The sequence below is a fragment of the Macaca nemestrina genome, chromosome 19 (assembly GCF_043159975.1).
Source record: "Macaca nemestrina isolate mMacNem1 chromosome 19, mMacNem.hap1, whole genome shotgun sequence".
Taxonomy (NCBI): Eukaryota; Metazoa; Chordata; class Mammalia; order Primates; family Cercopithecidae; genus Macaca; species Macaca nemestrina.
Genome location: NC_092143.1, coordinates 11,702,821 through 11,774,909, shown reverse-complemented (window position 1 = coordinate 11,774,909; position 72,089 = coordinate 11,702,821). Strand labels below are relative to the sequence as shown.

The window sequence follows — 72,089 nt, the reverse complement described above, 5'->3', positions numbered from 1 at the left end:
GGTGATCCACCCGCCTAGGCTTCCCAAAGTGCTAGGATTACAGGTGTGAGCCACTGCACCTGGCTGCTTCCTTATACCTTACATGAGAACACATCCCATCCTCCTGCAATATCTACTTCCTTCTCTCCTCCAGAAAAAAAACTAAGGTTAAGCCATAACATAACCTGGCCAGGGAAGTTGTGGGCCTGCTAAGGGATAAAAGGGATTAGACACCAAAGGAACTGCAGGACTTAGCCTATACATGTAACAGTAGGAGCCAGAAGAGGAGGTATGGAACTGGATCCTGAGAGTACTCAATGCTGGATAAGGGGAAATTGATTGACAAGGGAGAGATTTTCTATAATACAGAATTTAATGCTCTGGCAATAACTCAGAGATATAATGTTATCAGACTTTACATTTGCTCTTTGAAGATGGAAAAAACATTGGCTTGTACTAAGTGAATTAAAAATGGCAGACTGCTAAGGATAAGAACACCAAAGGAATTAAAAGACACAAAGTGAGTGTGGTAGAGTAGTATTTTACATAGATGAGAGGCCCCATCAGCTGACTATGGCCTCTGAGAGGGCTTAGGGGACACCTCAAATGTAGGACACCTACCTTTCTTTGTACCTTAGGGGAAAAGAAAGTGTAGACAAGAACAGAATCAGCTTTGTTAAGATGGATGCTTTCCCTAATGACTGTCAGTAGGAGATTCCATTACACAGCTCGGTTTTCTGATAGCAGTGAGCATGACAGGACTCTAAGATAAGAGATGTCAGGGGGTAGTGTTCACCTCTCAGAAACCGGGAAAGTACAGATGTCATAATGAGCCATCAGGACAGGCCTCAACAAGCTGATGATTTGTAATTTCCAAAGTAAGCAATATGGACAGCCAACAAGGTATTTATTAATCTATGCAATTGAAAGAAATAAAAATGGATAATGATGAGGCTGAAAATGGCCACAAAAATAGAAAGTCTCAGTCTTTTGCCCAGTTTCCGGACCTGAGTCAACCCTGATACCTGAATCTACTGAGTAAAGGACAAATTGGGTTCCCAGGGGGAATCACTCAGCAACACCTTAGCAGTTGAGGACCGTAGTGGACTCTCCAGATCTTCCCCCCAAAGATCCTACAGCAGCACCATTTCTTTAGGTGGCATTATGCTGAAGAAAGGGAGCATATCAAAATATTTCAAAGGCTGTTTCACACAGGGTTCTAGTTGATACTTGGAAACCCAAATCTTTATGGGGGTGTATTGGTTTCAATGGAGCAGATTGGGGGCAGGAAATAAATGGGATCCTAACCTAGGTATGACTCACGGTGGGGTTTTCTCATATGCCTCAATGTATACTTGGAATGGGCCTTCCAGAGAGTTGAGTTAATTGCAATTATAGTGGGGGAAACCCCAGGTAAAGGTTCTGAAACCTCCCCACCCCTTAAGATATTAAACCAAAGCAATATTACAACCTAGGGTGAGTGGCCAAGATTGATTACACACTTAAAGAGTCAAACATGCAGAGGTGGATCCACTGTATCCCATTAAAACAGCAGCCTGGCCCCTCCAAAAACCAGGCAGATCTCAGAGGCTGACAATAAACTATCAAAAATTCACCCACATTTCAGCCGTTCTTCTAGATGTAACGTATTTTCTAGCACAGATTAATACAGCCTCAAGTACGTAGTTTGAGATTGTTCATCCAGCAAATATATTTAGTTTTCTATCCTTATAAGGAAGGAGGACCAGAAACAGTTCTTTCACATTGGACAAATGTAGACAAGAGTATAAATGTATGATCTTAGCCCAAGTGCTATCACTCTCCTGTCTGCAGTCTTGATACAATTGTCATTTTGGGCTGCTATAAAAACATAATATAGACTGGGTGTGTGCCTTAAGAAACAAAATTTATAAGGCCGAGCGTGGTGACTCATGCCTGTAATCCCAGCACTGTGGGAGGCCAAGGTGGGCGGATCATAAGATCAGGAGTTCAAGACCAGTCTGGCCAACATGGTGAAACCCCGTCTCTACTAAAAATATAAAAAATTAGTTGGGCTTGGTGGAAGTCGCCTGTAATCCCAGCTACTTGGGAGGCTGAGGCAGGAGAACTGCTTGAACCCGGGAGGCGGAGGTTGTGGTGAGCTGAGATCGTGCCATTGCACTCCAGCCTAGGCAACAGGGCAATACTCCATGTAAAAAAATAATAATAATAATTGTCTCAGTACTAGAGGCTGGAAAGTTCAAGATCAAGATGTTGGCAGTTTCAGTATATGGTGAGGGTCGTCTTTCTGGTTTGCAAATGGTCATCTTCTCATTGTTTCCTCACATAGCAGAGGGGAGAGAGAGAGAGAGATCCTGTCTGTGTTTCCTCCTATGTTTATATGGGCATTAATCTTATCATGAGGCCCCACTAAATGATCTCATGTAACCCCTAATTACTTCTCAAAGACTTTACCTCCAAATGCCATTATATTAGGGGTTGGGATTTAAACCTGTGAATTTGGGGATTTTGAGAGAAGGACACATTTAGCTCATATCAATAATTTAAAGGGACCTAGATCACCTATATAGTCCACAAAATATCTCATTGCCAACTCTATCAGTGACCTCGTGTTTAGGGGACCTGTCGATCATGAAATGGCAAATGAATTAGAGGCTTTTGTTGGACACATGAAATATAGAAGGTTGGAAGATTAACTCATTAGTGATTTAGGGATTTGCAACGTAAGTGAAGTCCAGTGGTCTTGGTTATGCCATAAAATCTCCTTAAAGGATAAATTATTACATCTCACCCCTTTCACCACTAAGAATAAACACAGTGTCTTTATGCTTCTTTAGGATCTAGAACTTCTCCTACTACACATCTGATGGGAGATAAAGAAGTATTGGAGCAGGACAGCTTTCTGCTGTAGCTGCCTGCTTACACCGTATAACCCAGCTGATGACGTTAGACTCTATGTCTTCAGAGGTACCTTTGGAGGGAAATTTCACTATGTGAAGATTGGGCAATTCTCCCAAAATACGATCAGAATCTAGAAGTATAGGTTTTAAAGCAAGGCAATGCCATATGCAGTAGAGAGTGCCAAACATGTCTGACATGCCACTCAGACTGATTAGAAATGAGCGCCTGATTAGAAATGGGACATGTGGTCAAGGCATCTCATTATGGGTTCCATCAAACCCAGAATCTTGTAAAGTCTGCTGACTCAACAACAATCAACTCTAAGACATAAGTGTTATATTCAGCTTTGAGCATGAGCAAAGTCCTTTACCGACATAGAATACACACTATTTCAACTAAAGAAGAATACTGTGTGAAGGAACTGTCACCTACAAGGCTACAATGGGTTTTGTGGTTCTCTGGGTGGGGATGCAGTGGCGTATTTCCAATGAGGACAGTTCAACAGTGTGACTCAGGTGCTGGTGGTACATGGAAGCAGCTCCAGTCAGTTCTAAATATTTGGTGTGTGAGGTTGTTCCTGAAAGCTCCAGCCCCATTTCTCTAGACCTCTCACTACTTTGGTCAGCTGTTTAATAACCCTAAATAAATCCATCTATGCTTATATTAACTAGAGTGGATTAAGTTGACTGTAATAAATACACCATTAAAATTTTAGGCTCAACATTTTTCTTTCTTCTTTTGCTGAATAATATGTCATTTACTCATTCATCAGGCCAAACAATATATATTGAATAATTATTTTACTAGAATTTAGAGCTGTAGAGATGGCAGTTATAAGGTGCTCCGTAAACTTTACATGTGAGAGTTCAAGAAAATGTTAAAATATATACACAAGTAATTTACTGATTCTCACTCTGATAAGTACAATAAGGACATATACAGAGTATTATGACACTGCACACCAGTGGGACCTAATCTCGTCTGAGAACTCAGGGAGGTTGTCAAAAGGACTGGTATTTAAGCTGAGTTCCCAGATGAGTAAGAGTTGAGCCAACTCAAGAGTTGGGGAGAAAAGAGCATAACATGAAAATGATAAAGCCCATACAGAGATGAAATTGTCATTGACAAAGTTACTTATTGCGCTAAGCACTATGCAAAACAGTAGAAAAAATGCTGGAGAACACAAGACACGGTCCTCAAGATAAATTAATATATAGGGGGATTATTTTAATAGATATATAGTTAAAAGATTTTTATGTTACTAGGACTTCAATATGCATTACATTGACATTCATGCAGAATCATTTGATGACTTGTTCAGGGATTACCATCCTTGTTTTCACCTTAATTCAGGGATTACCATCCTCATTGAGTTTCATTGAGGGAGGCTGGATGAATTCCTGAACATCATGACTTGTAAGTTTTCATAAGTATTTGTAAGTTAGTCTGTTTGCAGGAAATGCACACATTTTGTTATAGCACATATAACACGGATATGTACATATCAGTATAAAAGGATGGAGACAGATAAAAATTTAATCAACCTTTTATAAAAGACTTCTCTAGGTTTTTTTTTTCCCTGCTTTATTTTTTGACTTCAGGGGGAAGAATACACATAAAATATCATATGAAAAATTTTTAATGATTTAATTATTTAAATAAAAAATTCTTGACACTGCTTTTTTAAGGCTATAATAAAGGGAGTTATAGTAAGTTAGCATTCATTTGCAGTTGAGTGATTGCCAAGAGCTCAAAGCTTAGGTAGGAAAGAAAAAAAAATCAGGCAGCTTAGAATAAGAATAAAGAAAATTATGAAGTATGGTTTCAAAATTGACTAAAATGTGATTTAGTCATACATGATTATCTTAAATTAGAACTAACAGCAAAGCAGTGAAAAGCAATAATCTCTACTTAAAGGCAATATTTCAGTGTTTTTCTGGAAATAACACAGAATAAATGCAAAAATGTCTTTGAATCTAGTGTTTCATAAGAAGATAAATATTTTTCTTAATCTTTAACATACTTAATATTTTTGAGAAATAATGTTAGCACTTTAGATGGCTTTTAGATTTTACTCTATACATCTTATTGTGACAAACTTTTACATCATCCAGTTTTGGGTGAGAATTATTTTGGATAAAGGAAATAGTAAAATCTTCAAATCTACTTCTCTATTAAACTGAAACAGGACAAATCAACATGTTTTCTGGAAATAAATGTAGCTATGTCATGGAAAGAGGAGATGATAATTCAAACACAAATACATTTGCTAAAGGAATGTGTTATGACATTCAGATAATGCAAACTATCACTGGCTTGGGCTTTACAGGCATTGTGACATAACCCTTGAGTGTTGATAATACAGTTCCGAACTTTTTCTCTAACACATTCTCTTCATTTAAAATCTTATGTACACACTATTTGGTCTGTCGTATTGGGTGGAACATGTTTTCATGTAAACATTTAGGAAGTCTAATGATAAGCTATTTTGTACTTTCATATTACTTTTTAAAATTAATTAATTTATTTATTTATTGTACTTTAAGTTCTAGGGTACATGTGCACAACGTGCAGGTTTGTTACATATGTATACAGTGTGATGTTGGTATGCTGCACCCATTAACTCATCATTTACATTAGGTATATCTCCTTATGCTATCCCTCCCCCTCCCCCTACCCCACAAGAGGCCCCAGTGTGTGATGTTTCCCTTCCTGCGTCCAAGTGTTCTCATTGTTCAATTCCCACCTATGAGTAAGAACATGTGGTGTTTGGTTTTTTGTCCTTGCGATAGTTTGCTGAGAATGATGGTTTCCAACATCATCCATGTCCCTACAAAGGACATGAACTCATCGTTTTTTATGGTTGCATAGTATTCCATGGTGTGTATGTGCCACATTTTCTTAATCCAGTCTATCATCGATGGACATTTGGGTTGGTTCCAAGTCTTTACTATTGTGAATAATGTTGCAATAAACATACGTGTGCATGTGTTTTTATAGTAGCATGATTTATAATCCTTTGGGTATATACCCAGTAATGGGATGGCTGGGTCAAATGGTATTTCTAGTTCTAGATCCTTGAGGAATTGCCACACTGTCTTCCACAGTGGTTGAACTAATTTACACTCCCAACAACAGTGTAAAAGTGTTCCTATTTCTCCACATTCTCTCCAGCACCCTTCTAACTGGTGTGAGATGGTATCTCATTGTGGTTTGATTTCTCTGATGGCCAGTGATGATGAGCATTTTTTCATGTGTCTGTTGGCTGCATAAATGTCCTCTTTTGAGAAGTGTCTGTTCATGTCCTTTGCCTACTTTTTGATGGGATTGTTTGATTTTTTTCTTGTAAATTTGTTTAAGTTCTTTGTAGATTCTGGATATTAGATGGGTAGTCTAATGGGTAGATTGTCAGATGGGTAGATTGCAAAAATTTTCTCCTATTCTGTAGAATTCCTGTTCACCTTGATGGTAGTTTCTTTTGCTATGCAGAAGCTCTTTAGTTTAATTAGATACCATTTGTCAATTTTGGCTTTTGTTGCCATTGCTTTTCATGTTTTAGTCATGAAGTCCTTGCCCATGTCTATGTCCTGAATGGTATTGCCTAGGGTTTCTTCTAGGGTTTTTATGGTTTTAGGTCTAACATTTAAGTCTTTAATCCACCTTGAATTAATTTTTGTACAAGATGTAAGGAAAGGATCCAGTTTCAGCTTTCTACATATGGCTAGCCAGTTTTCCCAGCACCATTTATTAAAGAGGGAATCCTTTCCCCATTTCTTGTTTTTGTCAGGTTTGTCAAAGATTAGATGGTTGTAGATGTGTGGTATTATTTCTGAGGGCTCTGTTCTGTTCCATTGATCTATATCTCTGTTTTGGTACCAGTATCATGTTGTTTTGGTTACTGTAGCCTTGTAGTATAGTTTGAAGTCAGGTAGCATGATGCCTCTAGCTTTGTTCTTTTTGCTTAGGATTGTTTTGGCAATGTAGGTCTTTTTTGGTTCCATGTTAACTTTAAAGTAGTTTTTTCCAATTCTGTGAAGAAAGTCATTGGTAGCTTGATGGGGATGGCATTGAATCTATAAATTACCTTGGGCAGTATGGCCATTTTCACGATATTGATTCTTCCTATCCATGAGCATGGAATGTTCTTCCATTTGTTTGTGTCCTCTTTTATTTCACTGAGCAGTGGTTTGTAGTTCTCCTTGAAGAGGTCCTTTACATCCCTTGTCAGTTGGATTCCTAGGTATTTTATTCTCTTTGAAGCAATTGTAAATGGGAGTTCACTCATGATTTGGCTCTTTGTTTGTCTGTTATTGGTGTATAAGAATGCTTGTAATTTTTGCCCAGTGATTTTGTATCCTGAGACTTTGCTGAATTTTCTTATCAGCTTAAGGAGATTTGGGGCCGAGACAATGGGGTTTTCTAAATATACAATCATGTCATCTGCAAACAGGGACAACTTGACTTCCTCTCTTCCTAATTGAATACCCTTTATTTCTGTCTGCTGCCTGATTGCCCTGGCCAGAACTTCCAACACTATATTGAATAGGAGTGGTGAGAGAGTGCATTCCTGTCTTGTGCCAGTTTTCAAAGGGAATGTTTCCAGTTTTTGCCCGTTCAGTATGATATTGGCTGTGGGTTTGTCATAAATAGCTCTTATTATTTTGAGATACATCCCATCAATACCTAGTTTATTGAGAGTTTTTAGCATGAAGGGCTGTTGAATTTTGTCAAAGGCCTTTTCTGCATCTATTGAGATAATCATGTGGTTTTTGTTTTTAGTTCTGTTTATATGATGGATTACGTTTATTGATTTGTGTATGTTGAACCAGCCTTGCTTCCCAGGGATGAAGCCCACTTGATCATGGTGGATAAGCTTTTTGATGTGCTGCTGGATTTGGTTTGCCAGTATTTTATTGAGGATTTTTGCATCGATGTTCATCAGGAATATGGTCTAAAATTCTCTTTTTGTTGTTGTTGTTGTGTCTCTCTGCCAGGCTTTGGTATCAGGATGATGCTGGCCTCATAAAATGAGTAAGGGAGGATTCTCTCTTTTATTATTGATTGAAACAGTTTCAGAAGGAATGGTACCAGCTCCTCTTTGTACCTCTGGTAGAATTTGGCTGTGAATCTGTCTGGTCCTGGACTTTTTTTTGGTTGATAGGCTATAAATTATTGCCTCAGTTTCAGAGCCTGTTACTGGTTTATTCAGGGACTCAACTTCTTCCTGGTTTAGTCTTTGGAGGGTATATGTGTCCAGGAATTTATCCATTTCTTCTAGATTTTCTAGTTTATTTGCATAGAGGTGTTTATAGTATTATCTGATGGTAGTTTGTATTTCTGTGGGATCGGCGGTGATATCCCCTTTATCATTTTTTATCGTGTCTATTTGATTCTTCTCTTTTCTTCTTTATTAGTCTTGCTAGTGGTCTATCTACTTTTTTTTTTTTTTTTTGATCTTTTCAAAAAATCAGATCCTGGATTCATTGATTTTTTGAAAGTTTGTGTGTGTGTGTGTGTGTGTGTGTGTGTGTGTGTGTGTGTGTGTCTATCTCCTTCAGTTCTGCTCTGATCTTAGTTATTTCTCGCCTTCTGCTAGCTTTTGAATGTGTTTGCTCTTGCTTCTCTAGTTCTTTTAATTGTGCTGTTAGGGTGTTGATTTTAGATCTTTCCTGCTTTCTTTTGTGGGCATTTAGTGCTATAAATTTCCCTCTACACGCTGCTTTAAATGTGTCCCGGAGATTCTGGTATGTTGTGTCTTTGTTCTCATTGGTTTCAAAGAACATCTTTATTTCTGACTTCATTTCATTATTTAGCCAGTAGTCATTCAGGAGCAGGTTGTTCAGTTTCCATGTAGTTGTGAGGTTTTGACGTAGCTCTCTCACTATGATAAAAGAAACAACATTCCGGTAATCCCAAGTGCATGTTTTTGTAAAGTCCCCAAACTCTAATCTCCTTTATATATATTTAATATTATAAATGATAATTGAATACAAAGTCTAAACACTACTACATATAATTAAATAAATGAAAACACAGGAATGTTAAGTGTGAAGACAAGAATAAAGCAAAAGTCTTTATGGATTTTCTTAATCAGTCTTAGAAAGTAAAAATACGTTTTCACATAAAAGAATAATTTTATAGAAGGAGCATTTGTTGAGAAAAAAGAAGTTGAAATGTGTGAGGCACTGGATTACCATGGAAGAACTTGGTGGCTCTGAGAACTCTAGTGTGGGCCTTGGATAAACTATCGCATTTCATGAGATCTTAGCTTCTTATCTGTAAAATGGGAATCATAGTACGTACCTGCTAGCACTGTAGTCTGACTGAAATAGATAATTTATGAAGTACCAGGTAGAACTCTTGACATTTGTGAAGATTCAAATATTTCCTAATCCCTATGAGGTATGAACATACACATTAAATTAAATCCTGTTCCTATTACTAGCATGATTGAAGGGAAAAAAATGACAGAGCTATTAAAATAACTTTCCTACACAAGAAATTTAATAAAACTATAAAGCTATTTCAGTACTTCACTTCACTTTATCAGTTAAGACATATGGTTGAAGTAGAACTTAATTAAAATCGAATTACTGCCCTCTTGTATACTCTATTTTGTAGCAATTTTAAACATTAGTTATTAAGTAATTTGTGAACCTATTTCCTGTCATTATTAGGCTAAATTTAGCTCAAACCTTTCGTTCAATATTCTTATTTTTAACAATTATCCAAATCAGCAACTTTCTGATTTTTCATTCAAGGTCCTGACACAGTCACACCTTTCTTTCATTAGTTCCTGCATTTACCCATCAGATAATATCATCTGCAGCTTAAAACACTGCAGCACAGCAAAGCATGGAAACAATTACTGCGTTATGAAAAAGTTCATGCATAATTACTGGACTCCATTATAATGCTTATGTTGATCTTAAGCCAAAAAAAAAAAAAAAAAAAAGCAGCAGCCTATGCTTTTAGTTTTAAATTGTATTCACCTTGCTTCATCTGCTGAAGGTTATGCATTGTATTAAATAATGTAGTCTTTTTTTTTCAGTTCCTTATAAAATAAATGCTAATCTAAAACAGTGACAAGTACAGTAACATCATGTTAAGGAAAAGAATAAAAAACTCAATTGTCTCTTAAAAAGAACCTTCTAGAATGTGACTTGTATAACAAATATAGTTCATTCAAAGTAATCTTAGGTCCTTGCTCCACTGCTTCTGCTCATTCTCTTGTAAAATTCTCACTATTTATATCAGGGGTCCTAAGTCCTAAATGTAGCCTGATGAATAGATACAATTCATACCATCAACTGAATTAACTGTCACACCTACATACTGATTTGTGGGGTAGCAGTTCTGTCCTGTTATCTGGCTTGTGTCTTCTTTCCTATTAGTTTCAGAGGTTGTAACTTTTAGACAAAAGTACTATAAATAATCTTCGTAACGGCACCGAATGCTGACAGAGAGAGCACCGCATTTCTGTAAGAGGGGATAGCTGTGGACTTGCCTTGTGAAGCAGACTTTCAGAAAACCAAGTCATCCAAAGGAAAGTTCTCTTGAGAAAAAATACAACACAAACCTGCAGAAAAATCTCCATTTATTTAATTAAATTCTGATTTGATAACATATTTAAAAATAAAAGTGTCCTGAACATTTAAATCTAAGTTATGAGGGTCATTTTCTTGCAAAAAGTCATAAAAATATTCCATGATAGCCATTTTATGTAACTTTTTGGCATTAAAAATGAACCTATGGAACTACCACCAAATTTTAATTTTTCAGGCCCTTGCGAGGGCCTATTTCACAAAACAACTACGTGGCTATTCCTCCTAACAGAAATGCTGTGTTGTCTCTAGTCACGATTCCCTGCCATTATTCATGGCTGAGTGAGTGGTGAGTGAATGTGAAGGCTTAGGACATTAGTATACATGATATACTGAGCCTAGAGGGCAAATTTTTGGAGGTTTCTCTCTCTCTCTCTCTCTCTCTCTCTCTGTGTGTGTAGAGGATTTTTGTATGTGGACAAACAACTTAAAAAAGACTTAGGTCATCGATGCAATGAATTATTTGGGTAGTCATTTTCAGGCAGGATTTATTAATATCTTTGCTTATAAATATATACAACTTTTAAATTCAGTAGATAAATATTGCAAAACTAAATGATCAGTGATTTGAAAAGAGGAAAATAAAATTATTTTATTAAAAGTACTTTCTTATCAATCAAAAGAGATTTTTAAATGAACTCTTGCCTCCAACTTATTCCCAGGAATATTGTTTTAAATGAACCTTATTTGCAGTGTCTTTCACACCCTGGAATTTCTTTTTTCATAAATCATTATTAGTACATATATTATACATTTTTCATCACTTTAACTCCAATTTTATTTTATTTTGATTTTATCGGAGATGATGTTTTAGAGATCAGAGAAGATACAGAGAACAAAAATATCGTGTTCTAATGTTTGAACTCTACCTCTGAAAGAGCATTTTAAGAATAATGTTAACATTATTTTTAAGGTGTATGTAGGAGGTTCTAAAATTACTTTTCTCTTTTGTTTAGAGTTGAAGAAAAAATAGTGAAATAACTCAAACTTAGCATAGAGTCCTAAAATACATCACTGTGTTCTATTTGATAACATCCTTCTTGTCTTAAGTTTATTTCCCCACAACTCTCCCGAAAAGTCTTCCAAAATCAGCCATCAGGGAAACAGAACAAAACAAAACTTGAAGATCAAGTGCCAATACCTCATCCCATTTTGAAAAGATTAGAAAACTCTTCTCATCACAAAGTGGATTTATAAGACATAAATAAAATTTTTGGGAGTCATCACAGCCAAAGAAATGACAATATTTGCAGACTGACAGATAAGATAGTCAAAAGGTTGGCCCTCCAGTGCCATTGAAACTACATAAACTGTTAAATCCAAGACCACAGTTAGGTATACAATGAGTCAGTTAGTGACTATACTCTAAAAGGCATCTGAAATCTCTCTGTGAAGTCCAACTCACCCACACCTGCACTATGGGGAGGTGTAGATGATGGTATAAACCTGGGCTGAGGGACCTGGGCGAGCTGTGGTCACTGCACCATGCTGGAGCCACACAACAACCAGAACAGACCATAAACTCATGGAGCTTAATACTAGGAGGGATTTTGGGGAATCCCCCGTCTCAGCCGTTCCTTTTACAGCGGAGACAAGAAATGTTGGGAAAAATTAAGTCACTTGCCTGAGATCAAACAGAGAGCCAAATGGGAGACACAAACCAAACTCTGGATTCCTGTCTTAGGCATTTCTTTACTCAGGTATCCACCAAACATGGAATTGTATCTTTTTTTTTTTCCATTTTCTAGCATAATTCAATACCGTTAAACATTCAGTTGGTATATTTTTCTTCTAAACATGTGCAATTCTGTAAGTGAACAATATACAGTCTTGTGTTACTTAATGACAGGCATACGTTCTGAGAAATGTGTTGTTAGGTGATTTTGTTCCTGTGCAAACATTATAGAATGCACTTTTGCAAACCTTGATGGTATAGCCTACTACATACCTAGGCTATATGATGTCACCTACTCTTCCTAGTCTACAAACCTATGCAGCATGTGATTGCACTGAATATAGTAGGCACTTGTAATACAATGGTAAGTATGTGTGTGCATAAACATGGAAAAGTTACAGGAAAATGTGCTAGAAAACATACGAAGTTATACACCTGTCTAGGGCACTTACTTACCATGGATGGAACTTGCAGGATGGGAAGTTGCTCTGGTTGAGTCAGTAAGTGATAAGTGAATGTAAAGGTCTAGGACATTACTGTGGCCTTCTGTAAGCTTTATAAACACTGTACACTTAGGGTACACTATGTGTATTTAAAACATTTTTCATGTTCATAATAAATGAACTTTAGTTTGTCATAACATTTTTTATCTTATACACTTTTATTTATTTTTTTTAGCTTTTTGACTCTGATAATAAAACAACTTAAAACACAAACACATTGTACAGCTGTATAATAATAGTTTCTTTCCTTATTTTATAAACTTTTGTCCTATTTTAAAAATTATTTACTTTTATTTTTTAACATTTTTATTAAAAAATAAACAGACACGTTTGCCTACATCTACACAGAGTCAAGATCATCAATATTACTGTTTTCCATTTCCACATCTTGTCCTCCTGGAAGGTCTTCGGGGACAGTAACACACATGGAGTAGTCATCTCCTATGATAACAATGCCTCCTTCTGAATACCTCCTCAAGGACCTACCTGAGGCTGTTTTGCAGTTAACTTTAAAACTATATACATATGAAGTATGCTCTAAAGTAACAATAAAAATTAGTATAATAAATACATAAACCAGCAACATAGCTATGTTAATGATTGTTATTACTCTATTCTCATATGGCTATAAGGAAATATCCAAGACTGCATAATTTATAAAGGAAAGAGCTTTAATTGACTCACAGTTCCATATGGCTGGGGATGCCTCAGGAAACTTACAATCATAGTGAAGGGAGAGGCAAACACATCCTCCTGACATGGTGGCAGGAAGGAGAGGTGCCATGCAAAGGGGGAAAAGTCCCTTATAAAATCATTAGATCATGTGAGAACTCACTATCATGAGAGCAGTATGGGGGTAACTTCCCCCATGATTCAATTACCTCCCACCAGGTCCTTCCCACGACATGTGGGGATTATGAGAATTACAATTCAAACTGAGATTTGAGTGAGGACACAGCCAAATCATATCAGTCATCATCAAGTATTATGTACTATGCGTAATTGTAAGTGCTGTATTTCTTTTTTTTAATTTTTATGATAGGGACTCGCTCTGTTGCCCAGGCTGGAGTGCCATGGCACCATCATAGCTCACTGCAGTCTTGAACTCTTGGGCTCAAACAATCCTCTCACTTAAGCTTCCTGAGTAGCTGGGATTACAGACATGCACCATCACACTTGGCTAATTTACACTTTTATTGTGTGTAGACAGGGTTCTGTGTTGCCCAGGCTGGTCTTGAACTCCTAGCCTCAAGTGATCCTCCTGCCTTGGCCTCCCAAAGTGCTGGATTACAAGCATGAGCCACCGCACACAGACTTCTATGACTGGAAGTACAGGAGGTTTGCTTACACCACCATCACCAAAAGCATGCATTAAGCTGCATTTTTTTTTTTTTAAGTCACAAAGTATATGGCAGTAAGTTCTAAACCAGAATAGTTTGTAAGAAAGGAGTACCAGTGTGGGTACAAAGGAGTCATAATCTCTGTAGTCATATTCCCTTAACATTTGGACCATGGAAGTTGTGGTGGATCCATTCTAGGGTAGCCCTATGTACCAGGAGGTATGGCGTTCAAGCTCTTGTATAAATCCCTTCCTTTGACTGTGGGAGAGATCTGTGACTCAATTCTAATAAATGGAATATGACAAAGGGGACAGGATGTCATTTCTGTGATTACGTTAATAGAATGTAACATTGCTTTTGCCAGTAGACTCTCTCCCCTACAAGATTCAAGGAAGGGAGTTGCCACAGTGGGAACTGCCCTATTGAAACACCCATATATCAAGTGATTGAGGGAGGTTGGCCAGCAGTCTGGAAGGAAATAGACATAGTCAACCTGGTGAATGTGGAAGTAGAGACCTAGAACTGGACAGTAGCTTGATTGCAGGTTTCTGAGAGACCCTGTAGCAGAGGATGTAGCTAAGCCATGCTTGTGCTCCTGACCCACAGAACCTGTAAAAAAATAAATGTTTGTTGTTTTCAGTCACTAAATTTGTGGCAATGTGTAATGAAGCACTGGATAACAAATACAGAGGGTAAGTACTAAATACGTATTTGATAACCAGTGATGAAATGAAGACCTACTCAAAAGAACAAAGCTCACACATCCAACAGGTGTGATCTAAAATTTAGCTTTCAACTCTATAATTTGTACTTAGGAGAGAATAAAAAAATACATGCTACTAGCAATATTTGGAAAACTCTTTTTAGAAATTGATGAAGAGAAGTATGTACCTTGTGATCTTTTATCAAATGTACTCCTGTCCATACAAGCTAGAATACACTAATGGTGAAACAGCTTTGATGAGAGGCCAGGAAGTCATGATGAACATACTTAGAAATAACCTTCTGTCTTCTTTTGAGAAGTGCCTGTTCATATCCTTTGCCCACTTTTTGATGGGTTTTTTTTTTTTCTTGTAAATTTGTTTGAGTTCTTTGTAGGTTCTGGATATTAGCCCTTTGTCAGATGTGTAGATTGCAAAAGTTTTCTCCCATTCTGTAGGTTGCCTGTTCACTCTGATGGTAGTTTCTTTCGCTGTGCAGAAGCTCTTTAGTTTAATTAGATTCCATTTGTCAATTTTGACTTTTGCTGCCATTGCTTTTGGTATTTTAGACAAGAAGTCCTTGCCCATGCCTATGTCCTGAATGGTATTACCTGGGGTTTCTTCTAGGGTTTTTATGATTTTAGGTCTAACATTTAAGTCTCTAATCCATCTTGAATTAATTTTTGTATAAGGTGTAAAGAAGGGATTCAGTTTCAGCTTTCTACTTACAGCTAGCCAGTTTTCCCAGCACCATTTACTAAATAGGGAATCCTTTCTCCATTTCTTGTTTTTGTCAGGTTTGTCAAAGATCAGATGGTTGTAGATGTGTGGTATTATTTCTGAGGGCTCTGTTCTGCAGCCAACAGACACATGAAAAAATGCTCATCATCACTAGCCATCAGAGAAATGCAAATCAAAACCACAATGAGATACCATCTCACACCAGTTAGAATGGCGATCATTAAAAAGTCAGGAAACAACAGGTGCTGGAGAGGATGTGGAGAAATAGGAACACTTTTATACTGTTGGTGGGACTGTAAACTAGTTCAGACATTGTGGAAGACAGTGTGGCGATTCCTCAAGGATCTAGAACTAGAAATGCCATTTGACCCAGCCGTTCCATTACTGGGTATATATCCAAAGGATTATAAATCATGGTTCTATAAAGACACATGCACACGTATGTTTATTGTGGCACTATTCACAATAATAAAGACTTGGAACCAACCCAAATGTCCATCAATGACAGACTGGATGAAGAAAATGTGGCACATATATACCACGGAATACTATGCAGCCATAAAAAGGATGAGTTAATGTCCTTTGTAGGGACATGGATGCAGCTGGAAACCATTATTCTCAGCAAACTATCACAAGGACAGAAAACCAAACACTGCATGTTCTCACTCATAGATGGGAATTAAACAATGAGAATACTTGGACACAAGAAGGGGAACCTCACACACTGGGGCCTGTTGTGGGGTGGGGGAAGTGGGGAGGGATAGCATTAGGAGATATACCCAATGTAAATGACGAGTTAATGGGTGCAGCACACCAACATGGCACATGTATATATATGTAACAAACCTGCATATTGTTCACATATACCCTAGTACATAAAGTATATAAAAAAGAAATAACCTCTGTATCTAAAAAACTATTGCATATAATTAATTTTTTTCAAAGACAAAAATTCATGTGGCTACATTTTTATTAATCATATATAAGACCCTAATTAAGTCTGTTATTTAAGTTTAAACACACACACGCATGCAAACATACAATCCTGAATCAAATTTTGAAAGTCAAAAAACAATAGATGTTAACATGGATGTGGGGAAAAGGGAACAGTTATTTACTGCTGGTGGGTATGTAAATTAATACAACTTCTATGGAAATCATATGGATCTCCATATGTTAGTTCTTAAATAGCTAAACATAGGTCTACCATTCAATCCAGTAATCCACTACTGAATATCTACCCAAAGGAAAAGAAGTCATTATATGAAAAAGAAATTTGCACATGTATGTTTATGGCAGCACAATTCACAGTTGTAAAGATGTGGAATTCACATATTTTTCCATCAACTAATGAGTGGACAAAAAAAAATGTGGTATATATTCGCCATGGAATACTACTCAGCCATTAAAACAATAAGATAATGTCCTTTGCAGCAACTTAGATGGAGCTGGAGGTCATTATTCTAAGTGAGGTAACACAAGAGTGGAAAACCAAAAAACATATGTTCTCATTTTTATGTGGGAAATAAAATATGAGTCCACAAAGGCATACAGAGTTATACAACGGACTGTAGAAACTCCGAGTGGGTGGGTGGGAGGGGGCCAGGGATGGAAAACTACATTTTTGATACAATGTACACCACTCAGGTGATGAGTGTACTAAAATATCAGAATTCACCACCAAATAATTGTGTAACCAAAAAAACCACTTGTACCCCAAAAGCCATTGGATCCCCCAAAAAACCACTTACATCCAAAAAGCAATAGAAATTAAGAAAGAATAAAGCTGTAAAATAAAAAAAGTAAAAAATAAATGAAAAAAATAATTACTTAAAAGGGACATGAACTCATATAAAGACTCAAAGTTTGAATGAGGTTTGTGTTTATACTTCAGATACTCCCCTGCTTAGAGCTCTGTTTCTGTTCTTGAATAATTTAGGAACATTTTCTCTGTCTCTTTTTGGTAACTTTGATAGTCTGCTCTTCTGCTTTAATGGATAACATGATTTTTTACACAGCCCACATCCTGCATCGGGAATGAGACTAACTAAAAGTGGAGTCCTGTTTTTCACTTGTTTTATATTATAGATGAGATATGCTAATTGTCTGTCATGTTTCCTGTCAAAAGTATCACGTGTCAATTGAAGTGAAAGAGTCAGGTGTTAACAAATTCCTATTGCACGTCCTTAGAGCTGCTTGGCAAGAACAAATCAGCAGACAGTTTCAGTTGACCTGACACACTTCTTCACTTCAGGGACTAGGTGCCCAACCTGATTTTCACAAACATGCCCCATGTGTCCGCAGCAGGTTCTGCACAATCAGCTCCACTTGTGCATGTCCTCTGCTTCCCACAGGCGACTGAAAAGAACCCAGCGTGGGGAATCTTCTAAAAACTGACTGTAAATACAAATTACACCCACAGCTGTTCCCTATCCTCTAGATCTCTCCTGAGACACACTTTCAGCATAGTTTGTGTAGTTCTAATCTGTGACAGGTTCAATTAGCAACGTGGAAAAATAAACAGTATCAAAGCAAAATGGGCATAGTGGCATCAAACCCTCAATCTAAATCAAGATGAATTTTTTTAAATTAGGCATGATTATAAATTATGCATTTGTTTAGAATAAGGACTTATACACTCAATTTTACACCTGAATATCTTAAATTGCAAATCAGACAGCAAGCATCTATTTATTAAGCACCTATAATGTGTAGATGTTGCCTCATACTGAAATGCCTACGTTATTTCCAGTGTACTCTGCCAGCTTTCTAGGCCAAGGCTTTGCAAAGATGCCCAAAGATACAGTGCTGAAAGATGCTGATCCTTTTTCTTTGCTGAGCAATTATTAAGTGTAACTGATGAAAAATAAATCATGGATCATAACTAAATTAGAACTGTTATTTTTATAGAAAACTTATGCTTGTCTTGCTACTTGTAGAGACTTTAACCTCTCAATATGTTGATACCAAGAGGATAAGAAATATATATTAAATACAATTTTTATGCTGAAAAACAATGTAATAACTAGGCAATATTATGAGAAAGGCAAAACATATCAGATTTCTATTGATTAGGTTATGCATTTCCTTCACCCTACTTGGCAAAATAATATTTTATACATGTATGTTTCTCTGTAATTTACACAAGATTTTTACACATATTGGTTGATACAGTAATCACAACAAAATCCCAAGTTAGGTATTTTCACCTTTCCACATGGGGATGTGGAGACTGTGGTGTTTCATTCAAGATCAAAAAGCTGCTGAGAGCCACAGTGAATATATACACTCATGTCTTCTAACTCAGGGACTATCCATGATGCCACAGATTACTTCTTGCTTCTATCCCCCAACTTTGAAGGTTTTTGTTTTTGATTATATAAATTCCACCTAATGTCTGGGAATGCTCCATGCTCCAAACTACTCTTCCTCCATACACAAAATAAACAGTCTCTTATCACAAGAGAAATAAATTATGCTAATGTGTTTTTTTCTGCAAGGAAGATTTGCTTTAAGACATGTATTTAAATTATGAGTAACGGATCTAGGGAGGTTCAGTAAAGTACAGGGCTAGGGTCTGCAGAACCTGGTAGACTGGATATATTCCTTGAGATACAGAAATTTCTCTTTCATGTTGGGCCTATCCTATGATGTCATACAATTAAGCCAGGACCCAAGACTGGGATATGCTTTGTACCTTGATCAACAGAAATTTATGGTGATAGAAATAGAAGCATGCAAAGTGGCATTGCTATCTAGTGGGGTTGCAGAGGTCTCATGGCTAAGGATGTATCTTGCAGTGAAGCAAAAACGATAGAATTTTATATGTGGCTCAGAGTATTTTATTTTGCTATTGGAAGTATATTTTTTAATCTAAAAGAAAAAAAATATTTGTTGCAGACTTCATCTCCAAAATATTGTCCATTAAGTGAACGGAATTTTATTAGATTGGAAAGTGAAGCACCTAAGAGAGAAATTTAAAATGTTACTCCAATTTCTTATTGGATTATAAATAAAATGGTGTTCCAAACTATAACAAGCATGTATCTAGAGATGTTCCCAGTTGTCCCTCCTGGTCTACAATCTATACAGTCAGAAGTTAAACTATGAAAGGGTAATACTAGTACATTTTAATAGGGACAGGAGAAAAAGTTAAGTCATAAAACATGCATAATAAAGAGCTTTTCCCCACCACCAGAAAATTTATGTTCAAGACTAAATTAGTTTCTTATAAATTATGCATAGCCTCTTATGATGTTAGCAAAAATGTGAAACAAACTACTGCAATATTCTTTCTAGTGCAAATTCTACAGCATTTTTGAAAATGACTGTATTCACTTTTATCAAAATCTGTGAAAAGATAACATACTTATTTTTCTTTAACGTTTTTTCCACAAGAAGTTTATATTAATGTAGCAACTAAAACAATGTGGAAATTAAATCAGTACTTTTTACATTACCTTTAAATATTTGTCACAGATAATACCTGAACTCCAGTGATCCTACGGTCACCATTGGTCAGTGGTAGTCGCCTAACTTTTAATGACAGGTAAAAATGATGGTCAGAGGAGAGGTAAGGAAAGCAATCTGTAATTTAGAGCAAGACAAAATCTGTGGACCACAAGCTTTGGCCTTTCTATTTCCTCCATCTGAAAAATACTCATGTAAATGAAACGTGCATGTGGTTTTATGGTGTTATAAATCCCTGCTTGAGACTATGTGATACATAGCACTTGCCTACATCTTCATAACTTTCTCATTCTATTAGGATATTTGAAATAGACCAATTGTGATGAAATATGCATTTTCATGTATTGCTTCTAGAAAAATAAATTGCCACAAACTTTCTCAAATACAGTTTGAGGTCATTTAACATGAGCTCATAAAATGTTTATATCCCTTAGTCAAATAATTTTCTTTTTAAGGTAAAAAATTACACACTCACTCTCTCTCTCTCTCTCTCTCACACACACACACACACACACACACACACACAGAGACAAAGAAATATGCCATATCATTTATTTAAAAAATGGAAAAGCTAAGATGTCCAACAAAGGATAACTAGTTATAATAAATCCACATTATAGGATACTATATAGGGAGTTGCTTAAGTAAGATGGAAAAGAGGAAATCCTGGACCCTCCTTATCTCCATAGACTCAACAATTCAATAACAACACACGGAATCATTTCCTTTGTGAAAAACCCAGCAACAAGTTGGGAGAGTCCTGTAACTCAAGTGAGAATCCAGTCACATTGAAGCCAGTAGAAATTGTTGTGATGCCTTCTCACCAAAAGCCCTACCCCAAAAGAACTACATATAATCAGGAGGAAACCTCCAGCTTTCAGTTCCTCCCCAGAGATAGAAGGAAATGATTGGACCATATGTCCAATATTATAGTTTCTCTGGTGGCTGCTTGAGGCCCTGTCTTCTGTCTCATCCTGTCTCGAGGAGCTGATGGGATTGGGAAAAACTATAGATGCTGGGCAGGGGCGGGTGGGGTGGGGGGGCACTGAGAACAAAGAAAGTGTATAGAATAGCATGAAGTCTTGGGAGACACCCAGAATCTGTGGTCAAGCTGATGGTTTTATCCTGTACTAGGCTAATCTGTGAAGACGAGGAGTGTTGGCTAATTTGTTTAATATCCAGACACTAATATAAAACATCAAGGAAATTGAAGTAACAGGGTACTATGTTTCAACTACAAAAACAACAAGAACAAGACAGATCTCTAGATATTGATCCTAGTATGGAGATATGTGATTTAACTGACATAGAATTCAAAATAATAGTCATAAAGTCACTTCACAATGTCAGGAGAACAATGCATAAACAGCACAATGCAAGAATAGAAATAAAGATATTTTAAAAAATATTTTTAAAAGTACTAAACATGAATTGTAAGACTGAATCATTACAGAGTTTCAACAGCAGACTAGATCAATCAGAAAGCAGGATAAGCAAACTGAAAGACAGGTCATTAGAAATCAAAGAGAAATGAGCAAAAATCTTGAGACAAATGAAAGTGGGAACACAACATATACAAACATAGCAGAAGCATCACTACAAGGAAAGTAAATAGCAATAAATGCCTACATTAAAAAGGAAGATATATCTCAAACAACCTAACTTAATGCTTCAAGGAACTAGAAAAACAAACAAAGTAAGCTTAATGTTAGGAGAAGAAAATAAAGATTAGAGCAGAAATAGGCCGGGCGCGGTGGCTCAAGCCTGTAATCCCAGCACTTTGGGAGGCCGAGACGGGCGGATCACGAGGTCAGGAGATCGAGACCATCCTGGTTAACACGGTGAAACCCTGTCTCTACTAAAAAATACAAAAAACTAGCTGGGCGAGGTGGCGGGTGCCTGTAGTCCCAGCTACTTGGGAGGCTGAGGCAGGAGAATGGCGTGAACCCGGGAGGCAGAGCTTGCAGTGAGCCGAGATCGCGCCACTGCACTCCAGCCTGGGCAACAGAGCGAGACTCTGTCTCCAAAAAAAAAAAAAAAAAAAAAAAGATTAGAGCAGAAATAAATAAAATAGAAAAGAGAAAAAATTAAGAAATATGAATTGCTTTTTGTAAATGATAAACAGAAATAGCAAACTATTGGGTAAACTGTAAGAAAAGATAGAGAAGACAAATAAAATTAGAAATTAATGAGGAAACATTACAAATGTCATCACAGAAATTAAAATGATTGTAAAAGATCACTATAAAATTACATGCCAATAAGTTGGATAATATAGAAGAAATTAATAAATTTCATGATGTATGTTTCTCTTGTATTTACAAAAACTGAATCAAGAATAGAAAATCTGAACAAACCTACAATTAGTAAGGAGATTGAATCAGTAATCAAATATCAAATTCCTCCTAACAAATAAAAATGTCAATGACCTGATGAATTCACTTGTTAATTGTAGCAAGCATTTATATAATTAACTTCAATCCATTTACATCTTTGGAAAAAAAAAAAGGTGATAATGGAATACTTCCAAATTTATTCTGTGTCAAGCATTACTCTGAAGCCAAAGCCAGCCAAATACTTTACATTAGAAGAAAACTACAGTCAAATATTTCTGATAATCATAGATGCAATCTTTTTCAATAAAATACTAACAAATGCAGGAGCAGATTAGAAGGCTAATATAATTTTAAAATATCCATATTGCCTAAAATGATTTAAGGAGATAGAAAAGCAATTCTAAAATTTATATGGAGTTAAAAAAAAAGCATTGAATTATTAAAACAATACTAACATATCTGGAAAATCACACTTCCTGATTTAAAAATATATTACAAAGCTATAGTAATTAAAACAGTGTGGTCCTGTTACAAACAATATATCTGATAAAACATTTATATCCAAAGTAGATAAATAAAACTTTTAGCTCAATAGTGAAAACTAAACAAAACCCACAAGTAACCAAATTGAAAAATGGCCCAAGGACTTGAATAGAAATTTCTCCAAAGAAGACATAGAAATGGCCAATAGGTGTATTAATAGATGTTCAATATCACTAATCATCAGAAAATTAAAAATCCAAATCACAATTATTTATCAACTCACATTTGTTGGATGGTTAGTATCAGAAAAAGAAAGGATAGCAAGTGTTGGTAGGAATGTGGAAAAAGAGGAGACCTTTGTACAATGTTGGTGGGAATGTATACTGGTACAGCAACTATATAAAATAGTATAATGGAATATTATTCTACCGCAAGAAAGAACAACATGGTTACACCTGGAGGATATTACGCTAAGTGAAATAAGTCAGTCGTACAGGACAGATGCTGCATAATTTCACTTCTATAAGACATATAAAATGAACATAGGGAAGCAGAGAGTAGAATGATGGTTGCCAGGGGCTGAGGGATGGTGGAAATGGAGCCTCCCTACTCAAGTGAATAAAGTTTCAGTTATGCAAGATAATTAAATTCTAGACATCTGCTGTAAAATATCATGCTTAATAGTTATATATATATAATAACTATATATAGTTATAGTATTATAACAACTATATAACAATAGCTATGATGATATAGTTAGCGTTACTGAATAGATACTGAAATATTTATTAAGATGATAGATCTGATGTTAAGTGTTCTTACCACAATAAAAAGGATACTAGGTAGTTACTAAAACTAATGGTCTCTAATAATATGTATATCCTTTTGGAAAATATTATAGATAGAGTTTTAGATTTTAAAAACTGGTTGAAGAAGATGTATAATGAAGATAATTCTTTTTTGAAAATAGAAACACTAATAACCAAATGTAATTGCCATTTAATGGTAAATGGTTTTCTCCTTTTAATTATCTGGTTTCTGCTTTGTAATTTTCTTGTTCTCTGCAATAAACTGTTAATAGTCATTTTTTTTAAAGATTAGAATGCACACTGGGTTATATGGATGAAATAAATGAAAGGTTTCTTTTTAATATTGCCTCCTTAATACGGTGTAAAATGTAGAATTTGAGTAAGATGGAATTTGTTTTACTTGGCTATGAATGTTGTCCATACTTTTTCATGTCACGTTGCTTTAAGTGTATCTAAGTAGAAATTACTTCATTTTTTTTTGTTTTGTTTACAGTGAGCACAGTCACAGAGTATGATGACTTTAGTACACTTCTCTAGACTTTGATTTCTTTTTTGTGCCTGCACCAAGCTTCATGTTAGTAACTGCAGAGGGGAAAAGCAATTTTATTCTAATAAGGGAAAAAATTATTTCCTCTAAAGGCAAGGCCATTTGCTCTAGTGGATGAACACAATTTTGCAAAGTCCTTTTTGTTTCTGGAAAGGATTTTATTTATTTTTAAAGAAATAATGTGGCAATTTAGAATCTGAAGAGGTTTGTTGTTTCAGTTCAGTAGTGAACTGAATTTGATGAGAACGATGGTGTTACAGTTCCAGACATGGGAAATTTTGTGTTGCTCCAGGAGAGAGGAGAGCTTCAGTCATAACTTGATGAAGTAGCAAATGATGTGAAATTACCCAAATTTTTCCTTCCTGCAGATGGATCAGACTTGGGCATTTTCAGTTAAAGTATTGCTGTCTACATGAGCCACTGGAACACCACATAGATGGAATTAGAACGGCAGAATCCCTTCTGCCTCACCCACACGAAGCTACTCTTGATCATTAATTATAGTAATTTTGAAAGCTGCATTTTGTTTTGTTAGATTTCCTTTTACAAACTTACAGAAACCAAATAAATATTTATAAAAATATTAATCCCAGGACTCTCATTTTGAAAATCTAATTTAGTAAGTTAACCTTGAGACCTGGAAATTTATTTTTAAAAGTTATTTCTTTGATTTATTTATTTTTTTAATAAACTGAAAACATAATATATTGGAGCATGTTTAAAACTCAGCACCAGCTATTTATTAAGTGATTCGCCACTAACATCTACAATTTCTCAATAAAGTTCAACTACTTTTATTTCACATGCAAAAAATAACAGTCTAGAAGCATTACATTCAATTTTTGACATTAAGTATATTTATATTTAAATTTAAATATGTTGCACAGTTTGATTTTCCTTATACATTTGCATTTTTACAATTTACAGTTGCCTACACTATTTTTCCTTATTCTCTTCTTAGAAAATGAACCCCAAAAACTGAGGAAAAATTAAGCAACACACTTTATAGGTGTGAATCCCACCCTGATCCCAGAGCACTTTCCATTTGTTCTCTAGGATTACAAGTACAGCACTACGTTTAATAGTATTTTTTTTTCCTGTTACACTAGCTCTCACTAATATATTTTTCAACAATGCTAAAACAGAGCCTTTAAATGTTCTTGCTACAAATAGATGATAAGCATTTGGAGTGCTAGGTATGCTAATTAGCCTGATTTGATTGTTCCACAATATACACATGTATTAAAGCATTACATTATACCCCATAAGTATACAAAATTATTTGTCAATTAAAAATAAAATAAAATTAAAACTAAAAAAAAAAAATAGCTCTCACCATTGTGCGTTTTCTCAGTACAAGCAGGGGATGCATCTGAGGTTTGGAAGAGGACACTGCTTATCTAACTTCGCAAAGAAAATGATGAGCTGGGTTCTAGACAAGGCAATATCAGCCTAGAGCTCCAAACACCACTCTACGTTTATCTCTCTTTGTTCTGGAGCAGATACCAGAAACTGCCACAAAGAAAATGATTACTTAAAAATATGTCTGTTGAATGAATTAATGGAAAGACTTAATGAAATCTCTAAGAAAACATAAAGGTGAACGTGTATTACATCTATTGACTCTAGTGACAAATCTTTAAAAATAGTGATATCACACTACATTTTCTATGATTACATTTGGAAAACACCCATGCCTTATATTGGAAAAAGTTTATTGTGACATCTACTATGTCACATGGATGGTTACCACACACATATATACATTATTGTATATATACACATTATATATATACATTATTGACAGTGAAATTTTACTACGTTAACTTGGTGGAGCTCCAAATTAGTAAATACATCTAAATACATTTGCTTAATTTCACAAGAGTGGGCCTTTTATTCTTTAATAGCACTTGAATACACTAAAATGACAGTTATTCAAGTATAGATGATGCTACCTCCATTAGACCTTTCCATTATTTAAAAGTTTGCAAAATCTTGCATAATTCACTCAATAAGAGTGAGAGGAAAGAGTAAGAATCAGCAATCTAGCATTGGTTGAATGCTTGCTCTATAAAAGATTGTTTCTGGGTGTGGTGGCTCACATCCGTAATCCCAGCACTTTGGAAGGCCGAGGTGGGTGGATCACTTGAGGTCAGGAGTTTAAGACCTGCCTGGCCAACATGGTGAAACCCCGTCTCTACTAAAAATACAAAACATTAGCTAGGTGTGGTGGCAGGCACCTGTAATCCAAGCTACTCAGGAGGCTGAGGTAGGAAAATGGCTTGAACCCAGGAAGCAGAGGTTGCAGTGAGCCAAGAATGCACCACTGCACTCCAGCCTGGGCAACAAAGTAAGACCCTTTCTCAAAAAAAAAAAAAAAAAGATAGTTTTTATACTGTTTACTTCACACATGACAGCTAGTTATGTCAAACACATTTTACGAGTATAAGAACTGAGGTAAGAAGGGGCTAAATTACCTTGTCACTAAAATTTTAAATTGTGTACCAAGTTTCATTAGTGCCAATGTGGTTTTCATACACTTCCCTAGACTACATCCTAACAGCCATTTCTCACAACAACATTGTAATGTAATTCATTATTCAAAATGATTTTCTGGATAGGAGGTGGGATATGACTTTATTTGGCTCCTTTTCATCTTAATGTGCGAACGTAAATGTACATTCTACCATAAAGATACACTTCTTCATAAATAAAGTTTAATCAATACCCCATTGGTAGAAACATGAAAACCACAGTTGGCACTCTTAGTTACTAATCACTGTGCGTCCATGTGCTGATATAACCCAGTGGTCTTCAGAAGTGTAATCACACATAACTCATATAGAACGAATGTTGCGGAACACATGATGAAAGCCTCTGAAGCAAAAGGCAATTTTAAGACAAAATTTCAGTGGCTTCTTTCAAAATGAAAAGAAAGAAAAACTTTTTATGTGTTGATATATTCCTTTCTCATCTGAGGTATTTTGGACAAATAAATAGCTTCCATAAACCTCCTAAATTCTCTCCACTCAAATGTGCAAAATACGTAGAATGAAATAACATTATATTGCCATACTTGGGCACATGGCACAGTAGCTTAGTGCAATTCAGGAACTCCTCTTTGAAACTTCATATAGTGTCATCCACCCAACCTAGGCTTCATTGAAGCAATCTTGAAACCTACTGGTTTAGTACCAATCAGGTCTGGAAATTCAAACTGGCAGTTCAATGAGTGAATGGAAACTTTATTCATTGCATTTGCTATTTACATGGGCATATTCACATGTGTGCATTACTGTTGCTAGGAAACTCGGAGCTAGATTCTGCCAGCAACCAGGAGAGATGCATAAATAAGTGTCACCACATCACCTCAGTTATCACAGCACACTTTTTTCTCTATTGCTCAGGTTACTGCAACTGAATTATGCTTTAAAACACGAACCTGTTTAAATTAGCCTAGGCTGTCGAGTGTCTACAAATATCTTGAACTAAAATTAAACACACCACAGCTAGTCATTGTGAATTCTTCCATCTATAACTGATTTGTTGGTGTACATTCTTACATCTAAGAAACTACACTCCATCTTTTTTACTCTATCTATATCTATCCATTGATATTCTCTTTGTCATACAGCCCAGAAATTATAGTTTTTTAAGAGCTGTTTTTATTCATTCAATGTATTTTCATTTTACTGTAATGATTGAACTGATGAATACTCAGCATCTGAGGCAGTAAAAAGATGAATTAGACCTGGCTTCTACACAGAAAGAAATTGCATTCTAGCGAACAAAATAAATTTTGTAAGCAATTAAATACTAACACTACAACAAAGATGAAGGTATTTTAATGTTCAGACTAGTGACTATTGCCCATAGGGGATATCAAAAAAGATTAGAATATGTGTTACTTGACTTTAGATTTGAAGATGGGTGAAATAAAAACTTATGGAGTTGTGAGAAGAGCAATTTAGTAGGGAGAAACATCATTAGTGAAGTTTGTTATAAAATCAGAGATCTGAAGAAGGTATGTGTTACTACGTTAAGTGTCAGTGAAAATGTGAGTAAATTGCCACTAGGCAATATAGGTGGGCCATGTGATGAAGAGTGGCTGTAAGTTACAAAAAGGGAAGGGAAAGAGGTTCCCTTAGAATGATAATGAGTCTATTCCTCCTGTCATAATTTCAATAGTCCTACTAAATACAGAGGAGGTCTGAGAATTTATTGAAACTTTGTTCATATTTATTTCCAGTTCCATACTTACATACTTACAAATTAAGTCTAATAACTGTGTCTTACAGAATTTCCTAAAACATGTCATATAAATGAGACTGTGTATTTAAAAAGAAAAACATTTTTCCCCAAGAGTGTTTGAAGGGCTGCAAAAATATATATCTAAATAGCAGAGCTTGTAAAAAAGTGTTTATTTAGAAAATGATGTATCCTACACATAACGCAAAACTTTAGCATGAAAGCTTACTTGCTACTTCTACAAGTGATATTTAATCTATACATTCTCACGTAGAGCCAATAAATGTCGCACTGATTAGTTCTCCTGTTTAAACATTGGGATAGGTTAACTTACAAGTTGCTCTTGACCTTAGTGCAAAACATGATATTTCTTTAAAGCATATGTACTATTTGAATTCAAGTATCATCGAGGTGTCAGAATATAACCTTAGCAGTATTTCATAAACTGACCTCCAGATGGAAATCTAATAGGAAATTTCCTTGAAAGCATAGATGTATCATAGATAAGAATATAGGCCCCCTGGGGTCCAGGAAAAATTTTCATTGATCAACAACAACAACAACAACAACAACAAAAAAACACAAGCCGAAGACTTTAAGTAACACACCTTGTGCCTTAACACTAAAATGTAGACAAGTTCGTATGAGAATGGAGATTGAATGAGTTCCTAACTTAGAGGAAACCCTATGAAAGGTGGGCAGTTTCTGGAAATCCTTGGTAGACTGGGGATGAGACTCATATGAAGTATTTCTTTAACTTGAATATGAGGGTAGTGCATTGCACCAAGATGGCAAATTGAAGAAATATTTTTTACAAAAGTTGAAATCAAAATTTGGTTAGAAACAAATCAAATATCTAGTCTCAAAATGAAAGTTCAATATTGCTAGGCAAAGAACTGGAATCCAGTTATAAAGCAACACTACTGAGATTAGATAGACAAGAGGGAATGCTTGAAGAAAGAAATAAGTGGAAAATAGACCTGTAAGTTTTTAGTTTCTTGTCAAAGAATAACTTGTGTTGCTAAGCAGATGAGAAACCATTTAACATTTATGAAAAACTCTTAGGCTGAGTAAGTTGTAAATAAAATATTAATAAAGAATCCAACGTGTTGCTAGTTGTCACACTCCAATTCTCTCTGTCTCTCTCTTTTTGTTTCTTTTGAAACAAGGTCTTGTTCTGTCGCCAGGCTGCAGTGCACTGGTTTGATCATGGCTCACTGTGACCTTAACCTCCCTGACTCAAGCAGTCCTCCTGCCTCAGCCTTCTAAGTAGTTAGGACTACAGACATGCACCAACAAACCTGGCTAATTTTGGTTTTATTTCTGTAGAGATGAGATCTCATTATGTTGCCCAGTCTGCCCTAATTCTCTTTACTGCTCCTTCTCTCCCTGACTTCTCTCTACTACCACATACCCTAAAACTAACTTGCCTGTAGCTGTCTCTCTCTTTCTTCACATACCTTACTCTATTTTTCTTTTTATTAATTTTTAATTTTGTGGGGACATAGTAGTGCATATATTTATGGGAGTACATGAGCTCCATTCTTTTAGAAACTTTTACTTTGCTGAAAGGTCAATCAAGACTAATGTGATCACCGCTCAAACAGGCTTAACAACACCCCAAGTTAACAGGCTTATACTTTAGAAGGCACTTACTAGGGATCAAATATGTTGGATCAGTTGATATTGCATTTTTAAATACTCCCTGGCTGATGGAGAAATACTGAGATTTAAATAAAATTTTTAAAAGTTTAAAATCATACCAAATTGACACCTGCAGAAAGCTCCACCTGGGCTGATGGCCTTGTAAGCTGACACTGATGCATCATCATAACAATATTCTCATTATTGGAAGATGTTCATTGTCTCAAGAAACTGCAATAACATAAGCAGATGCTTCTAGAAGAGTTTTTGTTTTGTGGACTGCAAATCTTTTTTCAGACTTTTATCATAAGCTAATCTTTCAGGCCTACCCATTACCAATTTGAGGCATGATATTTTTTCCCTCAAGAAGAAATGAGAAGAAATAAGTAGCCCTCAATTTCCATTTTTAAAATTTATATCAGTAAAAGTTGTCTGTTCCATTGGAAAAACAAAAGTCAGGCAAGTTTGCTTTTTATCTGGATGATTTTCATTCTTTGTTGCAGGCAAATCACAAGGTGTTAGGATTTGGCAAAAGCTTTATTTATTTTCTTTTTCTTTTCATTTTCTTTGATTTCTCTCCCTCTTTGACTTTCCTTTTTTCTGTCCATCCATTCATATACTGAAAAGATATTTTATTAGCTTGGGGTGGTGGCGGGCGCCTGCAATCCCAGCTACTTGGGAGGCTAGGCTGAGGCAGGAGGATCGCTCGAACCCAGGAGGCGGAGGCTACAGTGAGCTGAGATTACAATATTGCACTCCAGCTTGGGCTAGAGAGCTAGACTGCATCCCCCACCCTATCCCTGCCCCCCCCCCCCAAAAAAGACATTTTTTTCTAAAAGTTTTAAAATGCAATCATAAAAAATTACCACTCATATCCAAATACGTTCATCTTCTTTTCTTTCTTCCCCTTTTCTTCTTTCTTCCCTTTGGTTATTTATGACCTTTTCTGTACATCAGAACTGTATGCCTAATCAACTTCATGAAACTAAAATAATAGAAGTCAACTCAGTAGAGTGTATTCCTTTTTTCTTTGATGTCCATAGTTGTCATACATTTAAGTAATATTTTCTGAATACTCCTTATGTTCTTACAACACAAGAAAATAATGCAGACAGAATGCCATATAATGTATGTGCAGCAAAATTAATATTAATCCCTTTCAACTGCTCTCGGGATACCAGTTTTGCCAATATATCATTAATATTACTTTTTCAAGGTTGACAGCTGAATATGTATGTGTGTGTATTTATTATATTTATCTTTTAGAATTTAGGCATTTGCCAGAAAGAGAATGGGGAAAATCTTTTTCTAATTCTTGCTGTAGCCTCCCTTTCAGCTGAGAAGTTTTCAAAGCTTTGGTCTGCTTAACTTAGATTTTATATTATTGTTGTTTTCATTTTTCAATAAATTAAATGGAACTCCGAAATGTTGGAGCCTGTCCAGGGCTGCATAGAGAGTTAGTGAAATAGCAGGTGTAGAGCCGCAGTCAGCTGTCCCAGGAGTACTGTTGTTCACATCTCCACATGCCATCCTTCATGTAGTCTGGCACTGCAGATGGAGACTCTTCCACTGAAGATGGAATGCATGTATTATACATGAACAGCGTGTCTGTATTCTGCAGGAGTGTTAGCAAAATAACCCTATTTCCTTCACATCAAAAAATTATCCAGGATAGTCACTAATAGTATCTGATGATTACAGCATGTATTCCAGGAGGTGCCTGAGAGCAAAAATACGCTCTTAAAGAAAATTACTTTTTCAAATGTCAGTGTGATTATCTCTCTCTTTAAATATGGGTACCTATGCCTAAAAATGAATACATGTATTTATTCTTGAATGTTTTTCTTCTATTTTCCCAGTTGTTTTATACAAACTTAAACTTCAGAGATACCTTTAACCTTCTCCTGCCCACCCCTTTTCCCACTAACCAGCATGATTTCACACTTTGCATTTCTGCCTCAGCAATGTGACTCACTTTAATCATCTTTTAAAAAATCACTCTCACAGTGACCTTCAAAGCTCAGGTCTGCAATATTTTTTCATTATTTCTCCTCTGAAAAGAACTTCCTAATGCACAGATCTACATGTATAAATTCAGACTAATTTTCATGAGTGGACTGATGGTAACAAACCATCTTTGCAATTTTTTTTTTCTATTTTCTATCATAAGAGAAAGAACACGGAATTTCTATACAAGATAGAATAAATGATATAAAGTGAAACAAAATATTCTGAATAAGGTCAATGGAATCAATACCAATATGAATCAGGAAGAAGTAAAATATACTCCAAGGGGATATAAAGAAAGAAAAATAAAAGACAGAAATAATAAGTGGTCCTTTCATTTTGGATATAAAAATGTCTGATATTAAATCTTCTGAAACTGTATTCAACATGCATGGAAAAATTAGAAAAATCTTAATGAAAAAAAAAATACTGTGATACTTCACCAGCAAGGGAGGGATGTGTCATTGTGATAGGTGAGTCTTTGCTGGTGAGCAGTCATTTGGCAACAAATAATGTTGACTTGGCCAATGGGAAAGAGAGGTCTCTTGTGACGGGTACTTGTATGATGAAGAAAAATCTTTCTTTGTCTCACTAAGCCTACTAACTGCTATGCACTACTTATTAATCAGGCATAATGAGCACTCTTAAAATATGTGCAGGCAGAAAAGCAAATTATGAAAAGACCTTGTCATTTTTATGTGTTTCGAACTGAAATTTTGAGCTTTCCCACAAAAAGAATAGGAATCTCAAAACTGGCTTTATGGATGCAGTAGCAGAGACTGATCATGGTCATCAAAACCCACTCTCTCTTCTTCTAGAATGTCCAGCTAGATGACATTTCTTATTCTCGCCTGGAAACCTGATGTCACCCATAGAATGGAGCAGGGTTGACTTCCTCCAACCTCCACAGCTGCTATCGAACTTTCCCACTCATGCTCTTCCATGCTCCTTGCCTTGTTACTAGCCAGATGTTGATATCTAGAACAATCTTTGAAATGAGGTGTATAGCATAGCAGGGCATCTGTCGATTTGGATCACTTAATGCGCAGAGAAGCGTTGAACTTCCTTGAACATTTTTGGGCAATTTTAATGAGTGAAAATTAAATAGAGAGTGTGCTTAAACCAGTATTCGGTTATGCTTTCATTAGATAAACCATGTAGTATTGTGATAAATAATACAGATGGAATCTAGAAGTATATCTATGTAACTAATACAGATGGTACACAGAAGTGTTTATGAAACTTTCTGGTTTATGAATTTAAGTGATTTTTTATTTTGGCTAGTCCAAGACTGTAGTTTGGAAGACATGGATTAAGAATATATTTTCACTAAAGAACTATTAACAACAATAGGAGGGAGTTTAAGTAATAGAAAATGTATAAGAAATTAAAAATTATTTTAGCAATTAGTAAAGACAATGTAAAATAAAAGGAAAAAGGGTAGTCATAGTTCAGTTGAGAGGGAATAAGTCATCATTCAGTATGTCCTTCACGATTTCTGAAGCTTATACACCAAAGAACAAGTATCATTAATACCTTCATATGGTTTTTATTTAGAGAGGTTGACAGAACCTGACAGGCACTGTAATGGTTGTACATGGTTGTATCCTAAGTTGATAGAACTTGGCAGAAATGAATTAATGAGTGTGTCTATTTGAAAAATATGTAGTCTAGTGTTATGCTTTTGCCTTGTTGTCGTTAATGGTTTAGGTAAAGAATTAATGATGTACATTTATAGATAAGAAACTATTTTAATAAGAATATCTAGCTGACAAAATTTAAAAGCCCACAAATCTGGTACTCGACATGATAAAATTTTGTTTCTCACTCACACAAATGCCAACCCAAATGTGATGGCTTTCAAAAGGAAAATAACTTGAGAGACAAGGACTTAAATTATTTCTGGATGAAGAAGACTGAAGTCACAGCAAAGCCAGTTGGGTGGTTGGTGGTGGACAAGAAAGGGTTTAGAATTCATTTCTTCCTTATTCCTGAGAAACTTAGGAAGAAGGAGTGATACTAAACAAATCTTTTTACAATCATGTTAGTAAACAGATCTTTTAATAAACACATGAGTGTTTTTGTACCAAGGGAAAGATAACAGAGAGTTTTATACATGAAACTTTTATCAGGACATACCAGGTCTATTTAAGTTATTTACTAAACCATAAATCAACAAATCCTAGGTTCATTTACAGTAAATAAAGGGAAAAATGGGATAAGTCACATAAGCCGTATTATTAATATGATACAACATGAAGATATTCCTTCACATCTCAGTAATCATTTACCATATATTGCTTGCAACAAATCTCCCTGATTGAACATAAACCAGAATACATCTTGAAGCCAGAGATAAAGGACCGTAATGGGAAGCTATTTCTGACAGTCTTGATGTCTCCAAAGGAAGACTACTTTGTGTCTCATAATTGCCTATGTCCTTTAATTCATTAGTAAAATGAATTAAAAATTTTTTTCATTATGGTCTATGATTCCTATGAGTTTGATTTGACAGTTCAAACCTTTGTGCCATTTTGGTGATTTAATGTGAATCTGTAAAAGAGAACATGTACAGTTAATACATTTGTAGATTACTTCCCTCTTCTTTGTGGTGAAAAAAAAATGCAACATTCAATCAAGTGGATCAAAAACCGGCACCATTACATGTCAGTTTAGTCAGAAAATTGCAAGAGAATATGTGCCTTCTCTACGTAAATTTCAGTCTTTTGTGTGGATAACTGTGTCAGCTGGGGTTACATTTGGCTACAGGTAGCATGGTGGTGTTGTAAAAGATTAATAAGGCTTGATAGAGTTTTATGAATCACACTTGAGAGGCAGACCTTTCATATCTGCTCCAAATTTTTCTAGGATGCCACGAAGGTCACTGCCTCTCATGTCTTTCATACCTAAATAACCCTTAGCTGGTGGCTTTACTCTCCTGGTCATAAGACAGTTTCTCATCTCAGGCATTATAGTTGAACACTTTTTTATTGAGGAAGATTAAGAGGGAGAGAGGAACAAGATGTAGTGAGCGAAAATGTATACAGACATTGCTGACAGACTATTGCTTATGTTTCCTTGGTTAAAACTTTGTCAAACGATTACCCCTAGATAAAATAGCATCTGAGATGTTAGTTTTAGCTATGCATAGCACCACATCAAATAAAATTGTGGATAAGTTAGTGAGAAAGAAATTTTGACTGCATTTTAAATTTCACAAGTATCTTAGTAGTAACCACATTCAGGAATCTTTCTTATTTCTTCCAGGTGGTAATGTTCCTTATTTTGGACACAAACAATATTTTGTATGTATGTTTTATGTCTCGTATAATACCATATCTTTTAGTACAATTTTGAAATATTATAATTTTATATTTTCACCTCTTTGAATATTTAAAAAAATGATTCTTATACTGAGCATAGTATAAATTCAGTAAATGTTTGCCAACTTTTTGGAGGTAATAACATGCAAGATAATCAGAGAGGGAGAAATAGAAAGTTGAAATTTAAAGACCATTTAAAAACATGGATCATATTCAGAATTAAGCTATGTTCGTTAGTTATAACAAACATCCCATTGAGATGAATGTATGGTATGTAATTTGTAGCAAAGTGTGTCTATATTTTCTCATGAAAAATAATATAAGGCCAAATAAAATAACTTTAATGAACTTATATATGCACATTTCTTTCTGAATTTTGAAGCAGAATGTCTCTCTCAATGTAAACTTACATATATATATGTATATACACACACCCATATACATATACACATATTTTAGTGCATAATTATATTGAGTTGTGTTATACATTATAAGTTTCATATGCTACATCTTGTGAACTCTGTAATAGAAAAAGCATTTTCATTTTGATTTTAGCATAGTCATTAGACAAATGTTAAGTGGAAGAGCTCAATGTCAAAGGAACATTCACAATTATGATGGTAATGGATGGAAAAGTGAGCCATAGAAATTAAACTCATTGTCAGACTTCACATTTCTTTTTCCATTTGCATGTTTTCTGTCTGGGGTCTGAGATAAGTATAAATTAAGAAACTGAAATGACACCAAGCTTGATGATTAACTGCTGGGATATAAAGTAATCAGTATGCAAAAATCAGCTGGGCTGAATAAAATACATTTTCAACCTTCAAGGGTATTGTTTTGTTATCATAACCCTAGGAAAATGAAAACATGCAATATAAAAAGGATTTGTACTGCATAATTAATGAAAACCTTGGATACCAATTGAAAAACAATGATAGAATGCTTACCAGTGAATGGACCTAAAATTAGAGAGCCTCTCCACCTGGTCCTTAAGGGAAAGTTGAAGACAGATGTGAACTCAAGTATCATAACAGTGTCATTGGTGGTTCCCCACTGGATAGAGTTTATGAGTATCTTGTCTTAGGTATGGTTTTTTTTATTTGCAGATCTAAGTAAAGATACTAGCAAAACCCTGACTGAGCCTTTGTGTCCTCTTCCTACCCCTTGCCCCAACATATCAAAGCTTAAGAACCCAGCACACCCAAGAAACAGAACACAAGACACCCAAGAAATGGGGAGATTTTGGACAGAGCCTTAATTTGGAGGTGAGGGGCCATTAGTTTTATTCTTTAATAACCCTATAGAATTTGATGGAAAAGAACACCTCTCTAGACATATCTTGGACATAGACACAGGGGAGCAAGTACCTATCTGATCTTTCCATTTGCACTCTAAGTAGATCTCAAATCCACAGCCTTGACTCTCTGGTACTGCAACTATTTTCCACTTTAGTTAATACTCAATAGAGATGCCCTTAAATCAGTCCTCAATAGGGTACTACAAGGATGCATCAATTCAAAATGTTAAGACTTTTCCTCTTTATTGGCTTATAAAACCTAAGTTCCTTGACAGTATAAAAAAAGGTCCGTATAATCTTTCCCTATACTGTCTCCAGTGCCATCTTGTCAAGCTGTTTCTTGCATGATTTTTTTCAACACCATTAGAGCTTCTCTTTCCTTCTGCAAATTCATGCAGTCCCCTGTCCTCAAATGTACTTCCTAATGTTCCAATTCTGTTAATATTATGTTAACTCCACTCTTTATGACTCTTCAGGCATTACTTTCTTTAAGAAGATTTTTTGCCCTCCGGGTCACACATCCCTTTTCTGCACCCTCATAATGCCACATTTTAAAAGTAACTTTGTTATTGAAGTATACCTTGCATACAGAATAAGACAAAAACAAAAACTACTAAGTGCGTAGCTTTAATCCATGTAACCAGCACTTGGGATGAGAAATAAGACATTCCCAGCACTGTAGAAGCTTGCCTTGTGCCACCTTCCGTTTACAACTGCACCCAAAGATAACTACTGTCTTTAATTCTAGCACCATGAGTTAGTTTCATCTGTTTTTGAATAAGAAAATCTGTAAAAGCTTGTGTGTTGAGCACAAGTTCTTTTTAAACAAGGATCACGTTTTTGTGTATTTAGCTAAGTGATGAATATATGACAGGTGAATGAACATATTCCATTTTCCTTCCCCAGGACAGATACATTTTCTGTTTGAATAAATTAGTTTATTTAGCATACTGCAAAATATATTGATATGTAGCAATAGGAAGGCTGACAGTTGTGTGCAACCCTTCTAAGAATGGATTTTCTAGGTTCTTTATGCTACATTCTTCATGTTTCTAAAAAGTACTTTACATAGCCCTTCCTCGAGTGTCAAGTCATTTACCTGGACATTTTCATGAAGTGTTTTATTTGTTGCAGGAAAAAATATATAAGCAAAATAGTAATGGGTAGCTCTAAATGTACTGATTTAAACGGTATTTGAAAAAATAATGGATAAGAGTTTTAATGTCATCTTCCCTATAAAAATGGAAAGAAATTTAAATAGAAAGCATGATTTAAGTTTGAATCAGATTAAATAGAAAGCATGATTTATGTCTGAAGAGCTATTGTGAATCTGAGAATGAACCTTAATTTCAAGAAAACAAATTAGCCTGTCACAATTTTATGGAGGCTGACTGAAGACATGAGACTCCTGACCACATACAAATGACTTTATTATTCACAATAAGAATAACAATAACCAAGGTATCAGCATGCTGGGGGCTGTTCTCCTAAGTTCTAATTACCACAGCGTGACAAGAGGGCCTGTTAGCTAGGCATGGTGGGCTCCTGCCAGTAAACCTAGCACTTCAGGAGGCCAAGGCAGGAGGATTGCTTGAGCCCATGAGTTCAAATCAGGTTGGGTAACAAAGGGGAACTTCATCTCTACAAAATAAAAAATAACAAAATTATCTGGGCGTGGTAGTGTGCACCTATTCTCCCAGCTACTCGGGAGGTTGAGGTGGAAGGATCACTTGAACCCGGTGCATAGAGATTGCAGTGAGCCATGATCACACTGCTGCACTTTAGCCTGAGTGACAGAGTGAGACCCTATCTCAAAACAATAAAAAAATTGAATTTAAATTAAAAAACAAAGACAGCCTTTGAAACCTGCAAATATAGTGAATTGCACTGCAGAAGAATCCTGAGTATAAAGAGCCCAGGATTTTTATGATGGACAGCCAGCATGAACTTTGCTCTAGAGGAAGACACTGGCTCTGTCTTCCATTGGTTCTCAGCAAACCTGCACTTTGTTGTAGCAGGAACCACTATCTCTATCTTCCAAGTATTAACATTCTAGAAAAGACAGTTTGGAACAGAGGCAGTCAATGTCTCTGTTTACCAGACACGTAGAAATGCAAGAACTCAACTGTTCCTTGTTCCCACCAAAATATCTATCCCTAGTTTATACACTGCTTTGGATTCTGGTGAATTTTCCCATAAAAAACACCACTCTGTCAGTCACTCTGATTAACCTGCCAGAAACAGGCTAAACCCAGATATGTTCATTGTGTCTTAATAAAACCTATTAAGGTTATTATCAACACAATGCCAAGCGGCAGGATGAGGCTAACCAAGGGTACTGATTTTAACCATGACCTCCCGGGTCCTGGACCCAGACAGCTGAACAAATCTCTCTAACAACTGTAGTATACCTCAGAAAAATCAAATGGCTTTCTCAGCTTTCCGAATTGGCCTTTCTGTTTTGCCTGAGGATTTAACGCAGGCATAGCAGGATGTATTAGTCATAGCACAACTCCTCCATGTCCCAGAAGAAGAAGTCTAGGGAAATTCTATCCTGCATGACAACACTGGCCGGTGAGTTGAGGGTAGGGTGGTTTGCCTTTCAGAGATGATGTCATTACTACTGTAGATAGAACCAGGAACCTAACCCATACCACCATTTCTAATTTGGTGATTCCCACTGTAGGGATAACTGTGCACAGGGCATGTTGTCTCTGTGTGTAACTACCCACAGTAATCAAGAGGAGTGTCATGTTGAGGAGATCCCTGAAGTCATCTGAGAGCTACATGAATTTCTAGTGATGTTTGCATAAGCACTTAAAAGTCTTATTATCTTAATAAGGTGCAAGCTACTATTTTGGGGGGAGTGAGGCAAGTTAAAAATCTCAATTCTATACATAAAGTATTGTCTCAGATTCCTTGAAGGGTAATGTTTACAATTTTTTTGTGTGTGGGAGAGTGAGCGGCACGGACTATTCTTATAAGTGCACAAGTTGACAACACCTCTGACAGGGCCCTTCAGCTAGTTAGTAAGTCCCAGATCAGTTTCAGTAATTAAGTCTGTTTCTGGTTTTATAAGACATTTCCTGAAGGCAATTCATCATACCTGTACTGCTTGTCCCTACCACCAGCCAGGTAGCATTCACTGAACCACGGAGTCAGGGCCAATGCAATGGGGATGGAGAGACATCGGGAGGTTCCCCATCATGATCACATAGTTCCTTTAGAGTATCCTGCCTCCTGGTTCTTTTCAGAATTTTTTTGGTTATATGAAAGCAAAATGTTCAGACTCTTCTCTTATTTGGTCATTTTAGAAGTGAAATGATTGTACAAGCTAACAAATATCACTTTAAAGAACCAAGATCATTTTCCCCCAATCTCTGCATATTTTGTGTTTATATATGTATAAGCACAATTCTCTTGGTAAATTATTTTAATATATATATAGAATTGGACTCTCAAGAGAAGATGAAATCTGTTTGAGTTGTCTATATGTGTCCAAGTACAGATGATCCCCAACTTAAAATGCTTTGACCTATGATTTGATTTTTTGAATTAGCAATGGGGTGAAAGTGATCTGCAACCTGTACTCCCTTTGATTTACTATGCTAGGGTTTAATGTCCAATAAAACTATCGTAAATTGAGAATATGGTAAGTCAAAAGATGTAACCCCATCATAAGCTTTGTAGCATCTGTACAGAGTTTTGCAGATGCTGGTGTTAAACCCAAATGTGGGAAGAGGTAGATTAAGATTATTGAGCTGAGTATGATATGCTAGCATCAACTACTGAACTCAAAGGCTTTATTGGAAAGAGAGGGGTTAATAAAAATAGATTCTAGGCATTTCTATTGGTTGAAAATGAAAACTCATCTAATATAATAGTTATTTCATTACAATTTTTATTGTCATTTTTTTTGTTCAGATAGCTTTCAGTCTTACGGACCTGGATTTACATTGTTATATAAAAGGCAGTTCTTAAAATGTTTATCTTTCTCTGAGTCTTGCAATAAAATGCCATTCTAAAAGTATTGACATCTCTACAACATTTTTAAGTCATGTATTTAGATTATTTTTTCTTCTATTCTGTCTACTTTTTGAGAGAATCAATGTTTTTACTCCGTGTACTCATTAAATAAATTGTCTTTGTCTATGAAAGTGTAATTATTTGGAAATGAAAATTAAATTTAAAACATAAATGCGAAAATCCCATAATTGGTCAAGTTTATTGTTAACAGCACTTTTATATTATGGAGGAAAAAATACGTTTTCCATTTTATTTAAATCTTCTTTTCTTGTTTATGTCCTGGATTCTTCTTGTCACATAGCCATAATTAAAATAATTGATTCTGTGAAGGGATCCAGCAGTGCAATGCTTAACAGTCCATATCAAAAAGGTCAGACACCAATTACTGTAATTTTGCATAAAATGAAATAAAAAAAGCTGCCCCTTTCACTTCAAGTGAGAAACGTTGGGATAATCAGAATTCTCACAAGGCTTTTTCAATCAATACATGCTTCAGTAAATGATTGCAGCCCCAAAATTGAAAGAACATTCTATTCAAGCCTACGATTATGGTCACACAGAATCTAAGTCTTTTTAAAAGGACTGTTTTGTGCTTGAAAAGATTGATTTTGGTTGTCCATAATCCTCATGTTTTCTTTGACATGTATTTTGGATATTTCCGCAGTTCAGTTCCTTTTGTGAATGTTTGCACTCACTGGATTGACTTTTAACTGAGATGTCTGCAATTCTTTGCAAAAAGTATACTTTTCTCATTTAGACATTCTGGGCTTTAATGATTAAACAAAATTTGTAGCGGAATGTAATACTGTAACCTTGAGAGTACCATGAAAGTCAGTGTATGAAAAACACCATTCATGTTAAAATAGAGCATTGAGCCTGCATAAATTCAATTCCTTTTTTCCAGTAAAATATCATTTTATTTGAGAACCAACTACCCATAAGCTGGATTATAAAGTAAATATTTAAAGGGTGAATTTCTAGGTGAAGGCTGAGAAGTTTCAAGAAACACATACACATGACGAAGCAAGTATTGGCTGACAGCATTTTGTTGAGTGCTAAAGGCACAAAAATTGCCCCTCTCCCCCACTTGCCCATTCTTGTTGAAAACTATAAAACACAAAGTTGGATTGGAATAAGGAGGTATAAAGAAGCCATCAAGTAAGAATAAATTTTCTAAATGTAGAACAACATGACTTATTGTGTTCACTCTGACACTTAAAAAAAAATTCAATTTTTGAGGGGTCTTGGATATCATCTAGACCAATTTCTTTATTTTACAAGAAACATACATGTAGTATAACTTTTTATTGTTTTCCTACAACAACTCACCAGTTAAGAACAGGCTTCCGTTGAAGGAGGAGGAACCCCATAGATCTGGAACAGTAAGCTACTTCCTGAGGAGGGTAGAGCTCTGTGGCATTCCCCACAAGCAAATCCAATGCTAGGGTCAAGATGCTGAAAGGAGAAATGAGTGCTGGAAGGGCAAATAAAAAAAAAGCAAAGAATTGCTTCACTTCCCAAATTCTACTAGACTTTAAATTCCACCTACCCTGCAAGCTCACAAACAAAAATGAGAACCCTAGGTCTAAAATGAATTCAACAAATTAAATTCTGATGCTGAATAAAATTGCCACATGCATTTCTGAGGAGCCTTGAAAGTACTCCTATAAAAGGTGGCAATAAATACATGTCCTTTTTCAAAGGCAGACCTTTATCCTCTGTTCTCTCATAACAATGTTAAATCACACACAAATGAATAGGGAATGAGCGAAATCACTCTTGGGAGGGGGAAGGGGGCCCTGCAAGCTATTCCACTTGAGTTTAAAACAGTAAAATATAGCATTAAAAATATGTGCTATTTCACAATTAAAGAATGTCACTCCCCCCATCCCCCCATCCCCCACACAGAAAAAATCACTTGCATTTTGAATGACCAGGTATAAATTGATAGAGAATGGCATTTTATATAGGGAAAATATTTCATTTTGCTGGAATTATAGATTTGTGTGGAATCATTTCAGATGGGTCAAGGGGGGAAAAAAAAGTTACCCTACACAGAAATTCAGGTGCCTTCAGCGTGTGTTCCTTCTGGAGGCTCTGAGGGAGGATCATTTCCATACTTCCTCCTAGCTTCTGGTAGTTGCCTGCGATCCTTGGCACTGTCTGACTTGTAGTTGCCTCTCTCCAGTCTCTACCTCCATTGCCACATAGCTGTCTTCACTGTGTCTGTGTCCCTTTGTCTTCATGTTGTCTTCTTATGAGGACATCAGTTTTACTGGATTTAGGTTGGACCCTAATCCATATGATTTTATCTTAATGTAATTAAGTCTGCAAAGACTATTTCCAAATGTCACATTCACAAGAGGATACTATTTAATCCATTAGACTATAATAAACTTAAAAATATAAAAATCTCATGTGCCCTAGGTAATCTAGCCAGTTTAGTGGAATAGATCACAACTAAATTTAGATCTGCTTGGTTCTATACATAGTTTTCAGGCTGCTTCACCTTGATAGTATACAGTTGTAAACATATTCTAAACTTTATAGAAGGCTCATTGCTATTAGAGCTCTTTATTTCTAATATCCAAATCCCAACCCAGACATACATATAAACCACCTTTAATTTTACGGTCAAATTTCTAATGTGGGTAGAAGGCATGAAAATAGCATGTTTGACATTTGTGAAGCACAGGAAGAGAATATAGAGTATCTACTTTGGCAGACTGTATCTGGGCTTGAAGTTTACAAGGGCATATTCTCCTTTTCTCTCTTTTTAAAATTGAATTGGATGCAACATGATTCAGAGGGTAATTCCACAGTGACACTTTACAGGAATGGTTCTCTAAGTCTGGTCCCTGAACCAGGAATATCAGTATCCGTTTTCGACCTTTGCTAGAAATGCAAGTTACCATGCCTACCAATCTATCTGTGTTTTAAAAAACGTTTCAGGTGTTTGTGATGGACACTGATGTTTGAGAACTACAGCTCAAAAAGGGATTTGCTTTTCTTTTACTCTTGTGCATTTGTTAAAAGAGCAAGATAAATCCATGGTGTCTCACCTGGCCCAATTATATACAACAGGGGAAGAGACCAGAAACACATTTGTTCTTTGAGCGTAACCAACAGTATTAAAATTCGTATTTTTGCTTTTTCTCTTTTACATATACTCTGCCACACCCTTATGTTGTGGTGCTACTTTAGGGAGTGGTTGGTTTGTGAGATCACAGGAACCTTATGTATTCTATACCACACACATTAAATTTCACCTCATAGTACACATATTTGGGTACTAGACTTATCTTTTTTATGAATATAAACACTTTTAGGGCAGGAATATTATATTGTTATTCTTTTATCCTTCCATAATACCTAAAAATAATAAATTTGCCTTCCACATATTAGCTACTCGGGACATTATTTTAGAGAGAGAGAAGTGAATTAAATATATAACCTTAGCAAAAAATAATTTCGCAAAAGCAATTTTGTTTCCCATGTATTTAATCATATTGGCATTTTGCAGTATTTATCTGTACATTTCAAAGCTAATGCCTTTCATTGGAAACAAAATAAAATTATCTACTAAACACATTTCCATAGTCGGGGAAAAAACCTTTTAGAGCAACATGAATCAAAATGTCCTTTTGAATATAAAGTACAGTGACAGTAATAATTGAAGTTTCTAGAAGCAAGTAGCCATAATGAGCTCCTGCCATAGCTGTCACATACTCACTTATTAAGCACGGAGGAGCTGTTTGCTGCTATGGATAAAAAGAGCTAGACTCCTTGATCATTTGCTTAACTCCACTTTAGATAAAGTCTTTAGAAAATAAGCTTCCATTAAGGAGAATTTCTTAAAACCATTTAACCTGTCCTGCCTTCCATTTAATGCTTAAGATGTCAAATGAATGTGCTTCTTTAGGGTTCTCACTTGCTAATTTATCTCTGTCTTTCACAGAATGTGATGTTTCTCTTCAACCTCAGGAAAAAAAGGATATTGCATTCCTCTTCCATCTTATACTTTAAAATTATTCTTTTTGCTTCTCCACATTTATACATATATATATTCTAGTTTCATTATAATTTTGTTGATCTTATTTCATACTTTGCAATTAGAAATTCTTTCAAAAGCTTGTTATTACCTTTGGATAGATCTTGACATATTTTGGAAATTATTTAGAATATTGTAGTAGTCTGTTCTCACACTGCTAATAAAGACATACATGAGACTGGGTAATTTATAAAGAAAGAGATTTAATTGACTCACAGTTCCACGTGGCTGGGGTAGCCTCAGGAAACTTAATCATGGCAGAAGAGGAAGCAAACACATTCTTCCTCACATGGCAGCAGTAAGGAGAAGTACAGAGTGAAGTGAGAGTAAAGCCCCTTATGAAACCATCAGATCTGGTGAGAATTCACTCACTGTCAGAAGAAAAACATGGAGGTAACCACCACCATGATTCAATTACCTCCCACTGACTCCCTTCTACGACACATGGGGATTGTGGAAACTACAATTCAAAATGAGATTTGGGTGGGAACACAGCCAAACAATATCAACTATTATATCCCAAAAGGTAGAATTTAGAATTTAGAATTTAGAATTTTATTGCATTTATCATTGATTACCAGACTAGAAAATACACACTCACTAATATTTTACAAACTGAATAAATTAATTTCATGACAGGTAAATTTTAATTAGAAAACAGCTACCCAAGGGATAAAGTATTCTGGGACTATTGTGTGTAGTAGGGGAGAGGAAAGCTCCATCTTGGAGCCTGAATGAGACAATACTAAACACAGGCCGTGGGCAGAGAAAGCTGCCCAGTAATTATACAGAGTGTCCCTAAATAGGTAGATATGGGTGAGGTTATGTCAATAATTTAATTTAAATTTAGTCAGCTTTTGGTTAATAATTTGAAAATTATGGCATTATGGAATTTAAAATTCTTGTAAAGCAATCATAGGCAACATCAGTATATGATAGAAACCACCACAACAAACCCATTTGCTGCTGTCTCTCTAAAGAGCAGGTTTTGTCCCTAAAAGCAGAATAAGCAATTTAGGATGACCAGTTATCTATAATTTACACTTATGTCAAGTTTTTTCACTTTTAGACATCATCCAATTCTTCAGGTCATCAACTAAGTGTAATGTAATTTATCCATAGCTGAACTGGGGTATAATCACCTTAAAGAAGTAAAAATGACTTCTTAGCATAAGAAGATGCTTATCCTCTGACATGTCTACTAAATATAGGTGCAGTCAGAGTTAAGAACGTCCAGATTCAAAGGATCTCATACATATAAATTAGTCCGTTCAACTGTCTTCGCTTTTGCTCAGTCCAGCCAAACAGGTGATTTTCTTCACATTCCCTCTCACCTCATTTTCTGCTCTGCAAGTTACTCATTAGAGGAGCTCTTCCAGAACCACAGTTTCTAAGGGATAGCACAGACAAGTTTTCAGATGATTGGTTACTCCTTCATTTTCTTTCTTCCCCTGATCTTATCATACTTTTTGTCAACTTTTCACTTAAAAAAAAAGCATTGTGTTCCCACTCCATCCTTTATCTTGCCTCACAAAAATATTTTATTTTTGCCTTCTCTTTTCATCCATATATGGGCCAAAGTTTACCAAATTAGGATTATGTATATGAAACATGCTAAGGATCTATCTGAATCGATCAAATTAAAGCATAGACTTTGGAAAGAAATTCTATTTACTAAAGACCCATTGCCATCAACTGATAAAGTCTTTCAGAATTAGCCTATTTTTTATTTGCCCCATTATAATCTAAACAACTTTGACCCTCCTTGAGCTACAATCTGTAATATTAAAATATACTTGATTCTTAACATTAAATTATCCAAATTTTATTGTAACATAGTTTCCATTATTTTTCATTAAATGCATATTATTTTAAATTTAATACCAATGGAAAATATTATGTTGACCTAATTTGGAAAACATACCATTCTTTATTGCTCTCATAAGAAAATAATCCCAGTTTAGACAAATGAGTTATAAATGGAATATAAGATCATTAGCAAATGACTACTACTGAGAAGTGTTTGCTGATTCAGAATTGCTACTTAGAAACTTGTTTATGCAAGAAGTATTTGTATTCTTAGTCATCAAAAGGATGGTTAGTACGCAGATTACAGAGTGTCTGACCCTAGAGTTTAGGATATATGAGAATTTGCACTCTAACAAGGTGCCAGATGATGCTGATGCTAATGATCATGGGATCATAGTTTGAGAACCATTGGGGTAGCATGTGCATTCTTCCTAGACCTACATGAACCATAAAAGTAAGTGAATTGCATTTCTTTTGAAAACCCAAATATACTATAGTAGCATACTAGTCTTTAATTTGTTAAGATGTCACTGACAGAGGATAATTATATGTTTTATATTTATTATGTGAACTGTGTTTCAATGTATTGAAGAATTGTATTCAAGATTCAATGAACCCATAGCATGTTTTCATAGTAAAATTCAAATCTCCAACATTCCCAAATTGTTGGTCTCATATACCTTTGTATTACTAAGGTGCTAAATATTTTTCTCTGGATTTGGGGATTGTAACCTGTTATTGGAAGTCCTTTCTTAAAAAATAATTTTGGCTTTTACTTCTTAGTACAAATACTCTGTTGGGATTTAGAGAGCCGGGGAGACTTTTTTTGACTTAAGTAGAGAGTATATATGTTGATTATAACTTCATCATCTTAGTTAAAAAATGCTGGGTGGAAAAAGATTGTAGCGGATTTTAGCAGAATGCTTAATTATGCTAGTGATTTGGGAAGTCAAACTGTTTCCTTCTGCATGCAGAGGGCTGGACTCAATGAAAATCTTATCACGATGAAACCAATCACAGTAGTCAGTTAAAAATTAATTAATTAATTAATTAAATAAAATAAAATAAAAACTAAAGAAGAAACTGCAACCCCTCTTCTCCTTTGTGCAGTGAACAAAGGAATAACTGAGGAATAGGGACATTTTTACACATTTTTTTAAATTCCTTCATTGGTTCCCAGTTCATTTCCTCGTATTCTGTCTGTCATTATGCTCTCTGCATATGCTCTTCCTTCTTCTTCACTCTTTACTATTTCCTTGTCTATTGAACTGTTGTCTTCAGGACTCACCCTATGCCAGCTTTCTCAGGGAAACATTTCTAACCTCTAGTAAAAGTGAATTCTCCTGTCTATGTTCCACAAATATGTAGGTATATTCTCCGTGTGTGTATGTGTTTGTATGTAGCACACCATATTATCTCCTTCACAACACTTGCACTCTGATGCTTTTTAACTACTTGTTTATCATCTCGTCTTTCTAGTTAAGTTACAAACTCATGAATGCAGACTGCTTTGGTCAGTACTATATCCTTGAATTTAACAAAATAAATGTTATGTTGGTTATTATGTGCTGGATACAAAATAAGTATTAATTACATGTCTTGATTGGTTGAAATTTATTTTGATACTAAGTATGCAAGTATTTTAGATGTAAATATCTTAACTCCACTGTATAAAGGGGAATATTTCATCATAAAATAAATTAGATCAGCCAATCAGTTCATTTGGAAAAGGTTTGATAATGGTACTATGGAATGGCTCACTTAATACAGACCTATATCCTAAGTTAACTAAGAATATATTTTACATCATAATGTTTTCAAGCCAAATTAATGTTTAATTACATGTTTTCAAGAAATAATTAATATGAGAACTGCAGCAAATACATTGTAGTAGGAATTTTTTTTTTTTTATCTTAAAGTGGTTGTATCATTTTTAGTAACTTTCTAAATGTGAAACTCATCATAATTCTGGATTAAGATGGTGGACTGGATGCATACTAATCAATTTAATTTTTGTTTCTTTCTGGGAACCCTAGTAAAAGTTATTTTGGTTTTCATTGTTTCTGTTTTAAGAAAGGAGATTATTAAGGCAGGGAAGAAAGAAAGAAATCAACAGCAGCAGATTTCTGGAAATAGAGTAGAAGATGAATAACTGGTCATTTACTTGGCTTAATACTAAATGACTTTTTAGCTGACTTTTTAGTTTGGTTGACTTTGTGGTTGTTTTGACATTAATGACTTTTTCATATAGCGAAAAAGTTTGGAAACTAGGACCAAATGTATTTAAATGGCAGAAAACTCAAAAGTCACAGGAACTGGTGGCAACTATCACTTCTGTAAAATGAAGGTAAAGAGGCATGACTTGAATATGGAGGAACAGGGGCACATTATTTGGCAGAGTTAGAGCTCTACATCTCCGGCCTTTTACCAACTTCTAGGGATTGCCTTCTGCCCTTGTTCTAAAGTTTAGAGAGAGAACTGGTAGAAAGAATCTCTGAACTGAGAGATTCTAACCATCATTAGAGGCGTGAGTATCCAGCTGAAAATGGTGAGATTAAGGACCATAATCCTTCACCCTGAGATGCCCACTCACCATTCTGTTCATGTTGCTTCCAGAATGCCAGTGGCATCATATAGAAGACACTAATATTGAAGGTTCTCAAAGAGGTGGCCCACATTAGGTTTGAGATGTGTATCTGACCTTCAAATTGAAATGTAAAGTAGGAATTGGATATTATAGTCCGGGGAATCCAGAGAAGTGCAGGACCAAAATAACAATTTAGGAGTCACTTGTGTACAATAACTAGAAGAAGAAAATAATACAGAGTTCCCAGAAAATACGACCAGTTGGATACCGAGATTAAAAATATTACAAATGAAAATATCATCAATGACATAAAGCACTGCTGAAAGGTGAAGCAAATAAAGATTGAGGGCTGACTACAGGTTCTGAACATATGGAAGACACTGGTGACCTTAGGAGAGACACAAGAGATAATTTGGAAACAGTGGACAAAACTAATTTTGAGATGTTTTTCAGTAAAGGGAAGCACAGCAATTTGATGATTGTTGGAAAAAGAAGTGGAGATTGAGGTTATGGTTATTACTTTTATTATTATTTAGGGAGGCCTGACAAGATGTTTGTTGGCTTAAGGGAAAGATATATTAAAGATGAGGAAGAGAGAAAAGATAATTGCTAAGAATTATCCTGGACTATGTGAGACAGAAACAGAATATATGAATGGGAGGTTGATTTTCACTAGATTTACTCACAATTTATTCAGTGTAATAGGAAAAATGTCAAATATAAGTGTATCAATATTGAGTGTAATTTTGGTACACTTATACATTTTTCCTAGTACTATTTCCATAAGTAATAGAAAAATGTCAAATCTAAGTGTATCAATTTGAGGGTAAGAGCTTGCGAGATCTTCAATTTTTCGATTTTTATGCGTTAGGACTATTTAGAAAAGATTTTGGTGGCTGGGACTGTAGTTGTTTTGACATTAATAGTGATGAGGTATAAGGTACAGGCTTCAAAGTGACAGTTAAGGAGGACTGTTTCCTATTTCCTCAGTTTAATCTTCTCAGGTGAGTTTGAAGGTGCCAAATAACACAGATTCCAGGATTTGGAAAGACCACACAGGTGTACACTGAAGTAATGAAGGATTTAAAAGTTGTGTTGGAGAGAAACAGAGTGAGCACAGAGATAAGATTTCAAGGAATAAGGAGGAGTAAATCACGGTCAGTGCTACTGGCAACAAGAAAAGATTGACTCATGGTATGAAAGTCCAAGCTGAAGGCGGAGAGGGAAGGTTCTAGAAAAAGCAATGCAGAACAAAGAAGTCACATCCTTCGCTTTCAAGCCTAGGTGTATGAGTAGTGAGGGAGGAAAGCACGGGCATCCCTGAGAAGCCTGCTGGAGAATCAGCATCCTCAGGGGACATTCGAGTTTCAATCAGAGCAAGAAGGCAGGGACCATTTAGAGAAACTGTTCACAATGAAATACTGTGTTTGTCTTCTCAGTAGTTGTTTATACTTACACATTGTAGAATAATTTCTTAACTTACGCTTATATTTAAAGAAGATTAAATGTCTGAATAATCTGAAGGAAAATAAAATTTTGAATTTTCAAGAGATACATTACAACTACGTGATATGGATATTTAAGAATACCTCGAAGGCAGAGGATTTGTTTCCATATAAAAACATATTACATACTTTATACTTCTCGTTTTTCATATATATGCAACATGCCTGCTACATCGCACACCCTGAACATTGTTATATGTATTTTTATCTGATTGTGTGGCAACATAGCTACTGTATTCAAGTACTGACTCATTGATTAGGAAATTTTATATTGTTAAGGAAGTTCATAGTCTCACATTCCTTAAAAGTAATTTAAAACAAGTCTACTTGAGGCATTTCTGAGTTGATTATTATAAGTTCAATAACTCCCTTTTCTATTATTCCTCATTATGTTTAAAATTTATTTTGAGGTGATTCAAGGTGTAAGAGCCTCCAGCTATATTTGAATGTGAGCAATAGTTACATAGAGAAAAAGCTTTCTCCCACTCATATTGCCAGGTCTAAGCAACTGCTGCAGTCATCACACTATCGTTGCTTTTCATAATCCCTATGATGTGATCTTTAATAGCACTTTCATCAGGACTATGTGCACCACACAAAACAGAACACCCACATGCTATCACATGTGACTGTGTCTTTTAAAATACTAATCAGGCACAGAACAATCCTTGGCAATCTAAAACTCTTGGAGATGGACTTCGATGTCTGTGAAATAGCTAAACATTAATCTATGACAGCATAGTATTCCTAGATATCAGCACACATTTGACAATAGAATCATAAACATGAGCACAACATATTTATCTTAAACTGTTGTGAAGTCTTGAAACTAATATTTCTTTTTAACTACCAGCATCTGGTTGTCAATTTAATAGGTGACTTTCTTTGTGGCTTTAGTTTTTACCTATAGAGCAGTATTTTACTATTATCGTTTAATGAAGAATTGTTCTGCTCTAATCACTTTATAGATTAAAAATATAGACATTCTACATTGAAAAAAGAAATTAAATCAGCAATAGAAGTTGAGACAAGTATATTTCAAAAGATGGTCAATTGAATTTAAAATCGCAGTTACTGTCTTTAGTATATATGTTTCCAAAAGTTAATATATAAAATATATGTAAATATGTCTATCAGTGAAATTTGCTCAGAAAGGAAAAATAAACTAGTGTATCTTTTTTAATATCTTAGAGAAAATGCTTTGAAAAATATAGAAAATGAGAAATGATGTGTTAAAGAATAAGGATGATTCTTCGTTCCTACCAGGCTTCTAGTCTTCTTATGACCTACTTTTTGTTACTGATGAAAGTCTAAGCTTTTTCCTAAAGGGGGTGATTACACAGTCATCACTGGTCTCTGACTGTCCCAGAGCACTCTCTGAGGTTACTTAAATTAACCTTTGCTGGAATAAGTTTGGTTAATACGCTACCTCCAGAGAACCTCTAGCAAATGTTAAGTGTTTTATTGAAGTTTGCCAGGAACATTATATCACATGCTAACATATTTCCCTGACTTATATGAATATTATTCAAACTTCAATTGTTTAATAAACAGAATCTTATTAAATATTCACAGAAGATTTAATAAACAGAATATTTGAAAAAATGCAATTTTTCATAACAGATGGAACCAGAAATATACCAATTTAATTAAGGGAAGAGACCACGACTAACATTAGTTCTCTTTCTTTTATCTAATAGCATCCCAGAGGCGCTTTAACCAAACCCTGGAGAGAGAAGAAATGAGGTTTGAAAACCACTAGACTACATATTTGGATTAGACAGCTATTGCTTAGAATAGGACAGACACTTTTTTTTTTTTTTTTTTTTTTTAAAAGGTTTCAACTACTTTATTGGAACATAATTTATACCGTGGTGAAAGTAGTAAATGTTTTGCAACTCACTGCTTTGCCTCTAGGGTAAAGGGAGCTCAGTAATCAGTTTACTCAAAGGTGAGAATTGAAGGAAGAATTACAACAATGCTATATGGCTGCAACAGGTGAGAGGGTTGGTTATAAAATAGCTCAATTATTATGACCAGGCGTAACTTTTTTTTTTTTAATTTATTTATTATTATTATACTTTAAGTTGTAGGGTACATGTGCATAACGTGCAGGTTTGTTACATATGTATACTTGTGCCATGTTGCTGTGCTGCACCCATCAACTCGTCATTTACATCAGGTATAACTCCCAATGCAATCCCTCCCCCCTCCCCCCTCCCCATGATAGGCCCCGGTGTGTGATGTTCCCCTTCCTGAGTCCGAGTGATCTCATTGTTCAGTTCCCACCTATGAGTGAGAACATGCGGTGTTTGGTTTTCTGTTCTTGTGATAGTTTGCTAAGAATGATGGATTCCAGCTGCATCCAAGTCCCTACAAAGGACTCAAACTCATCCTTTTTTATGGCTGCATAGTATTCCATGGTGTATATGTGCCACATTTTCTTAATCCAATCTGTCACTGATGGACATCTGGGTTGATTCCAAGTCTTTGCTATTGTGAATAGTGCTGCAATAAACATACGTGTGCATGTGTCTTTATAGCAGGCTTCAGACACTTTTCAAAGAGTGATGTGTGAATGAACTGTCTAGAGATATTAAAGGAATAAAAGTATATTGGTTTAGGGTATCGTTAGACAGCAGCCCTAAAGATGTGGATATATAGGTAGCCCTAATGAAATGCTCCCAGGATATTTGTAAAAAACATGCCTGCAGTTAAGGAGACCTGGAGAGCAGCCGGCTACACTTGTAGCTTGGTTTAAAACCAACCCTTTCTCCTCTTGCCCATTCTCACCACAACTTCACACAGGCAGGCCATTCTAAACGGAGCCCTGATCAAATCTGAAAAGTACCACTAAAGAGTGTTCAGCTATAAAAATATAATCGTCAAAAGATAAACCACATAATCTTGAGTTTATAGTAAGACTGGATAAAACTGTTTTAACAAAGGGGAACACATTCAACAGAAAATGTGCAATATGAAAACGATTTGTATGTAGTGTGTATGGTTTTACATAAAAGCATTTGGTTGTGATAAATAATACATTTAAACTTTTTTTTCTTAAATTGGAATTTTTTTCTTGGCCTCCAAACATTTACAGTTGCATATCTAGATAGAAATACATGTAGTGTCAGTTTTTCTTGAGGTTCAGTTCAACCTAGCCTCAATGTGGACATACTCAAAAATGTAATTATCAAATGAAGTCAGGAAACCATTGGATGTATTTAGTACTTGGTCTACATCTTCACAGTTACTCCTTTAGCATCAGCATGCTATTGTTTGACAACTGCACTGTATATGTCTATACAAGATGAGCCCTGGTGACTGAAGCAACCCTACTGGTAGTCCTCCCACTTAATGCAACTATTTCACAGGAGTTCCATATACATCTCTTCTATGAATGCACTAATCTTAATTCGATGGTGTGCAATGTACATTCTCTAAGATTACTTCTCCAATGTTAGCATTCAGACTAACCACCTGAGGGCTTGTGCATGCACAGAGATTTGGCTCCAGTCTCAAAGATTCATATTCAATAGGATGAGACAGGACCCAAGAATTTCTAACAATGTCCAGATAATGTTGCTGCTGCTGGTGCGTGGACCACATTCTGAGCAGCCGTTCGCTAGAGGAATCCTCTGGCATCCCTCATCTAGGACGATGCATGAAAGCAGGACAGGCTTTTGTGTAGTTTGTAAAAATATTTTATTTGGTTTCTTCTGTCTCCACCCCTGCAGTATATTACTTTGTCGTCTTTGAACACCAAGAACTTAGCATCATCCTCTTGTATTTTGGATTTTGTTTCCTATTTCCTTAGTTTAATCTTCTCAGGTGAGTTTGAAAGACAAAAGCTCCTTACGTGTTAATGGATGAGGAGTTTTAAGAATCTTTAGAAATATTTTCCTGGGTTCTTGTTTCTTGAACAGGGGTAGGAAAAGTATATGTTAACACTGCTTAAGTTTTTTTTTTTTGATAAGTCAAATTCTGGAAGTAGAAAATAGAGAACAAGAAGAGGAGTCAGACTAGGAAGTTAAAAAAAAAAAAAAAAAACTCCTATAATCCCAGCACTTTGGGAGGCCTAGGCAGGTGGATCACCTAAGATCAGGAGTTCAAGACCAGCCTAACCAACATGGAGAAACCCGCCTCTACTAAAAATACAAAATTAGCCAGGCATGGTGGCACATACCTGTAATCCCAGCTACTCGGGTGGTTGAGGCAGGAGAATCATTTGAACCCAGGGGGTGGAGGTTGCAGTGAGTCGAGATCGTGCCCTTGCACTCCAGCCTGGGCAATAAAAGCAAAACTCCATCTCAAAAAAAAAAAAAAAAAACGCATTAAAACAGAGCGCATTAAAGAGACCAGGAAAGGGGTAAAATAATTTTATAAATGCAAAATACTTTATGAGAGGTGATTTGTAGTATCAATGATTTTCGGTTAATAGAAAAATGCATAAAAATGAATAAATACAAGTGTGCAATAGAATAAAAAATAAAGTGATATAGAAATTAAATCTAGGTTAGGCAAAGATTGTGTATAACCACTATTTCTATGGGGGAGAACACAATGAAAATTTATCATGAACTAAGAATGGCTACTGTGTATAGAGAAAAAGTAACACGAAATTAAGAACACAGAGGTGTGTTTTTTATTCGTTTATTAGAATAACGCTTTTATTAGAGCTGAGTTCCTAATATTTAAAAAAAACCTTCTAAAAATAAAAGACTATCTTACACATCTAGACAGAACACATTTAATCCTTGAAGCTGTGGAGAAAAGTGAGACAGGCCTCACTTCTCATAACACTAGACAACAGAAGATGGTAAAATAGAATTTTCAAGTTTTAAAGACACATGGATATGTTTAACATTTTCTACCTATCCAGAATATTATCCAAGTTAAAAGGAGCAGGAAGATGTTCATATGCACATAAGCACTGAGGAATTACAACATTCACAACTTGAAAAATTTAATTGAATTTTTGTTCCAGCAATCAGTAGAGATAAAATAAAAACTAATAAGTAAAGTCTTCACGAAAGAGCTGGCTACTCTTTTTAACAATATTTTCTTTAAACAGTTATGGCAGTTATATTAGATTGAGTCCTAAAATCTATTAAGTCAATGATAGGGAGTATGTGTTTTAAAAATTATACTACCAACCAGCCGGTTATATCCATGAAAATGCACTAAAAATTAGAAAACAGAGTACACACTTAAACAACCATATTTATGACTGTGAAAATCCACAAAAGAAGCAGAATTAAAGCAGTTACATTTTGTCCTCAGAAACTGTGAGATACTATTTAAGTAAATTATCATTTTGACCTACACCAGTCAATACAAAGCTCTTAATTAAAACCAGAAAAGTTCTAACCAAGACACACTAACATTAGAGCCTATGAGGGCTTGATAACTAACCTCTTATTTCTGTTTTTTTTTTTTCTTCTTCCAATTTTGACTCCAATCATAAGTCGTAAACATGGCCTTGGTTATTTCCTTCCTCATACCCATGGCTTGTTACAATGTGACTTTGCGGTTCTTCCCATCAGTAAACAGAAGCCATTTTCTTACTCCTTGCCTCTGGATAGGCCTTGTGACTTGCTTTGAGCAACAGAATGCATCAGAAAGTGACCTCATGCCAGTTTCATGCCTTGGCCTCAGGAGGCCTTGAATAATCTGCTGCTCCTTTTGAACCTTCTGAGTCACTGCTTAACAAGCCCCAACCTCTCCAGCTGGGAGATGAGGCATAATACAGAGGAGAGGGAAACTGTCCTAAAGAGACCATCCTAAGCCAACCCGTCCAGATGACAGGAGGTTGACCTTGACACATGTGTAAGCCCAGCCAAGGTCAGCCAAACCTAGTACAGATCAGAAAAACCATCTATCAATGCTCAGCCCAAATGTCCAACCCACAGAAATGTGAATTAAATAAATGATTGTTGTTTCAACCGTCTTGATTTTGAGATGCTCACACAACTGACAGCTGATTGAACTGCCATCTGGCTACTTGCCAGGTTTAAAAATCACAGTTATGTCTGCATATGCACGCTATTCTCACTCTTTTGGATGGGCCTTTTCTCATGGGATTCTCTTTCTCAAACACAATTGAATTATGTTTTTATTATGTTTTCTCCATCCAATTTCTAATTCTTTAAAATAAACATTCTGTGTGGTTTTCTGTGACCCCAGGTCACAAAAACCTATGAGGTTTTGTCTAGAAATATGAAGGAGAAAAAGAAGCAAATAAGAAAAAAAAAAAAGACAGAATAAGAAGAAATCTTCTAGTAGAGAAAACACACACACACACACACAAAATACTTCAATACATGAAATAGCCCAAGGGATAGAACAGAAGCCACCGGTTGCAGCAGAATGAAGTAGAGGCAAGTGACTACATAGTTTCAGAAAACTGGGTAGGCTAAATTGTGAAGCGGCCTGTAAACCATAGTAAATTTTTTGGTATTTGTTTCTTAATTGCACCGGGTAGCAACTAGAATATTTTAGGTAGGAAATTGGCAGGAACTGATACATATGTCAAACATATTATTATTGTTGTATGTTAAGTGAATTTTGCATAGAAATTGAGGAATAGTTGAGTCTATTCCAGTGGTCTGGGGAAAAGAAAGTTAATGACTTAGATAAAAATTTTGCCAGTGACTATATAATAACATTAAAATATATTTTGAGGGATAAAGTTGTCAAGACTTGATGATGAATTGGATTTGTGGAATAAGAGGGAATAGGAAAAAATAATGAACTAAAGTTTTGAGCTTAAGCAAGTGGATAGCTGCTCATTACTCAATCTTTAAAGAACAGATTTAGGTAGAATTGTCACATAAAAAAATTAAAATAATAATTGGCCACTAGGATGACATGTTTTCAATGTGTTCCATGGTGGGCCAGATGAATATTACAATCATTTGGGGTAAGTCAGCTATTAAACATTATTCCTATGGAAATGGCTATATGGATAGCACAAAGTTGCTTGATAATTTCTGTTCATATCGTAGAGGGATAAACATAGTTTCTGTTGAAATGTAATTAATTCATCAGCTTTATTGAGTGCCTACTCTGTTCTAGGCAATATGTACCATCACTGTACGTTTTGTAAGAAGAGACCTCATGTCTAATTTATTCACTAAACCTAACACAGCATCTTGAATGTAATAGTTGATTATTAATTATCTTCAAATGAAGAAAAAAATGAATAACAAATGGAAAGAGAGATAGGCAATTTGAATGAAGAGTGAAATGTTTCTCATATTGTGGTTGTTTTTACTTGAGAGATTGCAAAGTGTCCATCTAATATCAAACATTTATTTTCTTCAGAAGGTTATGGTGATGGTTAAAAACCAATAATACAAATTGATTTGGACTCACAGGATCAGTTTTCTGTTGCCTCGTGTGAAAATTAGTCACAGAAAATACTCTCCAGCAGGCCCACTGGGAAAGTGAGGACAAATGAAAGCAGCCACCAGAAGTAGCCCACAGCTGCATCTGTGATTCTCTAATACTGGTGGATGAAGATGATAATTTCATTCAGGGTAATATTCACAGTATAAACTGTTTTCACTAATTGCTAGAGTATATATTAAAGAACACTTAAGATAATTTCAGCAACTATTTTATAGTAAAAGGGGAGCAGTTAGCAGTGACTGGTTGTTGATAACAACAAATGCCCACATCCCATTCTGCAGAATTTGTGAATATGTCACCTTACATAACAAAAGGGACTTTGCAGATTGAAGGGGTGGCCTGCCCCTCCACACCTGTGGGCCTCTCTCCTTAGGGTGGAATGAGAGACTTGAAAAAAGAAATGAGACACAAAGTATAGAGAAAGAAAAAGTGGGCCCAGGGGACCCGCACTCAGCATACAGAGGACCCGCGCCGGCACCAGTCTCTGAGTTCCCTCGGTATTTATTGATCATTATCTTTACCATCTTAGAAAAAGGGAAGTGGCAGGATAATAGGATCATCCTAGGGAGAAGGTCAGCAGTAAGACATTATGAATAAAGATCTCTGTGACATGAATAAGTTTAAGGAAAAGTACTGTGCCTTGATATGCATATGAAAACATCTCCATAAACCTTTTTAGTGCATAAAGAGCAGTACTGCTAGCAAGTCCCACCTTTCGCCCTAAGGCAGTTTTCTCCCATCTTAGTAAATAGAACATACCGGATTTTACACCGAGATGTTCCATTGCCCAGGGACAGGCAGGAGACAGATGCTTTTCTCTATCTCAACTGCCAAGAGGCCTTCTTTCCTCTTATATGAATCCTCCTCAGTACAGACCCTTCATGGGTGTCAGACTGGGGGATGATCAGATCTTTCCCTTCCCACGAGGCCATATTTCAGACTATCACATGGGGAGAAACCTTGGACCATACCTAGCTTTCCTAGGCAGAGGTCCCTGCTACCTCCCGCAGTGTATGTGTCCCGGGGTACTTGAGATTAAGAGAATGGTGATGACTTTTCACAAGCATATTGCCTTCAGGCACTTGTTTAACAAAGCACATCCTGCACAGCCAAAAATCCGTTAAACCTTGTGTCACCACAGCACATGTCTCCTGCAAAGACAGGGTTGGGGGTAGGGTCACAGATAAACAGCATCTCAAATACAGAACAAAATGGAGTCTCTTATGTCTACTTCTTTCTATATAGACACAGTAGCAGTCTGATCTTTCTTTTCCCCACACAGATGTAATAAAGATTAATGATTAGAGTTGGGAATATTATTCTAGAGTATCCCTGAGGGCCCAATCTAATCACATGAGTCCCTAAAAGTGGAAGATGAAGGTAAAAGAGTGATTAGAGAGATGAGATGGAAGAAGGAGCAGAGACAGCTTAGCGTCAGAGGAACTCAACTTACGATTACTGGCTTTGGAGATGGAGGTACGTGACCATGAACCCAGGAATGCAGACAGCCTCTAGAAGATTGGATCCACCTCACAGCTGACAGCCAGCAAGGAAATGGGACTTCGGTCATACAACCATATATAAATGAGTTTAGCCAACAATCTAAATGAGCTTAGAATCAGATTCTCTCTTAGAGCTTCCAGGAAAGAATGCAGTCCTAGTCCTAGCTAGAGCAATTGGACGAGAGACAGAAATAAAGAATATCCAAATTGGAAATAAATCAAATTACCCTTCTTTGCAGATAATATGATCTTATATTTGGAAAACTGTAGATATTCCACCAAAAAATTATTTGAACTGATAAATATACTCAGTAAAGTGGCAGGATAGAAAATCCACAAACATCAAACAGTAGCATTTATATATGCCAATAGTGAACAATTTAAAAAAGAAGTAAAAATAATAATGACATCTACTATAGCTACAAAAAAATTAAATACTTAGGAAGTAACTTAACCAAAAAGTGGAACCTCTGTATAATTAAAACTATGAAACACTGATGAAATAAATTAAAGAGACACCACAAAAATGGAAAAATATAATCATGTTCGTGGATTGGAAGAATCAATATTGTTAAAATGTTTGTGCAATACAAGTAGTCTATAGATTCAATTCAATCTTTACCAAAATACCAATGACATTCTTCACAGAAATAGGAAAAAACTTCTAAACTTTATACGGAATCACAAAGACCCATATAATCAAAGCTATCCTAAACAAAAATAACAAAACTGGAGGAATCATATTACCTGACTCCAAATTATACTACAGAGCTGGAATAACCAAAGCAGCATGGTACTGGCATAAAAACAGACACATAGACCAATGGGACAGAATAGAGAACCCAGAAATAAATCCACACATGTACAATGAACTCATTTTTGACAAACGTGTCAAACACACTGGAGAAAGGACAGTGTCTTCAATAAATGGTGCTGGAAAAAAAATAGATCTCCATATGCAGAGGAATGAATCTAGATCCCTCTCTTTTGCCACAAACAAAAAAAATGCAAATCAAAACCACAATGAGATACCATCTCACACCAGTTAGAATGGTATTATTAAAAAGTCAGGAAACAACAGGTGCTGGAGAGGGTGTGGAGAAATAGGAACACTTTTACACTGTTGGTGGGACTGTAAACTAGTTCAACCATTGTGGAAAACAGTGTGGCGATTCCTCAAGGATCTAGAACTAGAAATACCATTTGACCCAGCCGTCCCATTACTGGGTATATACCCAAAGGATTATAAATCATGCTGCTATAAAGACACATGCACACATATGTTTATTGTGGCACTATTCACAATAGCAAAGACTTGGAATCAACCCAAATGTCCATCAATCATAGACTGAATTAAGAAAATGTGGCACATATACACCATGGAATACTATGCAGCCATAAAAAAGGATGAGTTCGTGCCCTTTGTAGGGACATGGATGCAGTTGGAAACCATCATTCTCAGCAAACTATCACAAGAACAGAAAACCAAACACCGCATGTTCTCACTCATAGGTGGGAATTGAACAATGAGATCTCTTGGACACAGGAAGGGGAACATCACACACCGGGGCCTATTGTGGAGAGGGAGGAGTGGGGAGGGATAGCATTAGGAGATATACCTAATGTAAATGACGAGTTAATGGGTGCAGCACACCAACATGGCACATGTATACAAATGTAACAAACCGGCATGTTGTGGTAATGTACCCTAGAATTTAAAGTATTAAAACAAACAAACAAATGAACAAAAAACGAATTAAAGACTTAAATCCAAGACCTCAAACTATGCAACTACTACAAGTAAACATTAGGGAAAATCTGCAAGACATGATTCTGGGCAAAAATTTCTTGAGCAATACCTTGCAAACATCGGCAACCAAAGCAAAAATGGACAAATGAGATCACATCAAGTTAAAAAACTTCTGCACAGCAAAGGAAACAATCAACGAAGTAAAGAGAGAACTCACAGAATGGGAGAAAATATTTACAAACTACTCATCTGACAAGGGATTAATAACCAGAATATACAAGGAGCTCAAATAACTCTATAGGAAACAAATATATAATAATTCAATCAAAAATAGGCAAAAGATGTGAATAGACTTTTCTCAAAAGAAGACATTCAGATGGCAAGCATGACTATGAAAAGGTGCTCAACATTGATCAAATGAAATGAAGATCAAAACTACAGTGAGATATCATCTCACCTCAGTTTCAATGGCTTATATCCAAAAGACAAGCGAAACAAATGCTGGCAAGGATGTAGAGAAAAAGGAACCCTTATTCACTGGAATGCAAATTAGTAAAATCACTGTATATGGAGAAGAGTTTGGAGGTTCCTCAAAAAACTAAAAATTCAGCTACCATATGATCCAGCAATGCCACTCCTGGATATATACCTCAAAGAAAAGAAATTAATATATCGAAGAGCTAGTGGTGCTCCGATGTTTGTTGTGGCACTGTTCGCAATAGCAGAGATCTGGAAATAACCGAAGTATCCATCAACAGATGAATGAATAAGGAAAATGTGAGTACGTATACAGAATGGAGTACTATTCAGCCATAAGGAAAATGAGATTCTGTCCTTTGCAACATGGATGGAACTGGAAGTCATTATGTTAAGTGAAATAAGCCAGGCACAGAAAGACAAACATCACATGTTCTCACTTCACTTATTTGTGGAATCTAAAAACCAAAAAATTGGACTCATGGACATAGAGAGCAGAAGGATGGTTACCAGAGGCTGGGAAGGGTAGTGGGGGGGATGCGAGGCAGTGGGGATGGTGAATGGGTATAAAATATAGAAAGAATGAATAAGACCTACTATCGGATAGCACAACAGGGTAACTGCAGTCAATACTAATTTAATTGTACATTTTAAAATAACTAAAAGAGTGTAATGAGATTGTTTGTAAAACAAAGGATAAATGCTTGAGGGGGTGGATACCCCATTTTCCATGATGTGATAATTTCACAATGCATGCCTGTTTCAAAACATCTCACGTACCCCATAAATATATACACCTATTATGTATCCACAAAAATTAATTTTTTTGAAAAAGTATGCAGCCCTGGCAACACCTTGATTATAATAATCTGGTGAGACCTGAATAGCACTTATGACTATTCGGGCTGTTTAAGCCACATAATCTTAGGTTGTTACGGCAGGAGTAGAAACCAAATATAGTAGGGAAAAAGGAGTCTATTAAATGCTAAAATGACAAATGTTACAATATTGTTTTGAGTTTAATCGTCAGATTATACTTCAAAATTTAACACCAGTGATCAGATTCCATTTTTGTGAGGAACTGATTTCCATGTCACAATTCTATTCTTTCACTTGTATATAACTCTTCATCAAATTAAAATTTAATAGTTGTGAAATACATTAGGAAAACATCTGCATACTGGCATTCTGAAACCTCTATAGTATACTTACAAAATAGTTTGTGGATATATGTCCTGTGCATATATCCACAAATTATCTATCACTTATTTGTGGGCTCCGAAATAAATGATAGATGCAAATAAGTGCAGATATTTTGTGTCTGTAGTTTATATACACAGTATATAATTTACATACATAAAGTGCTTATAAAGATGAAGTCAATTATCAGCTGTTGGGACGGGGACATTTCTGAGTTTGACTATGTAGAAATAAATTATGATCTGAAATTGCGTGAGAGCTGCATATCAGTGTGTGGTCTTTGTTTTAATTCTCTGGAAGTCAAAGTAGCTGATACGCTCTCTAAACAATGAAATTTTTCTTCTCTGTATCATGCTCTGAGAATTAGGTTTATTCTTCACCAGTGACATAATTTGGAGACAGAGCGATCGATTTTTTTTTCTGTTTGTAGATGTCGAATCATTCTTAAATAGAGTGGAATTATTCATCAAGCTTTCTTTTTCATTTCTGCACACTCTGGGATTTAAGTTTCGGAATATCTCACTTCTATTGTATGTAAACGACATTCTGGATTTGCGCTGTCACTAAACTCAATTGTGCTTGCTAATAGCTAGAATGCAGCTGCTAAAAACAATAAACTGAGCATAGTCAACTTGAGAAGGAACAAACATATTTTATTTCTTTAAATTAATGTTCTTTCTTAAAAGTGATCCATATTTATCTAACATTTTAATAATAAATACAGTTTTACATTAGCTGCAATTATTATAATATGCATGCATGATTATATTTAAGGTAAGTAAATAATGTAATAGGCTAAAAGAAATAAATTTTGAGTGTTTAAGAACTTAAGTTTCATCACTTTTTAGCTTTTCCCCTTCTTTTGAGAAATTTTGACTCCACTTTATAGATACTTAAAAGTGAAATTATTTCATTAAATAGTTATAGAATGAAGGGTTCTTACTGTACCTTTTTCATTTATCATCAGACCAGAGATTCTGGCCAGTACAAGGCATGGAAAGAAATGAAGGGATAATAACAACTGGAAGAGAATCAAAACTTTCATTACTCATGGATGTCATCGTTGCCTATGTAGAAAACTCAAAAGTAACTACGGACAAAGTTTTAGAAATAATAAATTCAGCCATTTTTCTAAGGACGAGGTCAATATACAAAATTTAAGTGTATTTCTATATGCTAATGGGAAACAGATTTTAAAAAACCAGTATCTCACAAATAGAATTCATTAATATCAAAGACTTGGGCATGAATTTAACAAAAGATGTACAAAACCTCTATGTCAAAAAAAATCACACAACATTTGTGAAAGATATTAAAGGAGATCTAACTTAATGGAAGAAAATATATATTCAAAGGTTGACAGACTAAATATTTTAAAGATGTAACTAATAGTTATATATTAGTTATAATAGATTATCCCCCAAGTTAATCTATAGGTCCAAACAATCTCAGGCAAAATCCTAGGAGTTCTTTGGGAGATAAGATCACAGTTAAAAAAAAAATTCTAAATAAGTAAGGAAAAACTTACATTCAACAGTAGCCATGGCAATTTGCTAGAATAAAATGGAAACATTTATACTATGCTCTTGGACTCTATCAATATTAATATCTATTGGGCAGATTTGGCAGGAAGACAGATTAAGAGATGAATACACAGTAAGAGTCCAGAAGCACACATATTCCATTAGATTATTTATGACAAAGTTGACATTGCAGTGCAGTGAGGAAAGTGTGATAATTTCAATAGTTGATGATGGATCACTTTCCCAAATATTTCTTGGACCAGTAACTTATACCCTAACTAAAAATACATTCCTAATAAACTGCAGAACTAAGTACACTGCCAGTACATGTATTTTCAAGATATTTTAAACCTTCCAATAGATGTCTCACATTTAATTTTAGTATTAATTATTTCCCTAATGACAAATTACATTTAGCATATTTTCATGTGCTGATTTGTCATTGATTTATCTTGGTTATGTGAAATGTGGTTTTTTTTCTTTATTTTTATCCTTCTCTTTATTTCAGAATCTCTGTCTCTGATTGACAACAAACCCAGATTTTACATTTACTTTTGATGGGGAATGTCTAGTACATTTCCCATACATGTCTAGTACATTTCTTTTCCTGTTTATATGACTTGGTGTTATCTGAGTATAAGCCAGTTTAGAGAAAACAGTCTGTTGCAGTACTCTTTCCTACTGTGTACTCAAGAGGCAAAGTCTTAGCTGCATTGTATATAAGCACCAGACCACATTCTCTAATCTTCTCTGCCTTCTTGCCCAAAGGCAATAGAAACTTCATTGCTAATGGAATAACTTAGTGTAAGATAATCAGGCAGTTTTGGAATGGTAGGGATTACATATTTTGGGGCTAGACGGGGATGTTTAGTTTTTTCCAAAATAAAATTTGGACACTTAATCCTCATTTAATTTGGAAAGAGATTATTCAAATGCAGTCAATTTTATGATTATGCTAAGCCTAACATGCTACCAGATCATCTCGAGCCTTTCTTTTCCCTTCTTCTGCCTACGCTTTCTGTTTCACTGCTCATTATCTTCATCAGTATGTAGACAGAAAGGTCATGGTGATATATAAGTCAATCCCTTCTGTTTTATTTTTGTATCTCTGCAAAAGATTTGGAAGGAGAATAAGCTGAAACACATGAGAGACCTAAGGATCACCTGGGAATTTTAATTAGCTGTGTGCTTTTTAAAAAATTATTATACTTTAAGTTCTAGCGTAAGTGTGTACAACATGCAGGTTTGTTACATATGTATACATGTGTCATGTTGGTGTGCTGCAGCCATTAACTTGTCATTTACATTAGGTGTCTCTCCTTATGCTATCCCTCCCCTCACCCGCCACTCCACAACAGGCCTCAGTGTGTGATGTTCCCCTTCCTGTGTCCAAGTGATCTCATTGTTCAATTTCCACCTATGAGTGAGAACATGAGTTGTTTGGTTTTCTGTCCTTGTGATAGTTTGCTCAAAATGATGGTTTCCAGCTTCATCCATGTCCCTACAAAGGACATGAACTCATCCTTTTTTATGGCTGCATAGTATTCCATGGTGTATATGTGCCACATTTTCTTAATCCAGTCTATCATTGATGGACATTTGGGTTGGTTCCAAGTCTTTGCTATTGTGAATAGTCCTGCAATAAACATACGTGTGCATGTGTCTTTATAGCAGCATGATTTATAATCCTTTGGGTATATATCCAGTAAAGGGGATTGCTGGGTCAAAGAGTATTTCTAGTTCTAGATCCTTGAGGAATCACCACACTGTCTTCCACAATGGTTGACCTAGAAAAAATGCTCATCACACTGGCCATCAGAGAAATGCAAATCAAAATCACAATGAGATACCATCTCACACAAGATAGAATGGCAATCATTAAAAAGTCAGGAAACGACAGGTGCTGGAGAGGATGTTGAGAAACAGGAACACTTTTACACTGTTGGTGGGATTGTAAAATGTCTTAAAAGAAAACCTTCACCAGTTCTTTTTTAGATTGAATCATGTGTTCTCTCATTTTTATGATTAGAAATATATATATATATATGTGTGTGTGTGTGTATATATTTGGACACAAGTTCTTTAAAATCTCTATGATTTGCACATATTTTATTCCAAGTATAGCTTGACTTTTTATTATATTACAATGTCTGACACAACACAAACTTTTTAAATGTGCCTAAGTAAAAGTTATAGATTTATTTCTTTTATAGACCATGTTTATGACATACTGAAGAATTATTTTCCTAAGGCAACATCACGAAGATCATCTCCTATTTATTTTTGTATTTTATAGTTTTACATTTTGTATTTAAGTCTATTACCTACTTGAGTTAACTTTGTGTATGAAGTGTGAGAAATAGCTCCAGGTTCATTGTTTTTCATCTGATGTCCATCATTTCCAGTACTATTTACTGAAAAAAGAAATATTTTAGGCCATTGAATCTTCTTTACACATTTTTCAAATGTCAGTTGGCCATGTTTAGGTGGATCCATTTTTGGATGTTTTATTTATTTACATTGATCTTCATTGATCTGTGTATCTATTCCTTCATCAATACTATGATGTTATGATTACTGTAATTTTATAGTAAAAGTTGAAATTAGCTAATATGAGTGCTCTGATTAACACATGTACCCTATAAATATATACAGTAATTATGTATCAATTAAAAAATTGTTTGGCTGTTCAAGTATTTTGCTCTCTTCACATAAATTAAAAAATCAAGTTTTTCAGATTTGGGTTATGCTGAGTCTAATTTCGAAGAGATGAGAAGTGAAAAAACAAAGATAAAAGAGGCTTACCTGTCATATTCGAATTTTGATTTACCTGACAAATCGATCAGCTGTTTTTTACTTTTCAATGAATTCAGAGAGCTGCCTTATGCATTCTCTCCAGGGTTTTTATTTGTAATCGGTGGAAAGGATTGAGTGGAGGGTATTTACTTCATCTTAACTGAAACCTGAATTCCTTAACCGGAACTGGAAACTCTTACCACATCTGAGCGACATTACTCAGAACTGATTGCTAGTACGTTTTAATACCACAATAGGCTATAGTTGTTAAAATTAACTTTGTAGGAGGTAGAATTGGATGTGATTATATACTCTTTCTTTATCTATAGTCTTGAAAAACATTATTTGATATCTTTAAGATAATGTAATTAACATTTTCCACTCTGAAATATTTGGCTAATAATTCTTGATTGAATAAAGTTTAAAGAATAAACAGAGCACATGAAATGTCTGGATAATAGGAAGAAATAAAAGGATAGCCAATTTAAATTATGTGTATTATACATACTTATCAAAACCGTCAAAATATATATGAAAAAGTTCTTTATTCTCACTTATTTAACATGTCCCTTCACCAACTGGAGTAACTAAAGTTAAATACTTGATATTGCTCCTTAATTTGTCCCATATCATACAAGTAAAAATTTAAGTACAGTACAATTGGAACAGCTTACATTATTTTAATAATTAAAAATTTTTAATGTGAAATTCTCTATCAACAGTTTGATATAATAGCAGTTTAAATGTCATAATTTTAAAATAAATGATAGAAATTCTATCTTGGTTTTAATGTTCTTAAACAAATTTATTTTAATATATTTTTCTGTACAATAGAAAATCAATAATGGAAGACAGAGGCAAATGTAATTTATAATTTTTAAAATGATAATTGATAATTCAAGATTATATAAGCAACTCATTTACTCTCAATTTTGTATCTAAATCATCTTTAACAGTGGATTCCATTATTTGTTTATTTGTGGTTGTTACTATGCTCATCTTGAACATAAAATTGATATTTCGTTGTGGCTTAAATTTTCATTTAAAAAATTCATAACATGAATAATTATTTCATATGCTTATAGAAATAATTATTTCATATGGCAATTTACTTTTTGGTGGATTCCTATTTGCATCTTCTATTACTTTTTTAATCAAATTGTTGACATTATTCCTTTCTACTACCTAAGGTTTGTACAAATCACAGCGATGAGCCTTTTGCTCATCTTTTATGTAATAAACAATAGTTTCCCATCCATATAAATTTTAACATTGTTTATAGTGTCCTGTGAATGAATGTTGTCATATAAGCCCATATATTTTTAAATATTTTCTGGGTTTTTTTTTTTTTCTGAATTTGGAAATGGTATTCCTCTCAAATCCAGGGGTATATAATTAGTCTCCATATGAATTATTCTCTTTATGAATATAATGCTTTATTTTGTAATAGAAAGGATTCAAAATTTAAATTTAAAAATAATTGGTTTGGCTTCTTGCCACATGAGTTAATAACTGTGAGATCTTGGGTAAATCACATAGATACTTGGCAGGCAAGTTCCCTCACTCAGCAAACATTTATTGAGTGCCAACCATGTTCCATAGACAGCTCTAGAGTTTCAAGATAAAACAGAGCAACAAATAGACAAGAATTCCTGCCCTTGAAATGCTTCCATGAGTGAATGAATGCCTTTGATATGAAATGGTTATAATAATAGGTATTTAATAGAGATGATATGAGTCATAGATGACAGAAATGAAATCTTTTTTTTTTTTTTTTAGAAAGTAAAGGCATAAGCAGCTGGGCGCGGTGGCTCACACCCATAATCCCAGCACTTTGGGAGGCCGAGATGGGTGGATCATGAGGTCGGGAGTTTGAGACCAGCCTGACCAACATGGACAAACCCTGTCTCTACTAAAAATACAAAAAATTGTCTAGGCGTGGTGGCTCATGACTGTAATCTCAGCTATTTGAGAGGCTGAGGCAGAAGAATCGCTTGATCCCAGGAGGTGGACGTTGCAATGAGCTGAGATTGCGCCATTGTACTCCAGCCCGGGCAACAAGAGTAAAACTCTGTCTCAAAAAAAAAAAAAAAAAGAAAGAAAGAAAAGAGGGTAAAGCCATACAAGCAGCCTTCCTTTTCTATCCAGAGTGGCCCATTGGTGGGTGGAAGTGGTGTCTTGCCCCTCGTTATCATAAGCTGCTCATAATTTGGTAAAAAATATACTGGGATATTCGTGGCTCTTTAACCTGCAAGTTAAGAATCAATAATAGTAGCATTAATAAAGACGTGTTGTTGTTGTTGTTGTTATAATTACTCATCCCTTTCTAAACTGAAACAGGAGTCTGAAGACCGGCATTAGCTTTGTTCTTCATTGTTCCTATTCGGGGAGTATTAACAAACACAACATGCATGTTTATGGTGGTTTAAGGCTTCCCTTCACCCACTCTTCCTAAAGGTTTCAGTGGATTTCAGGATTTCAAGCAGTCTTTATAATTTGTTAAGGCTAATAATGTCACACAAGTAGGAGCTGCAGTTTCTAATCAGTGTTTAGAAACCAATAAAAATGTGCCAATACTAATGAAGTGGACTTATGGAAGAACACAACTTCTCAGTTATTAAGAGAACAACACTTAACACTAACAGTGAATGTTCTGCTGGGGTTCAAACAATGCTTTTTGAAGTCTAGTAAAAAGCAGCCAATTCACTATGTGGCTTTTAGTATCTTGCATCAGTACTGATTGAACTTTCATTGGTGTTTTCTTTATATGAGTTGGTGTGTTTATAGCTTTAAAACAAAAAGTATTGGTATACAGCAAAGGCATCTGCATTATTTTTCATTCTGCCTCTTTGAATGGGGGAATAGCTTCTGATCATTAAAATATAAACCTATTTACATACTAAATATTATTTCATTTAATTACCTGAATCTACATTTTATTGTTTCATATCAATTTTAAACATTACCAGTAAAGAACAAAGCAAAGCATTATGTGTTTAGATCATCACGAAAACTTGAACAATATATATCCTAAATTATTCTTTCTCTGTTTCATTTTTGTTGTTATTACAAATGCAATATATGTTCACTATAGGGGAAAACAGAAAATACAAATAAGCTAAAATAAAATAACATAAAATGTCATCCCTTGAATACATTTTTAATGTATTAGTGTATGTTTTTTAAGCTGTCAACACATGACACAAGGACAAAGTTGCTCTTTCTAAAGTTAGGATTGAAGGAAGTAGGGCCTTCCACATGAATGGGGAAGTTTTTCCACTCCAGAGTCAGCAGGGAGCCTGAAGAGCATCCCTAGGTACTAGGAAAGCCCCGATTCCTTTTAGCCCACCCTAACAAACTGATTCTTAGAATATTGAGACCTTACTTGAAATGCAAACTAAACACTTTTTTGAAAGTTTCAGTCTGTATTAGGTTTCTCCAGAGAGACGGACTAATATGGTAGGTAGGTAGGTAGATTCGATAGATAGATAGATAGATAGATAGATAGATAGATAGATAGATAGATAGATAACAGATAGATGATAGATAGATAACAGATAGATGATAGAGAGATAGATAACAGATAGATGATAGATAACAGATAGATGATGATGATAGATGATAGATAGACAGACAGACAGATGAAAGGAGATTTATTGGCAGAATTGGCTCACATTATTACAAAGGTTAAGTCCCATGGCAGGCTATCTGCAAGCTGGAGACCCTTGGATGCCAGTGGCATGACTCAGTACAACTATAAAGTCCTGAGAACTCGGTGGGAATGTTGAGGGTGCTGGTGAAAGTCCTGGAGTCCAAAGTTCAGAGACTGTAGAGTTCTGATCTCCAGGGGCAGGAGAAGAAGAGTGTATCTAAGCTCCAAGAGAGAGACCAATTCACCTTTCCACTATTCTGTGTTTTATCAGAGACTCCAGCCTATTGAATGGTGAAAACTCACATTGAGGGTGAACTTTCTGTACCTAGTCCACTCACACTCACGCATCAATCTCCTCAGGAAATACTCTCAAAAACACACTTCCAAACAAAGCTCTACCTGTTCTCTAGGTATTTCTTAATCTAGTCCAGTTGACACTTAAAATTAACTATCACACACTCATTTCCTATTACTGAAAATACAGGCTTGCATTCTATTTGAATATGAGCACAACATTCAATGCCATACTCCTGCCCCAAGCAGAAATGAAATATTGTAGCGAATGGGACACAGGAGAACAGGCAGCATCTCAAATGTCTACAGTAGTTTACCAAGCAAAACTGAGTCGATGTCATCTGATGAGTAGAGAATACATTTCTGCCAAGGAGAGCAGCAAATGCAGTAACAGTGGCAAAGGTGACTGTGCTTAGATGCTTCAGTCCTAATAAAGAGGACCCCTTCATGCACGCTTTAAACTAGTCAATGAGCCTTTTAAAAGTCAGTATGGCTGAGATAAAATGTATATACAGGAAAATTTATCTTTTTTCAGTGTATGATTCTACAAATTTTGAGCAATAAGTACAGTCATATAACCACCATAATTGACATTCAGAATATTTGATCCTCCCCTCCCGCCAAAGAGTTCCCTCATGTCCCTTTTCAAGACTAAACGGTCATCCCAACCTCAGTCACTGGTAATTGCTGATCTGACATTTCTTCTAATGGTTTTGCTTTTGTGTCTGACTTTTGTGAATACACTTGAGATTCGTCAACATTTTGTGTGTCTTTGTGGTCTGTTTCTTTTTACTGTTGAGTAGTATTCCACAGGAGAAGGTACCAATTTTTTTATCAATTCCCAAGTTGAAGGACATTTTATTATTTTTGATATTTGGTATGAATAAAGTGTC

At 35.4% G+C, this 72,089-nt stretch overlaps 1 long non-coding RNA gene across 1 annotated transcript; it reads right to left on the bottom strand.

Moving 5' to 3' along the window:
- Positions 1-14,567: 14,567 nt before the first annotated feature.
- On the bottom strand, positions 14,568-42,721 carry LOC139360031 (uncharacterized). The gene is made up of 3 exons (XR_011616929.1): positions 42,692-42,721; positions 41,967-42,111; positions 14,568-14,611 (listed from the first exon to the last, which is right to left on the bottom strand). It is a non-coding gene; the product is annotated as an uncharacterized lncRNA (long non-coding RNA).
- Positions 42,722-72,089: the final 29,368 nt, after the last annotated feature.